The sequence below is a fragment of the Peromyscus maniculatus genome, chromosome 8, assembly GCF_049852395.1.
Source record: "Peromyscus maniculatus bairdii isolate BWxNUB_F1_BW_parent chromosome 8, HU_Pman_BW_mat_3.1, whole genome shotgun sequence".
NCBI lineage: Eukaryota > Metazoa > Chordata > Mammalia > Rodentia > Cricetidae > Peromyscus > Peromyscus maniculatus.
Window position 1 is genome coordinate 59,971,754 of NC_134859.1, and position 72,089 is coordinate 60,043,842.

Here is a 72,089-nt window from a genome sequence, read left to right on the forward strand (position 1 = left end):
TAATTCAGAGTTCACTACAGAACCATGGTAGAACACTAATATGCCATCAATAGATTCTCCCTTTGAGAAAATGGGAAAACTTTTTTCAAAATATAATAAGTATTCATCAGTCTTATTTCCAAACATAGTTACACCATGAAGAAATAGACAGAGTACATCTTCTAACTGTGCATGAGTTGCTTTGCTAATATGCAGAAAATAAAAAATTATCATCTTCTATAGGTGGTGTACACTTCAAAACCTTTTCCATGGATGATTAAAAATGATGTTTCTCATGTTTTCAAGACTCTAATGCACCAAAGCTGGGAGCTTTCACAGTTATCTAAGGGTCTGGTCATGAATGAATACAAATCTGAGTGAAGGACCCACTGATAGGGAAAGAAATGGTCTTTTATTGGAGGAATTTCCAGAACAGGTTGATGAAAATGCTTTACAAGCAGGAGGGTCTGCATTTGGATCCCTGGCAATCATGTAAAAAAATCTGGGTATAGCCACATGCTTCTGTAATCCCAGAACTGGGAAGGTGTGGTTGGGAGGATGCCTGGGAATTACTGGCCAATCAGTCTGGCAAATCAAGGAGCTCCAGGTTCAATGAGAGAGCTTCTATTAGAAAATAAGGTGGAGAGTGATTGAGAAAAACATCATACTTTGGCCTCCATGTGCACTCACACATGATTGAATGTGTACCGATACACAAGTGTAGACAGACACACATAAACACCCCAAAATAAATTATTAATAAATTTCAAAGTTTTACAAAACTATAAAACACATAGTAACTACTTAGCAAAATTGTAGCAAGCTGAATCCCAGAATGAATATAAGGTGAATTCTGCTTTATGGGTCAACCTGACAAGGTCAGATGGAACTAGATATATTTCCTGTAGAAAAGTAGTAAGTACCAAACAGAAAAATATCAAAGAAAAGATGGGAATTTTCAGAGACTTAGCACAGCTCCAAAACCCTGACTGCTAAGCTCACACTCACATGATTCCTCACACAGAGCTAGTCCTTCCCTCATTTCCTTTAAGAATCTGTAGGGATGTTTGTAAGTGTAAGAACAAACACAAACTGTTGAGGTTATCTATGAAGTCACTGTCTCAGCCCATCGCCCCTGATGCTGTAAATCATGCTCTCCTGGAGTGATATTAACAAGACCACTGTCCGACTGCCCCAGGGCTAAATCCAGAAAAGACTACTGCATTCGTTATTTTCCTTGTTGCTGTAGCAAAGTATCTGGCAAAAGTAATAAAAAGAAGAGTTGATTTGGGCCCACAGTTCAAAGGTAAAATCCATTATGGCAGGGAAGATCATATCAGAAGTGTGAGGTCACCTTTCATTCACAGTTTAGAAGCAGAAAGAGGTAAATGCTGGTGCTCAACTTGCTTTCTCCTTTTTCATTCAGTTCACAGCCCCAGCCCATGAAATAATGCTGCTCACATTTAGGGTGAGTATTCACCTCTCAACAAACACAATCTAGAGACTACCTCACAGGTATGCTCAAAGCTTTGCACCAGTTAACTCTAGATCTTGCAAGCTGGCAACCAGTATTTACTATCACAATTATATACCTTGTGTGCCAAGGAAGACTGCTTAGTATTCAGTCAGGAAATAAAAATTCTCACATGGTGAACTTAAACCAGAAGATTTAATATAAAGAATTTGACACAAAGTCATATTTGGAGAAACACTAAACAGGAAAAAGATGTATGGTGAGTCACCCAGGCTTGAAGGAGGGATGGCAAATATCTGAGCCTTCCTTCTCTTCAGGGATCTGTGAGCAGCTGCCTCCCACTCCACATTTGGAATAGTGGTCCAAACTGTCACTTCCCAGGGTGCAGATTCTCAGTTGTAGCTTCTTTGGGAAACACAGTGCTGCTTTTATTTACAAAGTATGGACATACTATGAAGAACTACACATAAGTCCAGATGTTTTCCTTGGTCCCTTCATGTAGACATAGCACAGTACCCTTGGCAATACAGCAGAAAAAAGAGAAATCTCTTATTTTTCCTGAATGGCCCACAGACAATGCAATTTTGCTAAATATTAGCAACAAACTGTTAAGTGCAAAAAATGTGAATTTTGAGGGTTGGGAGATGGCTCAATGGTTAAGGGCACTGGCTGCTCTTACAGAGAACCAATATTCAGGTCCCTATATCCATACTATGATTCACAGACATCTGAACTCCAGTTCTAATGGATCCAACACTTTCTTCTGGCCTCTGTGGGCACCAGGCACTTGTGTGGTACACATCCATACATGTGGGCAAACACCTATACACATCTAATAGTCTTTTTTAAAGCTCTATGTTCAGGAGGAACTCATGCTTTTTTTATATTAACATGATTTCTTTATTGAATCTTTGGGACAAAGCCCACAATGGATAAAATGCATAAGACCAGAAGGTCAAATAGGAAAATTAAAGCCATATGTGGCTAATGTAGCCATAGATCTATGGGGAAGAGATCATACAACAGTGGAAAGCACAGATTAGCATTCCTCCAACTTCAGAGATAGGCTATAAAAGAGGAGATGTTCCTAATAAAAACATCTGTAAATGTTATCAAAGACAGTCACAGACTTATGTGTCCATAAGCAGGACACAAGAGAGGTTGGCTCTTCAACTTGATATGGGTGAGCCACTACTGAGAGAACACCAACAGCCCTACCACTGAAATGATTACCTGACAAGCCTGTTTATATAGAACAGTGGCCAGTGGCAGAAGAAAAGTTACAGGCATGAGAACAACTAGTCCAAGGCAGCTGGGGGCTCAACATATAGAAGAGTCCACCAGCCCTTGAAATGCTCCTATAATTGTCATTAGAAAGAAATCTAGAAAATAGATGATGTTAATAGATCTGAGAGAGATCAATTGAGTCATTAAGTCTATGGGTCCTTTATAACCTGGAATCCCTTTAACTTCTTTATGACATAAGGCATAGCCTATTATACTAATTGATTTAAAAGATTGCTTTTTCCCAATCCCTTTGCGTGAGCAAAGTAGAGAAAATTTTGCGCTCACAATACCTACTTACAATAATTATCAACCTGTTAAAAGATACCATTAGAAAATTCTTTTACAAGGAATGTTAAATAGTCCTACCTTGTGCCAATGTTTTGTACAATAACCATTAGAAATAATTCATAAATAGTTTCCTCCATTCTACAATTTACCATTTTATGATGGTAATGATATCTTACTGGCTAATTTAGACACACATACCTTAGGAAAAAATGTTCGATGAGTTAAAGAGAATTTTGACTTGTTGGGGATTACAAATTACTCCTGAAAAAAATACATAGAGAGTATTCTACTAATTACCTAGGATATAAAATAGGTTTAAAGAAAATTCAGCCACAGAAAGTACAAATCAGGAAGATCAATTATAAACTCTTAATAATTTTCAAAAATTTTTGGGAAATATTAACTGCCTAAGGCCCACAATTGGATTAACTACTCAAGAGCTAATTTATTTCAAACTTTACAAGGTCATAAGGACTTAAATAGTCCAAAAAAATTATCAGCAAAGGCTGAGAGAGAATTGGCTCTGGTAGAAAAGAAACTACAGGATGCACATGTGGATCACTTGGATCCAGAGCTTGACTGTATCCTAGTCATACTATTTTCTACTCACTTTCCTACAGGAATTTTCATGCAGAGAGAATATAATATCTTAAAATGGATATTTTTACCACATAAACAGAGTGAAAAAATTAAAGACCTATTTAGTAAAAGTCTCTGAACTGATTCTGAAAAGAAAAATGAGACTTCATCAATTAGGAATAGACTTAGCAATAAATTGTGATACCTTTTACTAATGCTGAAACTATCTCATTATGGCCAGAAAAAGAACATTGGCAAAGGGCTTTCAGTAATTTTTTTAGAAAGATTAACAACAAATATCCCAAAAGCAAGAAACTTCAGTTTATGAAAATAACTATTTGGATTCTCCCTCATATAGTAAAAGGGTCACCAATTTCTGGAGCCCCTACATTCTATACTGATGCAAATAAATTGAGAAAGACAGGTTGTAAGTCATAAAAAATAAGTAAAGTAGCTCAAAGTCCATATTCTTCAGAATTATATGCTATTCTCATAGTGTTATTAGATTTTTCCAGAATCTCTTAATACAGTTACTGACTCCCAATATGCAGAAAGAGTTGTTTGATATATTGAAATCATTGAGCTTATTCCAGATGATTCAGAATTAACTTCACTATTTACTCAACTACAACAAGTAATCAGAAATAGAAATCATTCATTTTCCATATGATATATCAGATCCCATATGGGTCTACCAGGCCCTCTAGCATAAGATAATGATGAAATTGATCAGCTGTTAGTAGGAAATGTGCTAGAAACCTCAGAATTTTATAAGAAATACCATGTTAACAGCAAAAATTTAAAGAAATATTTTTCTATCACTTGGCAACAAGCCAAGGAAATTATAAGGAAATATCCTACTTGTTCTTTGTATAACCAAACTCCATTACTTGTAGGAAGTAACTCAAAAGGTACCCAAAGAAATGAAATTTGGCAAATGGATGCATTTCATTTTTCAGAGTTTGGAAAATTAAAGTATGTGTACCATACCATATATGTATATTCAGGATTTTGATTCACAACTGCTTTAAGTTCTGAGAAGGCTGATTCTGCAATTATACCTTTACTAGAAGTTATGGTTAATATGAGAATGCCTGCACAAATTAAGACCGACAATGCTCCAGCATATGTCTCCAGTAAAATGAAGGTTTTTTTGCATATTACAATTTAAAGCATATTACAGACATGCCACACAATCCTATAGGAAAAGCAGTTGTAGAAATATCTAATCATGCTTTAAAAGAGATGCTTAATAAACAGAAAGGGATAATAAAGATGCCCAGAGATAAATTACATAGTGCTTTATTAACTTTAATTTTTTAAGTGCTAATGAGCAAAAAACAACAGCTGCTGAGATACATTGGGTTGTGGGAAAAACTGGTGAGTTAAACCAGCCTATATATTTTAAGGAAGTCTTAACTTCAGAATAGAAGTCAGGAAATGTGTTGAGTGGAAGAGAGGTTATATCTTTGTTTCCACAGGAAACAAAAAGCTATGGATTCCTTCAAAATTCATAAAGATCAAATTTGACCAGGGAAGACCTCCTGAAAGTCTTGGCTGCAGACATGAAGGAAGAAACCAAGAAAAACTACAAGACAGGTGATGTATATCCTGATCCCTCTACATAGGAACATCTTTGAGACTGAATGAAATGTGGTAAATCTTGTTGGCTAGAGAATCTTCATAAATTATTATTACATGTCATCCTTTCATATGGCATGGATAGAGATTTAGATTACAGTTTGGTTATGCAGTCCAAATGGACTTATAAAGTTGACAGATGCCTTTACCTGCTCAAACATAGAACAAAAAACATCTTTAGCTGATTTATGCACCTCACATATTCCATATTATATATGGAATGCAGGTATATATGTTATCTCTAAAAGTCTGTGTGTTTTCAGAAAAAAAGGACCAGCTACCAATGAAGACAAGAAAAGTAACCCAGGTGCCCCAACTTCACAGAATGCTTCTGTTGCCATTTCCTCAGGAATCTGCATCCAGGACAACTTCAATGTGGCTACATAAGATAGTCCAGACTCACAAACTACTCCAGCCAGGACTTCAGTTAAGCACTGCAATTTCCCATCACACAGAAACTAGACCAAAAAATGATACAGCTAGCTCTCCCAGGACTTGACCATTACCCCAATTTTCTCAGGGTCCCCTAAAGATGCTGTTGCCCTCAGACAACAGGAAGCAATTTTAAGAACATGATGCTCCCATTCATGAGAGGTGGGGTAAGTGGGATTTTTTTATCTTTCAGTTGGTTATGGATGTTTGTTAATGTTGGGGAAGGGAGGTTGGTTGCAAGTTGTTATTGGTCATGGTCAGGGAGGAAACTAAGAAAAGAAGGTTAGATCCAGATTTCTCTTCCTTTCTTTTTCTTTCCTCTATCCTTCTTTCTCTACTGTCTGGTGTTGGAAAAAGGGGAAGGGGATAAGTGATGAAAAGAAAAAAGGGGAACTATAAGAATGATAGGATAAAAGGGTAGATTATTGAATCTACTTTTAAACTAAAAAGCAACTACCAGTCTCAAATATTTTACATTGGTATGGATTTTTGTATATTGATACAAATTTAGCTTTATTTTTGTTACAGCATACTATATATATGTTTCTACTCTTGTTTAAAGTATTGTGCCAATGCAACTCATTTTAAAATGTAGTGTAAAGTCCTAGCCCTTGAAAGCTACTCTTACAAACTGTTTAGGATAATTAAGAAAGGCAGGTCAGTAGTTAGTCACCTATAACAATCAAATTTGTAGTCATGTTAGGTATGTTTTCAAGGTTAAACAGATATGTTTTAGATAGATAATTGGTCTTCAAACACTTCAGAGATCTACAGAATATGGTATTTAAGATGTTTTAATAACATAAGGCTTTTTATGACAGTGAGAAGACACATCTGCTCCTGGCAGCACCAATTTACTTCAAAAAAGATGATGGGCATTGAAGAACCTCCATATGGAGTTTGCTTCAAATGAAGCAAGAAATTGCCCTTGCCTGAACCTTTAACAGTATGCTGTCCAACTTGGACAAACAGGACACAAAGGAAGACAACTTCTTAACTTTGCCAAGACAAGGTAGACCAATCCTTCAAAATTCCTGTTTCACAGAAAAGTTTGTCAGATATTCTAGGCCTATATGCCAAAGATGAACGCTCCAACATTGCAGAGAAACCTTGGGTGACTGTCCAGGCAGCCAGCTGTCTCTCATTTCTATAGTTTTGGAAGTTGCTTGCTTTGCACTTCCTGTTTACTCAGGTAATATTTATCATTCTCAGGTCTCTAATGGTATTGAAGACTGGATAGTTATATTCTTACAGTTTTCCTTGTTACCAAATTCAAAAAGGAAACTCACAAAAGAGATGTAAAGTTAATAAAAGTTGAGAGATATAAAGTTTATGTTGTTTATCTAAGAAAATATTTTAAGATCTAAAAAGATGTTTTTAGGTTGGTAATACGAGTTATGATAGAAAATGGTTTAGGTACAAAACTCTGGACTCACCAAGATAGGATAGATAATAGAACACTTTCTCCAAAGTTGCCAAATACAAATGGACTTGGCATTGTGAATGTAATTCTTATCAGATAATTGTTCTTATTGTATATAGTTTATTGATGGTAGAGAAAGAGCCTTCTATTGGACTAAAAGGGGGAGATGTTGGGATAATCTTTTTGCACACTGTGTGGAGATTTGTCTCTGTTTAACCTCATGCCTAAAGCACCTTCTGATTAGTTTAATAAAGAGCTGAACAGTCAATAGCTGTGCAGGAGAGGATAGGCAGGACTTCTGGGCAGAGAAAGGAATTCTGGAAAAGAATCTGAGGTGGGAAATTTGCCAGACAGACAGAAAAAGTTGGATGTATGATACTGAGGAGAGGTAACAAGTCATGTGGCAGAACACAGATTAATATCAACAGGTTAATTTAAGTTTTAAGAGCTAGTTGGCAACAAGCCTACACTAAGGCCACACTTTCATAATTAATAAAAAGTCTCTGTGTCATCATTAGAGAGCTAGTAATATTTTTAAAAGGACCCATTATAATGCTACAAAGAAAACTCAGAGAGCTAAGCTTCAAAGAAGACTATGAGACAAGAACAACTGCCTGGAAGAAGCAGAAACCAGCAGAGCTACCAAGAAGAGATTTAGACCAGAGTCACCACTCTCCAATCTGTTGAGCTGCCTGCAGGCTGTGCAAAGTGCTCCAGATTCCCAGTTTTTCTGAGCTGTCCCCCATGTTTGGGAGGGCTTTGGTGATGGAGCTGTATTTCAGTCACTTCTGCTCCTGTAAGTAACTCCTCGCCCACATTCCTGTAAACAACCCTGTCTTAGTTAAGACTTCTATTGCTGTGAAGAGACATCATGATCACTGCAACTCTTATAAAGGAAAACATTTCATTGGGGCTGGCTTATAGCTTCAGAAGTTTAGCCCATTATCATTGTAGGAAGCATAGCAGTGTACAGGCAGACATGTGCTAGAGAAGAAGCTTAGAGTTCTAAAGTTTGATTCCCAGGGAGCAGATGGAGACTGTGTGCCACACTGGGTGTAGCTTGAGCATATAAGACCTCAAAGCCTGCCTCCACAGTGACACACTTCCTCCAACAAGGCCACACCTCCTAATAGTGCCACTCCCTATGGGCCAAACGTGAGTCTATGGGGACCATTTCTATTCAAAACACAACAAACCCCAGTAAAATTCATTGGTTCACCAACTTGGACTATTGTGGTATCCATACCTCTGTCATGTGTTTCCTATCTGGGGTGAGTAGATGTGTTCCATAACCTTCCAAAATAATACCAGCAGCTGGGGACACAGAATACAAACACATGGACCTGAAAGGGGCATTTTACACCTAAATCTCATACCACCCAATCCTAAAGTTCCTCATGTAGCCATCACCTACATCTACCAGCATGGCACCCCTAGCTCCATTTCCTTGTGTCTTTCTCCATCCTTGAAGTTCCTCTCCTCCTGAGCTCTCCGGCTAAGTGGGTCTTAAGTCCAATTAGGTGGCTATTAGTTACCATTGGCTGTATCTTGCAGGCTTTACAGCTGGGTAAGACTTCTGATTGCTTTTCTCCCTTCCATCTTGCATAACACCATCCCATAATATGAGAGCTAGTCCTCAGGGAAGATTCTTCCCAATCACTGTACATTTCAAAAGAAAAAAGAAAGAGCTTCACAATTTGTAATGATGAATTATGGAGATTAGAATGACTGAGAACAAAGTATGACAGCACATATGTATGAAAATATCACAATGTGATGTGGTATTATGTTCCCCAAAATATTGTGTACCCTAATAAACTTATCTGGGGTCAGAGAATAGAAAAGCCACTAGATACTTAGGATAGGCAGTGGTAGCATACGCCTTTAATCCTAGCATTCCAGAGGCAGAAATCCATGTGTTCAAGGATACAGCCAAGCATGGTGACTCATGCCTTTAATCCCAGAAAGCGAGCCTTTAATCCCAGGGATTGGTGGTAGAAAGCAGAAAGGTATATATGGCGTGAGGACCAGAAACTAGAAGCATTTGGCTGATTAAGCTTTTAGGTTTTGAGAACCACTGTTCAGCTGAGAGCCTTTTGGATATGAGGACACAGAGGCTTCCAGTCTGAGAAAACAAGATCAGCTGAGAAGTTGGCCAGGTGAGGTTAGCTGTGGCTTGTTCTGTCTCTCTGATCTTTCAGTATTCACCCCAATAACTGGCATCAGGTTTGATTTTATTAATAGGACTCTAAGATTCATGCTACAACAATGAAACGCACATTACTTTGTATGAGAACCTAAAATTAATTTTAAAAATAAAATTTACTTAAAACATAAACATTTTAGGAGATGAATTTAATCTGACTTAAAGATTATTCAATGTACAGATGTATCAAATGATTGCATGTTACTTTATTAATACTCATAATTTGTGTTTTCTGGTGTATCAGTTAAAGTAATTGAATTTTTTTTTTTTTTTGGTTTTTCGAGACAGGGTTTCTCTGTGTAGCTTTGTGCCTTTCCTGGAACTCACTTTATAGACCAGGCTGGCCTAGAACTCACAGAGATCTACCTGCCTCTGCCTCCGAGTGCTGGGATTAAAGGCGTGTGCCACCACCGCCCAACAAAATAATTGAATTTTTAAAGCTTCCCCATATTCTGGAGAATATTTAGAAACATATGTCCTCATAGATCTTGTTCATATTTTTGCATGTTTGTGATTGAAAAGACATTTTTAAGGACAAAATATCAATGTCAGAATATAAGGATTATCTAAAAAAATATACTCATTCAAATTGACTTCGTATTTCTCCCCAAAACACCAATGTCAGAGAATACTAAAGAGATACCAGAAGGGTGTGTGTGTGTGTGTGTGTGTGTGTGTGTGTGTGTGTGTATGTGGGTGTCTGTGTGGGTGCATGTAGGCATGTGTATAAGCATTTTTGATCACTGATTCTTTGGGAATTTCACATAATGCACCCCGATTCCATTCCTCTCCCAGTACCTTCATATTCACCCCTCACTCTTATAGTGTGCCCCCTCAAAGAAAAACTAAAAATAGATAAAAATAAACAATAAGAATAAAAGAAAAACACTTGGCTCCTCCATCTTTCACACCTCTTCATTGTCTCTTCATTCATCTTAGGAGCACTGGGAGCTGCAGTACACACTTTGGTCCAAATAACTTTACTTGCAAATGTTCATTGTGTAATGAATTGTTGGTCTGGTTCAAGGCCTCTGGCTTCTGGTACACCATCAATACTGGACCCCCACCAAAACTCCTCTCTGATATCCTGTTATTGTCCCAAGTCATGGAGATCCAATGGCTATGCTTCTACAGGATCAGCTCCTTTCACACTCTCCAGCAGGTCATAGATGGTGTAGATACTGGGGGTGTGCCAACTCCAAGACCTGGATGTGTGCCTGCCTGGCAGCTGAGTTATTCAGTCCAGGCCACTGGAACCACTCCCCTCCGGTGAGGAACAGAGCCAGCTCTTTCAGGCCCATAGTGAAGAGTAGAGAGAGCTTTCCCATATTTGGGGGGCCAGTTCTTCTAGGAGGGGGGCAGGACCAGCTTTCCTGTGCCAGGGTCATCAGGGTCCATTATCCCAGGGCCTGGGAGGTTCAGGGTTAGCTCTCCTGTGGTAGGGGTGAGTCATTCTGGGCCAGTGAGGGGTAGGACCAGCTTAGCAGGGCCTTGTACTTCAACACATGGTTCAACACGGGATTTGCATGGGCCCCTGTCACAACATGGGCAATTGACACCCACAGACCCCAGCTGCTGCAAGACCACAGACCCAGACATGGTCAGCAGCAGCAGCTTGGGGCCAGATGTCACCATGATCCTGGGTGGTAGTACAGTCATCTCAGATCCTGATGGACCCAGCAGCAGCATGGTCCCCTGGATCCAGCCTGGCTCCATGTGGTGATTCAGACCCCAGGCAGTCAAGCATCCCCCAATGGCAATGGGAGCCATAGACCTCAACACAGCTCTGGCTACAGCAGGGCCACAGACCCAGAAATGGCCCCCAGCCACAGCTTGGGCCTAGGTATCAATATGACCCCAGATGTCAGCACAGGCCAGCCTGATCTGCATGGTCTTGGTGGTAGTATGACCCTCAGCACCAAGAGGGCCTCAGGTGCCAGCCTGGACTCTGGGCATCTGCATTATCTTTGATGGTAACCAAAGCCTTGGACATAGAGACCCTGGCTGCAGTTCAACCGCAGACTCAGACATGGCCTTCAACAGCATTTCAGGCTAGGACGACCTCATGGCCACAGGAGCCAGCACAGGCCCCTGAGGTTGGCATGGTCCCAGCAGCAACATATCCCTCAGACTCCAACATGATCACAGGTGGCAGCCCAGAAGCCAGGAGTTCTTGTGATCTTTGGTGACAATATGGGCCATGGACATCAACACAGAGTCAAGTTGTAGAACCATAGACCAAGACATGGTTCTTAGTGGCATCCTAGATGTCACTGTTGCCTCAGGTGGCTACACAGCTCACTCAAATTGGCATTCCCCAGCTGTAAGGTGGCCCTTAGACAACAGCATGACCCCAGGTCATGACCCAGATCTAAGCCATTCACCTGGCCTTTGCTGGTACCAGGAACCATGATCATGGCTGCAGCTCAGGCCAGGGTGTCATCAATGGCCCCGGGGTTGCTGTACAGGGTACTCAGATCTGCATGACCATGGTGGCCTCATGACCTTTGGATAGCAACATGGCCTCAAGTGTCAGCCCATACCCCAGGCATATGCACAGCCTTCAGTGGTAACAGGAGGCACTGACATGGACCCAGAACCTGACTGCAGTAGAGCCCTGGATCCAGACATGGCTCCTGGTAGCAGCTTGAACCTAGTTGACACCATGGTTACTGGTGGCAGTGCAGGCCACCCAGATTGTCATGGCCCCAGCCACGGCACCTCCATTGGTCTCCATCATGGACACATGTAGTGAGCCAGAACCCTGGCATCTGCATGGCCCTTGGTGGCAACACAGGCCATGGACATTATCACAGAACTCAGCTGCTATAGAATCACAGACCCAGACATGGTCCTCAGAAACAGCTCAGGTCCAGATGCCACCATGGCCCCAGATGGCAGCACGGGCCACTCAGGTTGGCATCACCCCAGTGGCAAGTTGGGGAGGAAATGCTTTTCTTGACTTACACTTCCATATTGCTATTTGTTATTGAAGGAAGTCAGGACAGGAACTCAAACCAGGTAGGATCCTGGAGGCAGGAGCTGATGCAGAGGCCATGGAGGGTCGCTGCTTACTGGCTTGCTTCCCATAGCTTGCTCAGCCTGCTTTCTTAAAGAACCCAGGACCACCAGTACAGGCATGGCACCACCCACCATGGACTGGTCCCTCCCCCACTGATTACTAAATGAGAAAACACCTTACAGCTGGATCTCGTGGAGCCATTTCCTCAACTGAGGCTCCTTCCTCTCTGATGACTCTATCTTGTGTCAAGTTGACACACAAAACCAGCCAGCACAGGGTGCCTCTCTGAAGAATTGGCCCACTTCTTGTTCCAGTCAGTTTCTCTGCTTCCCCTTCCACACCAGTGAACTACCCCCATGTACCCTGACCAAACATGGAGCCACTCCCGTCACCATGACTTCTGAAGCCATGCGCCGGGATAAAGTTTTGCTTCTGTAACCGTTTCTATCTGGCATTTTGTCACGGCAGTAAGGGAGGGAACTAACAGACTCTGGGCCAATCTTCTGTCTCCACCATTCCTGAGCTCTGGAAAACTGATCCATATGGACTCAACAACAGGCTGTCATATCCTCTGGCTTCTGGTTGGGCATAATCAATGCAGAGATGCAGGAGAGCTTAAGAGAAGGGAAGAAGGCAAGGTGAGTTCATTCTCTGATTACAAGTTGCTTCTCATTTAACTAAATTAGCCTCTCTTGCCAGTCAACTGGCACAGCACAGATGTCCATCATCCCTGTCCATCTCCTCTCTCTGTCCTCACCCCCAGCCCAGTAAGACCTCAGCCTTCCAGTTACTAACCTCAGAGTTCTCTCTTTATGGTCTCCCTGTGTTTCCCTGCATTCTCAGTCATAAAGATTTATAGATTTATTGGTTTTGTATTGATTTCATAACTTATTTTTGAGACAGTATCTTACTAAGCCTTAGGCTAGCCCCAAATTCTCAGTTTAACCTACACTGGCTTTAAACTCAAGGTCCTCTTGACTAGCCTTACAAGTGCTGGGGAAGCCGGGCGGTGGTGGCGCACGCCTTTAATCCTAGCACTTGGGAGGCAGAGCCAGGCGGATCTCTGTGAGTTCAAGGCCAGCCTGGGCTACAGAGTAAGTCCCAGGAAAGGAGCAAAGCTACAGAGAAACCCTGTCTTGAAAAAAAAAAAGAATCCAGTACAAGTGCTGGGGAAAAAGGTGTGTGCCACCACTTCAGACTTCCTCAGTTCTTACAAGACACCCAAGTCTTAGTCTTGCATCTTTCTTTAATGTTATAATTAACCAAAAATTCCACTGAGGTAATTAAAACACATAATAATTATTTTTAAAAATAATAAATATGATTGCTGTCATTTTATTTAATTTTTTATGGAGTCTAGTGAGCCTTAGAAATATATTAAATGTGAAGGAAGCACATAAACACTTCCCCAGGTTTGGTTCTTTAAAGATTTATTGGGATAGGTAGATAATGCCAGGTCTAGTTATCTCTAACCATAATCACAAACTAGTACTTTCATCCACTTATTTTGTATCCATTAAGAGTTATTGATGCACTTTGAATGTCCAAGATTGTAAAGAAAGTGCCGTATGTTGTCGCAGGTCTTGCCCACACATGCTTATAAGCCAAACAGAGTGATTGAACATAATGGATAAAATATGCATGCAAACAGTGATCTGTAGTCTTTAAGGCATGAGCTACAGGGACCACATCCTGTGACATAGGCAGAATAGATAGTATCAGCCCTATTTCGTCCATGTTGAAGTCAATTCTTATATTCCCAACTCCACTCTTCCAGTCATTAGGCTGGTGAGAACTGTACCCAGTCTGCCCAAGGAAGCAGAAATACATTGAAATTGGTGCATTCCATGTGTTCCTTCTGTTGTATGATATTTTGTTTGTGTTCTGACCAATAAAGCTTCCCTGGGGATCAAAGGGTGGAGCTAGCCACTAGTTAATCATAGAGGCCAGGCAGTGGTGGCACACAGCTTTAATCCCAACACTTTGAAGGAGGAAGCAGAAAGATCGGGAGTTCAAGGCCACCCTGGGCTACACAAGATTGAAGTAGTCTAAAAGAGAAACAGATCCCATGGTGGTGGTGGTGGTGGTGGTGGTGGTGGTGGTGGTGGTGGTGGTGCACACCTTTAATCCCAGCACTAGGGAGGTGGAGACAGGAATATAAGGTGGGTGAAGACAGGATCTCGGGCCCATTCAGTCAGAGGATTCACAGAAACAGCATGCCTCCATTTGGTCTGAGATTATTTTTTAGAGGTAAGAAGTCCCCAAGCGGCTGCTACTCTGCTTCTCTGATCTTCAGGCAAGCTTTATATACCAGAACACAAACAAAATATCATATAACATGCTTCCTCAAACCATGAGAAGGCTCCTAAGGAAGGGATTTCAAGCTGGAAATATGACAGGCAGCTCCTTGCAGGGGTGATATTGGAGCTGGATTTCCCAGGGCTTCTGATGGGGGACCACAGTGTGAGGTCTCACATGGAGGATGAAGAAGCACTGTGACAGAAGAGTTTCCTCAGAGCAGCCTTCATGTCCCGGTTCCTCAGGCTGTAGATGAAAGGGTTCAGCATTGGGGTCACTGCTGTGTACATCACAGTTATCAATGCATGCTTCAGATTGTAACTGTTCAAGGGCCGGAAATACATGCCCATCACTGTCCCGTAATACAAAGACACCACTGTCAGGTGAGAGCCACAGGTGGACAAGGCCTTGAGGAAGCCCTTGGTGGATGGAGCCCGTAAGACTGTGGAAAAGACCCGGACATAGGAGATGACAATGCACAGCAGTGGCACAGAGAAAACCCCCACCCCAAGGTACATCATCTTCACATTGAAGCGGATGTCAGAACAGGACAGCTGGAGCAAAGGAGTAATGTCACAGTAGAAGTTGGCCACATCTTTGTTGCCACAGAAGGACAAGCTAGCTGTGAGAAGGGTGTGGGGAAGTGCATTGGCATTTCCAATCACCCAGGACCCAACAACCAGGAGGACACAAGGCCGTGGACTCATAATTGTTGCATAATGAAGTGGGCGGCTGATGGCCACAGCTCTGTCATACGCCATTGCAGCTAGTATATAGCTGTCTGTGTTTGCCAAGGCTATCATGAAATACATCTGTGCCAGACATCCCCCAAAGGAGATGGCTTTGCTACCCAGGAGATGGTTGGCCAACATCTTGGGGATAGTAACAGAGGAGAAAAATATGTCAACAAGGGAGAGGTTGGCAAGGAAAAAGTACATGGGGTTATGAAGGCGAGTGTCAGAGCGAATGGCTAGGATGATGAGCATGTTTCCAATCACTGTGATGGGGTAAATGAACAGGAAGAGGATGAAGAAGAAATATTCCTTCTCTGGCTGCCTTGTAACTCCCAGGAGAGTAAAATCTGTGGTAGAAGACTCGTTCTCTTCTCTCATGGTTCCTTCAAGCTGAAAACAGATACAAATCCAGAACCATTAGTACAATTATTATCCATGTGTTACCACTCCCCATATACAACAGTTCTCTCCCCCAATATGTGTGTGTGTGTGTGTGTGTGTGTGTGTGTGTGTGTGTGTCCATGAAATTCAGAGCCACATAATTTGGGGAAACCCCTGTTGATCAATGATACAGATGTTCATTTATCTATGAAAACCAACAATGTCTAAGAACAAAGGTGTTTGTGATCAGAAGAGTTCATTTTCCCTGCCAATACCACCACAGCACCATCTAAGATTGATTACTTCGTAATTAAAGTTCACATTGCATGATCTAGATTCGTAGTTTGGTGATAAGATAAAAAGGGAGATTATTGAAACTACTTTTTTAAAGGAACTACTTGTTTTAAATAGGATAAGTAATGAAAATTTTTGTCTGAATTTGTCAAATGTTAATGGGCTGGACATTGTTAATAAATATAATGGAGTTTTTTATCTGAATCTGTCAAATGTTAATGGACTAGACATTGTTAATGTAATTCTTGACTGTATATAATGTATATACTTATTGGATATAGTTTTTCTTGTATTAGTTATAAGCTTTTTTAATTTTAGACAAAAAGGGGGAAATGTCATGATATTGTGTCCCCCAATATATATGCACCCTAATAAACTTATCTGGGGTCAGAGAACAGAACAACCACTAGATATAGAGGCCATAAAATGGTGGCACACACACCTTTAATCCTATAATTCCAGAGGCAGAGATCCATCTGGATCTCTGTAAGTTTAAAGTCACACTGGAAACAGCCACACATGGCGACACATGCCTTTAATCCCAGGAAGTGATAGCAGAAAGGTATATAAAATGTAAGGACCAGGAACTAGAGCCTGGTTAAGCTTTCAGGCTTTTGGCAGCAGTTAAACTGAGATCCATTTGCATGAGGACTCAGAGGCTTCCAGTCTGAGGAAAAAGGATCAGCTGAGGAATTGGTGAGGTGAGGAAGCTGTGGCTTGTTCTGCTTCTCTGGTCTTTCAGCATTCACACCAATACCTGGCTTCAGGTTTGTTTTATTAATAAGACCTTATAAGATTCATGATACAGTTTGGCTTCAGATGAAAAATCATAAACATGGGACAAATTTGAATTATTTCTTGTTCATTCAACATATAGGACATAGTCTCTGTTCCTAGAGCTGACAGCTTCAGAGAGAGGCCAGAATCACACTCATCTCAGTAACCATCATAAGGTTAGTCTGCAGTCTTTTGGAATACTCAGTCATATACTCCAATCCAAATGTCCTCTTGGAAAAACTAGTCTAGAATTACTTCCATTCAAAAGTTAAATAGTGGCTATTTCTCCACCCTTTTTAGCATAGTGTTTGTAGTCTTAGCTAGAGCAATAAGACAAGATCAAAGGTATACAAATATGAAAAGAAATCAAAGTATCCTTATTTGTAGGTGATATGACTCTATACATAGGAGACCCTGAAGATCTCATCAGAAAAGTCTTATAGCTGACACACTTTCTGCAAAGGAACAGGATACAACATTAACTTTATAAAATCAATATCTTTCTTGTATACCAGTGAAATATACTGAGAAAGACAACGGGGGAATCTCATTCACAGTAGATTCAAACAAAATAAAGTACTTTGGAAAAAGCCTAGCTGAGAAAGACAACTATTATAAACTTTTTAAAACACTAAAGAAATAAATCAAGGAGACACTAAAAGATGGAAAGATCTCCCATGTCATGGATCAGAAAATGTAATATTACGGAAATGACTGTCCTACCTAATGCAGCCTGCAGACTCAGTAGACTCATAATCAAATGTGAAACTCCATTCTTCACAGAAATAAAAAAATTAATCCAAAAATTCATATGAAAACACAAAAGACCCTCATTATCAAGGCATCCTGACCAGTATTTTGCTAGAGGCATTATCATATTTGATTTCAAGTTATACCACTGAACCATAGAAATAAAAACAATATAATACTGTAATAAAATCGACACACAAATGAATGTAATAGAATTGGACACCCAAATATGAACTCACACAACTACAGCCATTTGACTCTTTGCAAAGAAGCCAAACATAAACATTGGAGAAAAGAGCATTTCCAACAAACAATGCTAGCAAAATCTGGATCTCCATGTGTAAAAGAATCAAATCAGATCTTTCACTCTCACTCTGTAATGTATATATACCTTCAGATCAACAATGACATTTTTGGTAGTTCCTGGAAAGCCTTAACATGTAGACAGTTACAGGATGTGACTTCCACATGAGAAACTTAGAAATCACTTGCCCACAGAGAATGAATAAGAAATTGTGCTTTCTCTTTAATAATTTTAACATAAAATAATACATTGGTGTGCAGCAAAGTACAAGGCCTGAGTGGGAAGGTACCTCCAATGAGAGAGGGAGTAGGAGTGAGAGGCAGAAAAATAAGATTTGGGATGGAAACAAAGAGAATTACAAGTGTATCTACAGTACCTACTGTGAAAGACTAGGAAAGGCTTTATATTGTGGCAGCATTTCTGTAATCCCAGAACTCAAGATGAGGCAGAAGGATTGAGAGTTTCAGGCCCACCTGGGCTACACACATACCTTGTCTGAAAAGCAAATCAAACAGAAAAATTGGAGCAAATATGAAACAATATTCTAGCTACTAAACCCACATGTGTCTTTGCCATGGTACACTCTAGATGTTCTGGCATTTTAACACCAGCTTTGTAATAACAAATTGGATTTCAAATAAAGATATTACCTGTTGGTGATAATTTAGTTCAGAGTGTGGCCATGGAGCAGGTGGCTCAAGACAATATTTCATGGAAGCTAGGAAGCAGAGAGGGGATTACTTGTTGAGAAGCAGAAAGTAAATGGCTTGTATTAATAGTTGAAGAGGGGTCTAGGGTCCTGAATCATGTCAAGTAAGACAGACCCAATGTGAGAAAGACTCAGGTGAATGGAATAAGAACAGCTTGGATGATTTTAACTAATATCATTTAATTATCTAATTATCCACCCAGGTTAATAATTTTCTGTAACCTCATCTTCAAATCATAACTCACGATAATTATGACTTGGTGATTTATGATCATGACGATTTACAGTTTTATTTTATCTCAGGTTATGCCTTCTAGTTATGTACCTTCACATCTGCCTTCCAGACACTGGGTTAATTATGTGCTCTTCCCCATATTCCACCCTCAGACAGCATTCCATTCTTCCACTTTCTTCTCCCAGCACTGCCAAAGGGTAGTGGAGAAATCATACAGACGAGATTCGCACTCTTGAGGCCAGATCCCAAGTATATCCGTCACTTTCTTCATCAAGCAACACTATTGCCTAATGAAGTCCATCCACACATCTATCACTCCCACAACCCATCATAATACCCACATGAGCACTAGACCCAGATACTGGACTCATCATTGATTGTCTTATCCCATAAAAGACAGTTTCTTAATGTTTTTGATGCACATCATTCCCATGTGTCTGCCTCTATCTTGTCCCTTTGCTCCCAAGGGGAAAAACCACCCTTGGATCAAGACTAACCTCATCCTTATTTTCTTCTGTTCTCTTGGCTATTTCACTCCATCAACTTCTTTGCCTGGTCCACAGTATTATAGCTGTGTGTCCTACCTACTAACAAGAGCACTGTGGCCTCTACAGTCCTGCAGTGAACCTTGCTTGGTCTTGTAACCCTTTCCATCAAACATCCTCTTTTCTTACCTGTGTTCTCCTTTTCTTAACCAGGCTTGTTTGCAGACGTGGCTCTTTATAGAACCAAAAATAAGTTCATAACATGCCGGTGTGTTTCGTACATGGCAGAGGTGTTTTTTTTTTTTTGTTTTTTTTTTTGTTTTTTTTTGCAACTAGCTCACTCTAACCATTAACTCGTAGATGAAGCCCAAATTTCTTATTGTGGAGGAAGCCTTGAGGACAGACATTCAGACAGTAGATGGTAACATTAGCCAATCAAGGCAGGGATACAGATGAGGCTGAAGACTAAGAAGGAATCGACATGGAAAAGAAGTCTGTGTGTTTGTCTTGTAGAGGGTTTTGAGCCAATGCAAGGGCTCTATTCAGTAATTTTCTATTTATAAGTATTAGCACACTGGATGTAGTACCCACTAACTCTTTCTGAAAAGAGATAGTCAGCCCTTTATTTAATGTAAATATAAGTATTTGAGCATATACACTAATTAATGTGGCAACATTTTGATGGATAGTCCATTGCAAATACTGTGTAATTATAAAAAAATACACAGTTCAAGAATAAAAGGAAAAGTTGCAACCCAAAAGGTTGATATAATCAACATATAAACAAAAAATACAGAAAATAAGAGGAGAGTGGTTTGTGAGTGTAGATGCTAAGTTACAGAGGTTCATGGCACCAGATGTTAGAGTTCTGTCAGGGGAGATAGATGATTTCTGTAGAAACCCAGGTAAGAAGCAAAATGAACCTTGTACTGTTAGGGAGAAGAAAGGGACGTACATCAACAAAAAGAGGCCTGAATTTTCTAGAAGGCCTCAGTCTCACACACAGCTCACCACTAATATCTACATCGCTGGAGAGTGTTTGGGCTTTGACATGAGCTATGGTACTGAGAAAAATTTTGCAAGGACAGGTGAGACCAATTGCTTAACCATTTCATCTGGGTGCAAGAGACAAGGCCAAAGAAACATGCTTCAAGTGTTTGCAGATTTCTGTAGTAGTCTCACTCCTTGAAACTTTGACTCTGCAAAGGTACCACTGCCAGGCTGCAAATAGTTGGAGCAGATATATCTTTGTAGTTCCTCTCATAAGACCCTGCATTTGCATGGCTGGACGGCACATGTCCATGACACACAACACACATGCAGCACAGTTCAAGAAGCAGAAATAACCAAATCACAACTACCCTTTCCCAGCCCTGTGTTCATGGACAAAGCCCCAAGGAACATGTAGCAGAGCAGGAATTCTTTCAGTCTACCATTTGTCTATTGGATCTTCAGAACTCAAGTTTTAGAGTCAGACTGAGATTTGTGTCCATCTTACCTCTCTGTATGACCTTTGGTGATTCATTTCACCCAATGTGTAATGTGGAAAAAAAGACATGATGATTCCACTTACCTTGTAGGGACTTTATGTGGGTCCAGAAAGAGCATGGTCCTGTTGCTGTGTGGCTACATCAAGCCATTATAAGTATTCTCTCTCCAATGTCCTCAGATCTACGTGAAGTCTACAGACACTGTTATAAGACATCCTGGCCATGTGGCCTTCACTCTTGTTTCACAAGTAGAACTTTGCAAGCAGCTACACTAGCACTTGGGCCCAGGCATGCTCAGAGCAGCATCCTGGGGCTCTGCTTAGATGGAGAAGATGAGAATGGGATAGTTTGAAAGATTGAGCTCCCAATTTCTGGACCATGAGCAGAAGGAACAGAAAGTGCTGTCCTGGATGAAACCTGAGGAGGAGAGACCCTTCAAACTACAGCCAAATGGATCTTAGCAATAAGACTGGGAACTTGCCAGCAGGCTATAAAGTCCCCTGAACCATCACTCTCTCATGTCTTCATTCAGATCCAAGTCACAGTAATTGTTGAACCTCATGGAAACTCCTCTGTATATGTCCTTAGGGGACACAGTGCCTCTCAAGTGTGATTTGGAGTTTCCTGGAGAGAATGTCTCCAAGTTTCAAGCTCTGGGCTGACCTATGCCAGCCTCTCTGTTGGGATTTCTCTACCTCTGCTGTTCAGACTCTTTTAGGAACTCCTCTTGGGAGTTGTAAGGACTCTAGTATAATTGAGATCTGATATTTCTGCTGAAAGACCCTAACCCTTCAGGCTTACACCCCCAAGCCTCAGGAAAAGAGAAACTTCAAGCACCAGAAAATGAGAAACTAAAAATCTAGTTCCAACCTGACTCAGACATTGTTCAATCTCCCCTGCAACCATATAACAATGTAAAAAGATTTCTGTTAAGAGATGCACTCGACTGTGACTGGGATAGTTGCAAGTGTTCCAGGAAGGACCACTGTGACCCTTGTGTAAACTCCACTCCCGCCCTGATATCCCCCCTTGAGGTTTCAGGAAGAATGTACCTGTTGATGTAACTGTACCCCCTCTGTGATCACTCTGTAACCAGACCATGATCTTGTGAAACGAAGTTGTTTGGGAATTGTAATCTTATGGCTTTTGTGGGTTTTTTCTTTAAAAGCCCCCATGGGGCTGCAGTAAGATGCGACTCTTGTTTTTGGGAGCAGAGGAGCCCTTCTGTACAGAAGCTTAATAAATTCTCCTGCTATTGCATCAACTGGACTGGAGTCTGGGTTCTTGGGGCACCCACTCGAGACCCCCAGATTTTGGGGTCCAACACTACAAGTCTGTACATAGGTCTTTCTGCTGTTTAGTGTCTCAAAGAAAGAAAAATCACAATTCATCTTCTCACTAGTATTTGACCAGAGAGGCATTAGAGCATAGCTATGCTTTCTTTAAGGTAGCACACTGATGGCAGATCTCCAGATTTTCTAGATTCTGAGAGATGGAAAGAGTCTACAGACATCTAGACTACTTTGTATATACTTCACCTTTGTAGTAGCCCAAATGATGGTTGTAGTCCTGTGATTTAGTACCTCCTATGGCAAAGAGGTCACTGCCTTCTGCAGAAAGTAGTTGTGAATACTGTGAGCCTATGATGGTTTGTAAGAAATAAACATTCTCAGCACCCCTGCTACCAGGTGTCTGAATTCCTATGTAAAAGCAAAAAGCCTTTATTGCAAGCTCAAGCTTGGGCTCTCCATCAGTTCTAACACAGCAGTTGGATCAGGGAGAGCCTGGAGCTCAGTTGAGGCAGGGTTTTTAAGGAGTCAAGGATGGGAGAGGGAGAAGGGGAATTCCGGATTCAGATGGGGATTGAACTCCTGATTGGGCAGGAATGGGACAACAGAATTCTTGTCAAACATGGATTGGTACTGGTGTTGCTGCAAGGAAATTGGCAACCTCTATACAAGTGATGTAAGTGATCCTTAAGGCTCTGGAGCATCTAGTACTTGTTTGTCTCAATTCTGATTGGTCTCCCACAGGGTACCATTCGTGGATTTTCCTGGTTATTATAGGGTGAGGCCTAGCCCCAGTACCATTAGTTTGTAGCCTGTCATGGCTGCACTAATGTTAAATTAGGCATCTTCATGGATTTGGGGGAATGAACTCAGGACTTCATGTTCTCATGGCCAGGACTTTTTTGACTGAGCTATCGCTCCAGCTGGGAAAAAACACATCCTATTATCTACAGATTCAATGCAATCCCCATCAAAATCCCAACACAAGTCTTCACAGACTCCAGCTGGGAAAAAACACATCCTATTATCTACAGATTCAATGCAATCCCCATCAAAATCCCAACACAATTCTTCACAGACTCCAGCTGGGAAAAAACACATCCTATTATCTACAGATTCAATGCAATCCCCATCAAAATCCCAACACAATTCTTCACAGACTTGGAAAGAAAAATACTCAACTTCATATGGAAAAACAAAAGACCAAGGATACCTAAAAGAATCCTATACAATAAAGCAACCTCTGGAGGCATCACCATCCCTGACCTCAAACTCTACTATAGAGCTATAGTAATAAAAACAGCTTGGTACTGGTATAAAAACTGACATACGGACCAATGGAATCAAATTGAAGACCCTGACATTAATCCATGCACATATGAACACCTGGTTTTTGACAAAGGAGCCAAAACTATACAATGGAAAAAAGAAAGTATCTTCAACAAATGGTGCTGGCATAACTGGATGTCAATATGTAAAAGATTACAAATAGATACATATCTGTCACCATGCACAAAACTCAAGTCCAAGTGGATCAAAGACGTGAACATAAATCCAGTTACACTAAACTTAATGGAAAAAAAAGTAGGAAGTACTCTTGAATGCATTGGCACCGGAGACCATTTCCTAAATATAACACCAAGAGCACAGACCCTGAGCACAACAATTAATAAATGGGACCTCTCAAAATTGAGAAGCTTTTGCAGGGCGAAAGACACAGTCAATAAGACAAAAAGACAGCCAAGAGAATGGGAAAAGATCTTTACCAACCCCACATCTGACAGAGGATTGATCTCCACAGTATCTAAAGAACTCAAGAAACTAGACATCAAAATACTGAACAGTCCAATTAAAAAATGGGCTAAAGAGCTAAACAGAGAGTTCACAAAACAAGAATCACAAATGGCTGAAAGACATTTAAAGAAATGCTCAACATCCTTAATCATCAGAGAAATGCAAATCAAAACGACTCTGAGATACCACCTTACACCTGTCAGAATGGCTATGATCAAAAACACCAATGACAGTCAATGTTGGAGCAAAGTGAACACTCCTCCACTGTTGGTGGGAATGCAAGCTTGTACAACCACTATGGAAATCAGTATGGTGGTTTCTCAGAAAATTAGGAATCGAACTACCTCAAGACCCAGCCATCCCACTCTTGGGCATATACCCAAGGAATGCTGATTCATACCATAAAGATACAAGCTCAGCTATGTTCATAGCAGCACTATTCATAATTGCCAGAACCTGGAAACAACCTAGATGTCTGTCAACTGAAGAATGGATGAAAAAAATGTGGTACATATAAACAATGGAGTACTACTCAGCAGAGAAAAACAATGAAAGCATGAAATTTGCAGGCAAATGGATGGAACTAGAAAAAATCATCCTGAATGAGGTAACCCAAACCCAGAAAGACAGTCATGGTATGTACTCACTCATAAGTGAATTCTAGATATAAAATAAAGAACAATCAGACTATGACCCACAGAACCATGGAGGCTATATATACAGCATGGAGGTCCCTAGGACAACTGTGGCTTATAATAAATTTCAGTTTTACTCAATTACTGAGCAAACCTCAATGAAACATCTCACTATTAAGATAAGAATGCATACTCTATCAAGCTGATAATAGAAAAATTAATTAATTGATTAATTTTAAAAAATAAAAATAAAAGAAAAATTTGAAGTATTAAACAAACAAACATTTTACTTAAGTTAAAAAAAAAAAGGAGAACTAGGGACTCATCATCATTCCTCTCCACATTCTATTCTTTCCCTTGTTTTATATATTTTACATTTTTTTATCGGTGGATTCTGCTGGAGTTTATTGGTGGATTCTGCTGGAGGATCTGATACAGATAAACACTGTAGGGCTCCTGTTGCAAATCACCCTCTGGAGCAATGGAAGGATCTTTCTACTAGCACGTGGAGGAGACCCGATCTAGTGTTGGTGTGGCCCTGGAGTTTGGTTTATGTCTTTCCTCAGGACAATGAGGTTCCTCTTTGGATTCCTGAGCACTGAACGCACCCTGTGGCTGCTGCTGAAGCCCAACATGACAGAGACCTAATGGGTCTCCATGAAAAAATCTACCCTTCTGATGCCAAAGGAGATTGAGAGCCCAATACAGCCAGCTTTGGCGAACATTAATGTAAGCCTAGGAACTGTAGCCATGAGATTGGATTCTCCAGAAGAGCTGCCAGCTAAAGTCATGATGGGATCAAGAAAAACGGGCCTTGGCGGTTCGTGTTCCTGGAGTTGTATCCATGCCAGTGGATGTCCACACAATCCAGAAGAGAATCTGACATTGCTGCTGCTGCTGTTGCTGTTATAAAAATGGCACATACCGCTGCTACTGTTTCTAGGATTACCATTTCATAATTGCTTACTACAGCTAGCACAGTGGAGACCCTGGCAACAAAAATAGCTACCATAGTTAGTTAATCTTTCATTCTATTGGGCATGATAAATTTAACTCAGTAGTTATATACATCTTGATTGGCTTTGAAAATTATAAACTTATAAACTCAAGATCCAGTTGCTTTTGGGATACTATCTTACAAGGACTCCAACATACAGTATGGCTCGTTAAGGAAGGGAATGGCTCATTTGCCTTTAGCCTACTGGCTATGGGTGAGATAGGACTTCTGTTGGTCTTTTCTGTATGGAACACACAGATTATAAGCCCAGTGCCACTTTGAGATCTTTGGCAGCAATTAACCATGCAGCTCACACATGATTGAGCCGGTATGATAATGAGTATTCAGAGACAGGTAATGCCTGGGGGGCACTCACCAACCTAAGACAGAGTACCTGTGTGGCCTGGGCAGGCATCTCCATGACGGCTAAGGTGACCTGCTGACCTGTTGGGTCCCACGCAACCCAAGTCAGAAGCTCATTTTTTAATAAAAGGGGGACCTGTAGGGCCCTGGCCCCCATTTTGGGTAACTGTTACCTTGCTTGCGGACCTTGACCTTGATATCCTCCCAATGCTAATTCCCTGCCAGGTTCCACGCTCCTGAATGCTTAAGGGAAGTTCCTTGTCTGTGTATCCTGAATAAAGGGCGTTAACAGCTTAGATGCAAGATTGTGAAACATCAGTAGTGAACTTCTGCCCTCCGGGGTCCTCCCATTGTGCTGTAAGCCTGTATTTAACCTCCTACCCCCTTCAAGAAATGACATTCAACATTTAAAATTTATATATATATATTTGAATGAATACTGCAAATGTAATCTATGAATACCACAAATGTGATTAATATCATGAATGTAAGTAATGAATATCATGAGTGATGAGTGTAATTTAAAAAATAAATAAATAAATGAATAAATAAATAAATAAATAAATAAATAAATAAATAAATAAATAAACCACATCCTATTTCTCATGTTACATGAAGAAGATTTAAGTTAGTGATTTGTTCTTGATATTATCAATAGATACATGAAGGTCAAAGACAATGTTACAGGAACAAAACTGCCCCTCTTGGACAATGACAGCAGCTAATACACAAACCATTTGTTGCATCATCGTGCAGAACCAAAGCTGAGCAACTGATAGGCAGGACCACAATTTGACCAGGATTGCAAATACATAACCTCTTGCTTCTCCATCCCAGCTCTTACTCTTTTTAAGCTTAAAGCTCATATAAGTACCTCTGAGCTTGAGGTCAATAATCACCTTATTAGTTCTTTGTCCTACACAGTGATAAGTTTTTCCCTAACCCATATCTTCTTGTTTGTTTGTCGTGAGATGTTTATGTTAGCCTGGCCACCCTGGAACTTGCTTTATAGACCAGGCTGGCCTCAGACTCACAGAGATCCACCTACTTCTGCCTCCCAAATGCTGGGATTGAAGACGTGTGCTATCTTGCCCAGTACATTAGTCGTATCTTTAATTGGTGTCTGGGTGACTGAGCCTGGCTTGTTGGGGTTGCTATAGACTGAGGTTCTGCCCTTAAACTCCACTTACACAGCCAGAAATGAAACTTTTAAAATGGGATGATAGGATCAGGGTATTTGGAAGCTTGTGTATGACAGAGTTAAGCTCATTCTTGGAGGAATAACTCCAAACGCCATGACAAGATTATTCTAGAGATCATCAAAGGTCCCTCACAATAAAGTACAGGAAGAGGAACAGTGCTGGGTTATCTGGTGGCTGTGGCATTTATTAGCCATGAAGACAATGACATGAAGGTTCAGTATCAGTGGGTTCTTCTTGATATCCTGGGAATTAATGCAGGGAAACGACACACTGATAACTGCCAATATTGAAGTGGCCATCTAGGAGCACAGAGAGAAAACCAGTATCCCCTAGGACACCTGCAGGGTTATACATTCCTCTGTAGAAAGAAATTGGCTGAAAACCAAACCAGGATCTATGTTTGCAGCGCATTTCAGTGCTCAGTCCTCCCAGTGGTGTGATTATATAAGGGAACTGAGGAGGACATGGGACTCTGTGAGAAGCAATGGGACCCCCAGGCACTGGAGAGCAGCACTGAGAAGTTTCTCGTCTTTGAGTTGCCTCAATTGCTCTGCAGCTTCTTTGCTGTCATGGACCTCGAGAATTCTCACTGTAGGAGAGAATCAGTCAGCTCTGAAGAAAAGTCTTTAGTCAATACTCACAGCTATGGTGATTCCTCCTCCACACCCATCCCTACCCCCTTTATGCCTCTGGTCCATTGAGATGGGAGATATGAGGCTGCTTTGGGAGGAGAGTCCATATTCTACACACCAAAAGAGCCCGAGGTGTCTACACTGGACATCAACCGAACTTGAATAGGAGTGATTTCTTCCAGGGGGTTGTTAGACCATTGTTGTTGGTGGGGAGCAAAGCCTGGAACGTCCTAGACCAGCATCTTGTATAGGTTTAGCTATACATTTGGCCATGAATACACATAAGTCACCTTTGTGTCCTTTGCAGTATATCATATTGGAAGACACATGATTTGTCCAAATGTAGGCATGTAATTGTGATCATTTGGAAAGGGTGACATATACAGAAATGGGTATAGATAGATGTTACTTTTCTATTATCATTAATAAGTAGACTTCAAAAAATATTGCCATGGTATTTCACCAGTATTGATTTTTCAAATTTCAAATGTATTAGCTGAATTCTGTCCTAAGGATGAATATTCTTTCTTGCTTTGCCTTTCCTTTTCTTCCTTTACCTTCCCCTCTCCTCATTCATCCACATATACCAGTGCAATATACTTATCTTAATTTTATTCACTTAGTTATGATCCATTAGTATCATTATTTCATTGTTCTATTATTCAAGACTTAGCCAATAAGAATGCTTCAAAATGGCTTCTTTGTCTCTTGGCATGTTTTTACCAATCTTGGAGTCTTATTCCCTGACCTCTTTAAAACACCATGCTGTTACCATAGTGTACAAAGACTGAGGGAAAATCTAAACTGAAAGGAGAATGTTAGTGATTTCATATATATCTATATATACATATATGTATATAAATATACACTTATACATATACATATTTTTATATCTATTATCTAAGAAGCCCACACAATGAAACAATTACAACAGAAGCTTGTGATTTACTTTAAGGGGGTTGTGTAAAAAGTCATAGGCCAGAGGAGATTTAATTTAGTTGGATGGGGTAGCTTTCTCTACATAAGTCCAAGAAACAGAGAGTTAGTGAATTTTCTTGGAAGAAGTCCAATGCTACTGGACCACATCTTTCTCCTTTTCAAGAAATTACTCCTGAGGGAGTGTGTGGGTCCTGAGGCAATTGCTAAGCTCTAGCTTCCCACAAGAGATGGAGTCTCACACTGGTCCTTCTGGGAAATCAATAGATGGGTAAGTCCTCTGACAGCCTGGGGCTGGAACTCTACATGTGGTATTATTGGGGTCCTGATGTTGAGGAACAGAGCTCACTCTGCAGTCCTGCTGCATGGGGTGTGTAGGGCTTCCCTGGGCACCAGAGGATGCTTCAGTATGTGATCTTGATAGACTCCACTTGAAAGAGAAACAGCCTCAGAGTCTCGGGGAACTTTTCATGTTACATCAATGATCACAGAGGACTGAAGAAATGGCCACAGGTCATTGCAGTGGTGACTGGGACACACACAGGCAGTATGGTGAGCTTATAAGCGGAGTGAGACACCATCCCTAAAGGACACCTGTTAACCAGCACAGAAATAGGCTTTCAGGTCCCGGAGAAAATGAAAATAAGGTTTGTATTTCATCTTTAAAGAGCAAGTAGAAGCTGACAGATATGATCTACAGACAGGGAAATCATAACCATGCCTTGGCAATTGCAATGCTTGGAAGGAAAGATGATATACATTTCAAATCTTTCCAACCAAAATGTGTAATTCTCATGAGAATCGATGCAGTCAACAAACACTTCAGTGTGTGTGTGTGGAAAACAAACTGCAGGGAGAGCAGATGGAGGAGCTCTGAGGGCTGATGTGGCCAGTGAAGGCTTTGAGACAAGGAGTGTGGAGTGAAGCAGAGCCATCCCTGAGGGCAGGAGGGCAGGCAGGTGAAAGAAGCCTTTCCCTTCACAAAGAGGAAATTCTGGTGCATCTTTAGGGTGGCTGTGAGTGTTGTGCTCTCATCCTAAAGCACACACTCAGAAAGGGGAGTATTCAAGAGGGACAGGGGAACATGTTTGCCTGATAAGTTTCTTCCTGTGGACTAGATCCTATATCCTAGGATCTGTATCAAGGCAAGCCTGTACTTGGCCCATTGAATACAGATGCAGACAGAAGAGAGGGTGACATTTCTTGGGCTCTCTAGCCAGTGGAGAGTCCCTCCTGGAACTCTCTCTAATGAAGTCAGGGTGACTGGCTGTTTGTTTCTGTTACTGTCATGTGTCACAGTTTCTGAGGGAGGAATGGAAGAGCAGAGCTGTGCATGCCCAATGCTCAGCTTCCTAGCTCGTATGCATAGTGAACATCTCTTTGCTCCTGACGTTACTGGCTCAGGCACTGCAGAATCACAGCGGTAGTGAAAGGGGTAGGGGCTGACCTTTCACGTGGTGGTGATGCTGGAGTTAGCAATTATAGTGACAAATTGTTGTGTTAAAATAGAGGCAGTGAAATTTAATGTCTGACTACCCAGTTATTTCCAGAAAGACTAATCTTCCTGGCTAAGAAATTAAAAACTACTTTATTTGACTAACAGAACAGACACACAAAGGGTTGGACTGTTTATGGAAAAGAAAAGGGGCGGGTCCCTAGGAGACCACCTAGACTGAGCTAGCCCTGCAAGACAATTAAAGAGCCATAGGGCAGGATCTGTTAGACCACCATGGAGAGAAAGACCCTGTCACTGAACCACAGCTACCATCAGGAAGCAATTTTGGTTCAAACATGGACTCTGAAAAGCTATTGTTCTGTCTAAAGCACGTCACACCACAGCACGCCATTTGGAATCAAAAAGAATAGAGATCACACATAGGTTCTGCTGTCCCCTCGTGTGTGTGACCTTGAGGCCACTCACAGACCTTACCTTCCTGGATCAGCACAGGATTACAGCAAGGTCCACAAGTCCCTCTGAGAGGATTTAAGATTTGGGAGTTTGGGCATCAGGGTCCATAAAGAACCGGCAGGATTCAGGTCGGCTGTTCCTTTTTTCTGTTCTACTCTAGCCTCAACGGGAGGCTCTGGCAGGAACACACTGCTTGATTTTCCTGGAAGTGTCCCCATCCACAGGGTGGGGTGGTCTCTTTGCTCCTGAACTCTCAAGTCTGACAGAGCCAGGCTTTCAGTCCTAGTCCAGGGGAGGAGCTGTCCTCTTAGGTGCCAGGCACCCTGGAAGTCTCTCCTTAGCTGCTCAGATGCTCGCTTGTCCTTTGCCAGCTCTGCCCTTGTCTGTTCCTGGTGGCACCAAGTGCACATTCCCTTGTACACAGATGAGTCAAAATGTTCTGGCTGCATTAGCATCCTGTGTTCTGGGGACATGCTTTATGTCCTCAACTACAGCATGCTACAAGTGCATATTGTGTTTCAGTCTGGATGAAGACACAGTTGTGAGCAAGAAACAGGACTTTTATCAAGAAAATAGAAGGCAACATAATTATCAAAACATGAGGTGAACAAGGACAACAACAATAGACATGCTAATGTAGACATGTGTGTGTGTCTGTGTTTAAATCTAGGAGACTTCAAACTGTGACAAAGAACTAAGACAGGCAGCTAAGGAATGCTGAGAGCAGGGGAAATTGTCTTCTCTAGGGAAGAGCACACCAATTGGTTATCCAATACCAGATGGTCAGTCCTGAAAACATGATTACAAAGAACACTATACAGACCTAGCAGGTTGTATTTTTGTGTTTAAGAATATATATATTACACATATGTATACATGTATATATTGTACATATGTATAGTTATCTATGTATGCATATATCTGTATATATGCATATATGTATAAATATGTATTTGTATATATATTCATGTAACAACAATTAATGTAAAAAAGAGGCCATGAATTTGAAAAAGAGCAAGGAGGGGTGTATAGCAGGCTTTGGAGGGAAGGGCAAAATGATTCAATTATATTATAATCTCAATAGATAAAAGAAATAATTAATTTTAGAAAGATATTAGAAGAAAGAAAACAAAACAACCTTAGTATATAGTGTCATGAATTGTCAAGTGAATAGTATAATGGAGAGTAACTGAGGTATAGTTGGCTCATTATTATTTGAAATTAGACTTAAAAATTAAGACAAGTGATTTAATTGCAATTGTATTATAATCATATTTTGATTTGAGGGAGATTATAGCTTTTATGATAATAACTTTTCTTAGCCTAGAACATAGAGCATTTCCCTCTTTCTTTTAAAATGAGGAGGATTTCTTTTTAATATAAAATTTTATGGTTTTCATTATTTAGCTCTTAGGCTTTACTTGTATTTATTCTTAGATATTTTATAGATTTTGTTCTTGACATTTTACTGCATTAATTTTTATAAAATTTCTATTTCTAGTTTTGGTAATCAAAATTGAGGAAATTGTTTGTATGTGTATATCTGTCCCTCATCTGGTGAACAATCTCCTTTCATAGATCCTTGCATAGCTCATAATACATATTGTCCTGAGTGAGTGTTACATTATTAGTCATCTGCTCCTACCTCACTGAGAAAGTCCTTATGATAGGGGAGGCTCAGCTTTGAGTTCACTTAAAAATGAGAGGGAAGAGTCAACTTGATATGGTCCAAGCAAAGATCCAAATTTTGGAGTTTGGGGAAAGTTTTACTGTGTGCATTAGGCAAGATCTCTGAGCAGCAGGTTTTTCACAAGCAAATGGAGATAAATGGTCAACAAGGCAAATCAGGTGAAAAACTCCTTACAGTTTCTCAGAATGTTCTCGAGAGATGCTTGCTAGTATTAATAGAGTTTGATGAATGAATATCTTTGACACTAAAAATTCAAGTATATATAACTATATGTCTTCTTTATCTTTAAAAATGCATAGAATCTAAAAAAGTGTTGATATTTATAAATGTAGGATCATTCTATCTTAGTAGAAATTGCTTCAGGTTCCAGCAAGTTACTTAGTTTCATCCCTCAGGATTTCTCAGATGCTTGAATTCGATGTTGGGATTTTATTTTTTATAACTGCAGCTGCTTTTCTCATTATTTTATTTTCTTTGACTTTGGCATCTGAATTTGTGGAGCATAGCTTAAGTTTTCATTTCACAAAATAGGTTTTTATTTCTGGAACACCCATTTAATGTTACCTGTATCTTATATAGGTTGTAATAACTTATATTTTTATGTTGAAATATGTTTTTAAAAAACAAGCTATAGTTGCTATGGCATTACACCCCTAAAAATTCAGTCTGTATCTTAAGAAGCCTCTTACTTATCTCCTCAATTTAATTAATAATAATTTTTATTCTGGTCTATGTCTGGTCCCTATTCAAATTTTTCTAGATATTCTGCAAACTTTCCCTTTCAAGCCATCTGCTCAAATGGAGCCCAGTCCAGGACCTTGCATTGCACATGGTTGCTAGGATTCCCATTGCAGACTTTAGTCTTTAGCAGCTCATTTTGAACAGCAAGGACTGGCTGAGGAGGGTACCACACCCTCCCTGCCCAGCATCAGCATCACCTTGGGCTTGTTGGAAGTGTGAGTCCTTAGGAAGCAGCCTGAGCTCTGATGCAGAACAGCACCGACTTCCACGCATTTGTGACATCTGCACTCTGGAGTCAGGGGCACTGCTGTTTCACCGTGGATTCCTGCACCAAGGGTAGGCATTTGGGTTGTTTTCAGCTTTCGTGGATAATGAGTAATGCTAAGAAATTTATGTCCAAGTTTTTCATTTTCTTTGGTGTAACTAGGCTAGATAGCCCTATGATTAGCCTTTTGAGAAATGTCAAATTGTTTTCCATATTGGTCACACTGTTTCACATTCCACCACCAGGGGCCTAGGGCCTCAGCATTTTCTCATCCTTGGTACAGTTGATGTTACCTGGTTTATTGACCTGATGACCTAGAGGATGGGAAGTGGCTTCTCACTGTGTTTGTTTCTCCCACTCTCCTTTTTGTTTGTCTTTGAAACAGTTTTGTTTGGTAGTTGTCCACAGAAAATATTTTCTATATAAAAACATTAGCACAGACAGTTATGCCTTCTAGGAAACAATTACATAGACTCAAAGAAAAATATATCTCATTATATGGTTTTAGTAAAGTTGCTTGGGAAAGTATATGCTGGAAAATACTTAAAATATATCACAGTTAGCTATTTTCTTCTTATCAAGTTATAACTGTTGCTTGTATATTACAGATACAATTTTAATAATTACTCCCCAAATGGAGCACATTGGCACATGCCTCTAGTCTCAGGATTCAGGAGGTGGAGGCAGAAGCATCAGTAGTTCTAGGTCATCCTTAGCTATGTGGAAAACTTGAGGACAGAACTCCTTCCCCCCCCAAAAAAAAAACCCTCCCACACTTTAAATCTTAGGATCATCCTTCAAAGCACAAATATTTTAATTTTTTAATTAAGTTTTAATTTAAATTAAATTACATTTAATTAAAATTAAATGTAATCTGATGGTGTTTTCTTTACTGACATGTTATTGTGTGACATGTATTTGGTGTCATATCTATGCAACCATTGATTAATTTGACAATTTAGACCTGTATTTTCTTCCAAGACTTTCACAGTTTTAGCTCTTATATTTTAGGTCTTTGTCTATTCTGAATTAATGCTGTGTATGATCTGAGATAGGGGTTCCAATTCGTTCCTTTGCATGTAGAAAAACTGTTGAATATAACTAAGAAATGCTTTTGTTAGTTTTCTGATATTGAGCTCCATTTCGACTTTAAATGAATTTTCTTCTTTCCTTCACTTGGCTGTTGTCCTGTGTAGTTTATGGTTTTGGGCAATTTTTGTTGTTTTTTGGGGGGGGGGGTGTTGTTTTTGTTTTTGTTTTTGTTTTTCGAGACAGAATTTCCCTGTGAAGCTTTGGATCCTGTCTTGGGACTCACTCTGTAGACCAGGCTGGCATTGAACACACAGAGATCTGCCTACCTCTGCCATCCGAGTGCTGGGATTAAAGGCATGTGTCACTACCACCCGTCTGATTTATTGTATCTTGTGAAGGTGTTTGAGGCAGTATATTCTCCTTTGCTATGCTAATAATATTCCATAGACTCTGGTGTGTGACATTATTATGATTCTTTTCTAAGCATTCAGCAATTTAGATAATTAAAATTATGTAATTTTATAATGGAACATAATTGTACATATTTATGGGTACTCTACAATAACCCAAAACAATGTAGAATAGTGATCTTTAGAGGGGAGGAAGAGTCCTGGAGGACATCTTAGGGAGGTAGTAACCAATGCATAGTTATTAAGGAGGAAGTGACAGTGTTATACAATACATTCAGTGATCCTGATTGGCAAAAATCTATCTCATATTTTATGGAATGCAAATTTTTTAAATAGCTTTTTTGTTACCAAAATTGTCTACTAAAGACATTGAACAATTTTCCCAGGTTGATGGGGCATTTTTATTTTCTAATTTTGTCACTGTCTTCTTTAAGTCCTGTAATTAATTTTTACTGAATTTTTGAGAGTTCATAGTTGAGTCATTATTAGTTTTGTGAGACTGGATTTAGTCTTATGCAGAATATATTTGGTAAGTTACAAAGGAAATTGGAAGAGAAGTGTGTTCATTGGTAGAACTGAAATAGACTGAACATGTACATATTCACATATGTTTTATTAACTTGTTTAGCATTTTATATCTTTCCATTTCCTTAAATGAGCTCTCACACAGCCCAAGCTGGACTCAAACTCACCATGTAGAAAAGGCTAGCCATTAACTGCTGATTGTTCTACCTCCATCTCCCATGATCTAAAATCACAAGAGCTAAAACCACAAATGCCTGCGCCAGTTTTGTGATTCTAGACAGCAGAGGTTTTGATCTTCCTTTGTCCACTTCGCAGAATCTCTGAAGAACAGTCTGGATATCACAGGCCTTTACTAAGTAATTTTCTTATTGATGAAACAAGATTTCTAGAATAATGGAAAACATGAACTGTTGTCTTCAAAATATTAAGTTTGAGACACGGATGGATCAGAACATTTCAGATAAAAACAGCTGCCCACAGATCCAAGAATGGTTGGATTGGGCATGGCAGGCTCAACCCAAATGGTCTAAGATTTCAAAGTAGATACTTTTGCCCATATCTTGAGACTGAAAACTGTCTGGGGCTAAGGATTATTACTGTGTTAATTATCTGGCACTGAAAAAGGTGCAGGGTTAGCATTCAGTGACTATAGAACACATGAAAGTGGGTGAACAAATCTTCATGGATCCTTAGAGCATAGCTAAGTAGAAATATAGTATAAGCAAAGAGACCTTGGCCAAGTGAAATGTAGAAAAGCATCTAAGAAGACTATTTTAATGGTCATCATTGAATCTTGCAGAAAGTTCTGGAAGAGCATCTTGGGCAGGCTGTATTAAGTGTCCTATGCATGGACCAGATGGTTACTATGCAAACACTGTCATTCTTCTCTAGAGCTCAGAGAAGGGTATGCTCAGCATTCATCTAGAGTGAAAAATCTCAGAAAGCAAGCTCAAGATTTTGCTCATTGACTTCTGTGCTCATGGCAAGAGAGAACCAGACCAGCACCTTTGAGTTCCTCCTCTGGGGTCTCTCAGAACAGCCACAGCAGCAGCGATTCCTCTTCCTGATCTTCCTGTGGATGTACCTGGTCACTGTGGCTGGGAATCTACTCATTGTCCTGGCCATTGTTACTGACACTCGACTCCACACTCCAATGTACTTTTTTCTTGCCAGCCTGTCCTGTGATGACGTCCTTTTCACCTCCACCACAGTACCCAAGGCTCTGGTGAACATCCACTCCCAGAGCAGGACCATCTCCTATGCAGGATGCCTGGCCCAGCTCTACTTCTTCTTGACTTTTGGAGACATGGACATCTTCCTCCTGGCTACAATGGCCTATGACCGATTTGTGGCCATTTGTCACCCTCTCCACTACACAATGATCATGAGCTTCAGGCGGTGCTCACTCTTGGTGGCAGCCTGCTGGACCCTTACAAATGTTGTCGCCATGACACACACCTTCCTCATATTCCGGCTCTCCTTCTGCTCCAAGAAGGTCATTCCAGACTTCTTCTGTGACCTGGGACCCCTGATGAAGATTGCTTGCTCAGAAACCCGTATCAATGAGCTTGTGCTTCTCTACCTGGGGGGTGCAGTCATCTTAATCCCCTTCTTGCTCATCCTTGTGTCTTACATCCGCATTGTGTCAGCAATCCTCAGGGTCCCTTCTGCCCAAGGGAGGCGCAAGGCCTTTTCTACCTGTGGGTCCCACCTTGCTGTGGTGGCCCTGTTCTTTGGGACAGTGATAAGGGCTTATCTGTGCCCCTCATCGTCTTCCTCCAACTCAGTGGTGGAGGACACAGCAGCTGCTGTCATGTACACAGTGGTGACCCCCCTACTGAATCCCTTCATTTACAGCTTGCGGAACAAAGACATGAAGGGAGCACTGGTCAGAATTCTCAGGGGCAAAGTCTCCTTCTCCTGGGGCCAGTGACTCCTGCAGAGAAACAGAAGGTGTCCTCATTCACTCTACTGAGGATCTTCCAGAAATTTCTACCTCAAGTGTCCCATTCTGAATCCTACATATGCTTTATCACAGCCCTGCTCATTGACTTCCCATCTCAAGTTTCTTAGATCTAAGGAAAGTAAAAATCTTTCCTTCATCTTTGATTTGTTATAAATTGCATCTTTGTTCTTTTATTTATAATTTCATTCACCAGAATGATGATTTAGTCAGTGTCAGACAGCAAGACAATTCTTTCTATGGGGACAATATTCTGGAGCTGAAAATTCTTATTTTTTTTTTGCCCCAAAGAAAATGTACTGTTTGGACAATATCATTCATGAGTACAATGCATTTTGATCATATCCGCTCTCCCTTCCCCCATCTAACTTTTCCCATGATCCCCCACTTTTCACTATCAAACTCATATCCCCTTCATATACTGTATGCTCCCCACACACGTACTCACATGTATCTATCTCCTACTGAGTCAAACTCGTGTTCTCCACATACACATGGGTGTAGCTTGAATAGTAGGCTATGGACAACCTGCCACAGAGCTTGTCATAAGAAAACTGCTCTCCCTGTTCAGCAGTTGGCTGCCTGTAGCTCCTAAACTGTGGGTGGGACCTGGTATGGTCTTCTGCGGGTCACTATAGCTGTTGAAGGTTAATGAATGTAACACACCTGTCAAGTCCAGATGATATTATTTTGCAGCAATCCTCCAGGTCCTCTGGCCTTACACTCTTTCCTCCCTTTCACTAAGATTCTTACCCTCTTGTCACCTTGTGTTTCATCATCATTAGAGACACATTGCTCCCGTTTGTGGTGACCCTGGTGTAAACAAACCCATTGCAGAGCCCGAGTGTGAAAGCATAGCTCACGTATTTATGCACAGCACAGAGCACTGACGGTAGTAATAAAAGCCTGGGTGGTGACTGGGTGTGTATTCACTATACCATTCGTCATCATTTCAGAATAAACTCCTTCCACGTGTAGAAGGTATGTGTTAAATAAATGTTCTTTGTTCTGCTACCAGCAGATTCATATCTTGCATTTACAAAGTCTCTGGCCTAATAAAGAGGATATTGAATGACTGACCTACACCATTTATGTTTATGTCAGGACACTGTCTGATGATCATTTTCAGAATCTGTCCTCAGTTTTTAAATATGTGTGACTGTCCTTTTTTGTAACTTTCCTCAATAAGAACTGTCATTTGCAGCATTCATAATTCTAAAAGTCTGTGTAGCCCTTTAAGACAGAGGGAAAGTGATATATTTAATTAAATTCATATAACTATATAAATTATGTACTAATATAAATTCATTAAAGCAAATAAATTAATTTAAAATCTATAAAAATTTTTATTGAAGAATTTTTTTATTCATTTTACATGCCAATCACAGATCCCCTCTCTTCCCTCCTCCTACCCCTCTTGCCTCTCCCCACAACTCAGCCCCCATTCCCTCCTCTAACAAGGCAAGGCCTCCCATAGTTAATCCGAAGAGCCTGGTACATTCAGTAGAGGCAGGTCCAAGGCCCTCCCCCTGTATCAAGACTGTGCAAGGCATCACACCATAGGTAATGGGCTCCAAAAAGCCCACTCATGCACCAGGGATGGATCCTGATCCTACTGCCAGGGGGCCCCTCAAACATATCAAGCTACACAACTGTCTTGCTTATGTAGAGGGCCTAGTCCAGTCCCATGGAGGCTCCACAGCTGTTGGTTTAAAGTTCATGGGTTCCCACTACTTTGGTTTGGTTGTCTCTGTAGGTTTCCCTATGATGATCTTGATGCCTCTTGCTCATAGAATCCCTCTTCTCTCTCTTTGAATGGACTCCTGGAGCTTGGCCAAGTGCGTGGCTGTGGATGTCTACATCCGCTTCCATCAGTTACTAGATGAAGGCTCTATGATGGCAGTTAAGATACTCACTGATCTGATTACTGGGGTAAGCCAGTTTAGGCACACTCTCCACTATTGCTGGGAACCTCCTCAGGACCCAGCCTCTCCCTATCCCCATGACATCTCCCTCTGTCATGGTATCTCCCTCACAGCTCCCCAACTCTGTCTCTGCTCCAGCTCATCCATCATGTTCTCTCATGTTCCCATCCTCCATTCTCCCCCTCTATACCCCCCTCACCCCCAGTTTACTCATGGAGATCTCCCCTATTTTCCCTTACCAGGGCAATCCAAGTGTCCCTCTTATGGTCCTTCTTGTTAGCTAGCTTCTCGGGAGCTGTGGATTATAGTCTGGTTATCCTATGATTTATATCTAGTATCCACTTATGAGTGAGTACTTACCATGTATGTCCTTCTGGGTTATCTCATTCAGGATGATATTTTCTAGTTCCATCCATTTGCCTGAAACTCTTATGATGCCATTGTTTTTTTACTCCGAGTAGTGCTCTAATGTATATTTGTACCACATTTTCTTTATCTATTCTTTAGTTGAGGGGCATCTAGGTTGTTTCTAGGTTCTGACTATATTATGAATAATGCTGCTATGAACATTATTGAGCATATGTCCTTGTGGTATGATTGAGCATTCCTTGGGTATATGCCCAAGAGAGGTATAGATAGATCTTGAGGAAGATTGATTCCCAATTTTCTGAGCAACTGCCATACTGATTTCCAAAGTGGCTGTACAAGTTTGCACTCCCACCAACAGTGAAGGAGTGTTCCCCTTGCTCCACATCCTCTCCAACATGAGCTGTTATCAGTGTTATTGATCTTAGCCATTCTGACAAAAGTAAGATGGTATCTCAGAGTCATTTTGATGTGCATTTTCTTGATGACTAAGGATGTTGAGAAATTCCTAAAATGTCTTTTGGCCATTTGAGATTCTTCTGTTGAGAATTCTCTGTTTAGCTCTGTAGCCCATTTTTTAATTGAGTTGTTCAGTATTTTGATGTCTAGTTTCTTGATATCTTTAGATTTAGTAATATTTTTAATTAAAAATAAAAATAAAGGTTTAAAATTAGAAACAAAACTTGATGGATGAGGTCATGGAGAATGGGTTAATGATGAAAATATTGGCAAGGAAAGGCCAATCTCAGATGGCAAAGACTTTTCAACTTGAATGGAGTAAGTATATTTTCCCTCTGAAAACAGAAAATTATAAAATAATTATTGCATTAAAGTTATGAACTATAAACATTTGTAGCTAATAAAGTAAAGCTTTCAATGGTACAAAAATTATCAATACCCTTGACAGTAAAAATATTCATGAATACTTTCAATGAGAAGATAAATAATATAATTTTAGTTAAATATCATGGGACATGTACTATATCTTAACTTTATTCCAGATTTTCTTTCTTATATTATAAATATCTTTTTTATTTACTGTTGAGGAGCTGTTGGCAGTTGATAAATACTGGAGGAAGGAGCGTGAGTGTTCTCAAATGATGTGGCCCCTGATAAGTTGTACATGAGTCAGCTGATAGTCCTCTGTCTACTGACATACTAGTACCACTCATGGACTTAATTGGGTCTTCATTTGGATTCTCATTTTGTGAAGCCTTGGCTGGCTGTACATATCATGGTTTATATATGCTTTTGTCACATACAACCCTTGAGACTCCAGTCACTGCCTGTGGTTGGTACAAATGTTGATGGATCACACAGCAGTTTTGCTTCCTTGAGCTGAGCAGCACTCAGGACCTCAGACGGGGTGAGGTGGTCAGTGGTAATGCCATGATCCAGGTGGTGACTCCAGAAAGCACACTCAAGAGAACCTCAGGAGGTGTACCATCTGCTGCTTTGAACAATGCTTGTAGCATGAATTCTAATTGGTCTTAATAATAATTAAAAAAAAACCCTGAGCCAGATATCAGGGCAAATGCTGAAACATCAGAGAGATAAAGGAGCAAGCCACAGCCACTGCTTACCTCTAGGAATCCTCAGACTGAAAGGGGGTGAGCTCCTGTTTCCTCCTGCCATATATTCCTCTCTCTGCCTAGCCATATCACTTCCTGTTTCCACATCCCTAGGACTGGGATTAAAGGCATATACCTCCCAAGTGCTGGGATCAAAGGTGTGTGCCTCCACCACTTGGCTATGTTTCTCTTTTAAACTGGATCAATCTTCTGTAGCCCAGGGTGGCCTGAACTCATGATCTTCCTGCTTCCTCCTCCCAAGTGCTGGGATTAAAGGTATGTGCCACTACTGCCTGGCCTCTATGTGTAACTAGTGGCTAGCTCCACACTCTGATCTCCAGGCAAGCTTTATTTGTTAGAATACAAACAAAATATCACCACAATCTTGTCTCTGTCACTCAGATCTAATTGTAGTTCCTGTTTCAGCCAACTTCTACCCTATAACATGGGGACTGCATCTGTTGCTAGTGTTAAAATGTATTCAGTCTTTCTCCTTCACAAATAGAGATAAAAATATATCCCATAATTCAGGGTTCCCTTGAAGGCTGTGGCAAGTGCAACCAAATAGGAAAATAGCCCCAGTACTGTAGACTGTTCCAAGGCTGTAACTGAGACTCATCACCCCTATTCCCAACTGCTCTTTCTAGATTCCTTCACTTAGGTTCACACTTCAGCATGTCAACTATAATGAGTACATTCAGCCATTCAGGGCCTGTGTACTTGGTAATTTGCATTTTTGTCTTAGAATGACTGAAATAATTAACATTCATTTTTGTTCATGGAAATACTAAGAGGTATTCAAGTAAATGTCCATGGATTTAGTTCATTGTATAGCATGTAGCAAGCATAAGTCTTCACAGAAATCAGTATCAAGTGCCCTAGTTAGAAAAGTGATATCCATCCTTTCTCATTGTCTACTGAAAAAGGAGCAAAGATTGCCTAAAAATAAATCATATTTCTATTTTAATAGGCTTGCTAAAGGGAGTTTTTATACCTCATCTGAAGCATTATGATGATGAAAACAGTATAGTATGATAAAAAGTTTTAATGTAGAATATAAAGAGTTTTAGTGGATAAAATGTAATACCTCATGTAACCATTTAAAGTTATTCAAAGCAATACACTTGAAAACACTATAGATAAACCAACTATTCAAGAAACTCACAAGCAGAAAGGGAAAACAAACCAGGGAATCAGACAAAACAAATACAAACAAATATTGAAATAGCAGGTTTACCTCTGAACATTTTTATAATCACATTAAACATGTCTGGTCTAAGTATACCACCTAAAAGTTATTGGTAGAGTAGATTAAAAATAAATATACCTGAGAGACCCAGACTTCAGCAAAATTGCAGCCATGGCAAAAAGACCTGAGCCTTATCAGGATGCCCACCCCTCAACTGCCCCTGACCTTTGCCCTATTTACAGAGAGAACCATGAACACACACACAAAGAGAGAGAGAGAAAGGCCAATCAGAAACAGACAAGCAACTCCAGATGTCCTTTGCTGAGACTAATTGTTGCAACTCCCTAGACCCAAAATAGCCAATCAGCTCAGTCCAGATACCCCTAACCAGGACTTGAGCCAGTTCCTAGTCTATAACTAGGCAGTTTTGGAATCCCCTAAGACTCCCTTGTCTAACCACTATAAAAGCTCCCACTCTGCTGCTCGAGGTCTCTCCTGCTCTGCTGCTGCATCAGATGGACAGAGAGGCCTGAGTTACCTTGTACTGAAGACTCTGTTTTTGCATTGATTTGGTCTTCTGGTGGTTTTTTAGGGGGGTCTGGACTTTGGGCACAACATTCCCAATAGGAGGCTCACTAAAAGAAGCACTCTTAAATATTTAAATTAAATGCCTTAGTCAGGTTGAAAGTAAAATGATGGAGAAAGACACACAAACATTACTGAAAAGAAGGAAATATGCCTCTTTATTGTGGCACTATTTATAGCAGTCAAGCTATGGAATCTGCCTGGCCTCCAAAAGATGAATGTATAAAGGAAATGTTGTCCTGATGCTATGCCTCTGTTTTCTCTGTATTCTCAGACAGCTACATGGTGCCAGAAACCAAATCTGGCTTAGCAAGAGATGAGAAAATGTTATTTCATATTTCTTCTTTGTGCAAATCTGCATTCTACTAGCCTTGTGAAGTGAGTCCCCACTGACTGGTGGGGCTCTGTGTCCCATTGCCATGGGCAAGGACAGGCTTCTCTCAGATGTCAACACAAGTTAAAACTCGTAAGTCTATGAGTAACATTTATCTACTCCCAGTCACTTCTCTTCAGTGTCTGAGAGGATACAATGACTAGAACAGAGAATTCCCTGCATCTTAGCAGCTCTAATAGTTCAGACTGAAAGCTTCATCATCCCCATGTTCTATCTCTTTGACAGGACTCATCTGATTGGCCCTCTCCTGGTATTTAACAGTGTTGATGTTTGTTGTTGAACAGTTTCCTCCAAGATTGAAACATCCCATCCTTGGGGGAGGGGGTGCACCTCCTCAAGAAGGAAAGTAAACAACTCAAAATAGCTTCAGGAAATCCCTGAAACTGACCAGAATCACTAGGCCCTTCCATGCCACACTAAACAATAGAAGCTCAGACAAGGGAAGCCAAGCTGCAAAGAAGACTCTCTGGCCAGACCAGCTTCCTAGAAGAAGCAGAAACCAGTCCAGCTGCCTGTAAGAGCTTTAGACCAACTGAGACACCTGGAAAGAATACTATCCAACCTGATGATCTGCTTGCAGGTTGTGCAGCGTGCTCCAGGTTCCCAGATTTTATGAGCTGTCACCCATGCTAGGGTGGGCTTTGGTGATGCAGCTGTCTGTGAGTCATTTCTGCTCCCATAGGTAACCCTTCAACCACATTACTGTAAGGAACCCCAGTAACTCATTGGCTCACCAAGTTGGACTTCAGTGTGTGGTGATATTGTGTTCCCCAAAATATTGTGCACCTTAATAAACTTATCTGGGGTCAGAGAACAGAACAGCCACTAGATATAGAGGCCAGAAAATGGTGGCACACATGCCTTTAATCCTAACATTCCAGAGGCAGAGATCCGCCCAGATCTCTGTGAGTTCAAGGCCACACTGGAAACAGCCAGGCGTGGTAACAAGAGCCTTTAATCCCAGGAAGTGATGGCAGAAAGCAGGAAGGTATTTAAGGCGTGAGGACAAGGAACTAGAGTTGGTTAAGCTTTCAGGCTGTGAGTAGCAGTTCAGCTGACATTCATTCTGGATGAGGACTGAGAAGCTTCCAGTCTGAGGACACAGGATCAGCTGAGGAACTGGCAAGGTGAGGAAGCTGTGGCTTGTTCTGCTTCTCTGATCTTCCAGCGTTGACCCCAATACCTGGCTTCAGGTTTGTTTTTATTAATAAGAACTTTTAAGATTCATGTTACATTAGTAGTATCTGTACTTTGGTCTGTCCTGGGCTCCTTATCTGGAATGAGTAGACATGGGGTGAGGATATGTGTGTGTTGCATCTCCCAGGAAAAGTCTTGTCACACAATGCTGGTTCCCTGGATTTATTCATTCATTTTGGCCTGGTATGCTCATTCCACCATTTAATTTCCATTTATTGAAGGAAAAACAATAAAAGTAGAATTGATACTAGGTTGCATATGAAATAATGAAAGGTTGTAAAGGGAGCAGAAAATGCAGAGGCTAGATGAAGAAGACACCCTGGTAAAACTTTGATAAAGACCACTGTCTTTTATGGGAAGCTTTCCTGATATTTTTGGGGAGTCCTGGTTTTGCTTTTGCTCCTGAAACACACTCCACTGTAGCACGAATCTAATAAAAGGCTTCATTAATAAAAAACAAACCCAAAGCCAGGTATTGGGGTGAATGCTGAAAGATCAGAGAAACAGAACAAGCCACATCCAACCTCACCTTGCCAACTTCTCAGCCAATCCTGTTTCTTCAGATTGAAAGCCTCTGAGTCCTCATCCAGAATGAATCTCAGCTGAACTGCTACTAAAAGCTTAAAAAGGCTCTAGTTCCTGGTCCTCATGCCTTATATACCTTTCTGATTCCTGCCATCATTTTCTAGTAAAAGGGAAAAATCAGTAGCCATCTTGAGAGTCACTTCCTCCTCCCTTCCTCCAAAGGTAAGTGCTGACTAACAGTTTTAGAAGTGACCAGAAGTTGAACTTATAAGGCTGGGACAATAAATCTATGTATCCTAGACTTGGCAAAACAAGATATGGGGAGTAATGGGCTCAACTGACCAGAAGTTGACATTTCACAGCAGCTGGTTCAATGCACAGTCTAGATGGATATGCTTACAGGTCCTTCCTCAGCTCTTGTAAAACAGAGAAGGGACCCAGAGTCCGGACCACCAAAGACCACCAAGAGACCAAATCCAGTGCAAAAACAGAGTCTTTATTGTGAATTAACTTGGGCCTCTCCCTTCATCTGATGCAGCAGCAGAGCAGGAGAGTCCCTGAGTAGCAATGGGGCAGGGTTTTTATAGGGAGTAAAGCAAGGAGAGCCTGGGGGTCTATGGACGGCATAGGAACAGATTCAGAATTGGTGGGCCTCTCCACCAGAGGTACTGTCCTTAGCTTAATGGGTCAGTTGCAGCTACAGGAAAGTTATTATCTCTTGCAATGGTTGCTATAGTTACTACATTTTTATCTTTATCAGGAGCCTGCTAATTGTAACTTTTAATTGGCTTCTTTTACCATATGGGGACATCTGGTGGTTTATTTTTGTTTGTTTGTTTTTTAGTAACTAAAAATAGGCCCAAAGTTGGAGGCTTAAGGGCACATCTTGCTGAGCCAGGGGCCTACATCCTGTTGAGTCTTTTCCACAGCCTGTCATGACTGTGGAATGGCCAAGGCAGAGGTTGGGCAAGGGCCTGGGTCTCTCATCTTGGTCTTCTCCTCTTTTCTTCTTTACAAAATATGAAGGCCACCATCCCTTCCAGGCTATCCAGAGCTTATCCAGAGGTCTCTCCCTTTGTTCACAGGGAATGTAATAATTCAAGTTACCTAGGTCAGTTGTTTTTTTTTCCAAGGTCCAGTTTACTAAAATCTCTACCACTTATTACCTATGTTTACTGATATCTGGCTTCAACCAGACCCTTAGGAAGTATGTCCAGTCTGATAGTCAATCAGGGTCCTACTTGGCCACAAGCTGGAACTGTTCTTGCTATTTTTCAGTCAGACAGACCTCTGACACAGCAGACAGACCCCTGACACCACAACCACAGTTGTTGAACAGATGTCATGAACCAATCATAAAATGATTCCTACAGTCAGGGTCTGTAGCCAATCTCTTCAAAATACACTTAACCAGAGGTGGAATTCCCCTAAGTGGGCTTAAAAGGGGCTGCCTTACCCTCCCCCAGGGTCAAAACCAGCATGCCCCTTTGGCAGGCCCCAGAATGCTGCTTTCTCTCAAGAATAAAACTGCTTTCTACAATTGTGTATCAGATGTCTTCTGGTCATTTGGAGCTATTTAAGGACCCTACAGTGACTACATGTCCAGAAGTTTCAAATAGGTAGTGTGCATCTCATTGGAACCCTTCTGTAAGAGGCAATGTCCAAGCAGAAGCTATCATAGCAACCAGTGCCCCATGGCCAGTGAAAGGCTACTTTAGCAACCAGCCTTCCAATTAAGGCTTGTAGTATAGACAGCACATAGGAAAGATTTGAATGCAGTCATCTCCAAAATGTTCTCAAAACTCCAGTGACACATGATTTAAGAGAAGGCAGAAATATCCTTAGGTCTTAATAAAACAAAGTGGCTACTTGAATGATTTTCAAACTGACACCTGAGAGCCAACAACAGCCCCTTACGTGTGGTGGTGAACAGTTAACTTCTTCAGTTTCCATTGGCTTCCCTTTGGTTTCCTCTCTTCTTTCCTATTCTTATGTCCTCTCAGATTCATTTCAGCATTCGGTCATGACCTCAGGTTTCCTACCTTCTTCTTTATACTGTTTCATTGGTCCCAATGGCTTCTCCCAACTCTGCATATCCACACAATCTAACACTTGACACAAGAAGGAATCCCTTCTTGAAACCTTCCCATCTGAACAGCTTACCTCTGCTGCCAACCTCTCCTAAATGCCCATTACACAGAACTGCTTGGAGCTTGTTCCTTCTAGCTGAGTTGAGGACAGAACACGCTTCATTGATCCTTCAACAAGCAAGCTTGTGGTTAAAGCATGCATCGGGTTCTTAAGAAAGAGAAAGCATCAGTGTGAGCTAGGCAGGCCCTGGAAGACTTTCTGAGCACACTGAAACTTGGACTTTCTGAGCACACTGAAACTTGGACTAGACTCCTGTGAATTCCATGACTTAAGGGAGATGGAGGATGAGTTCCAGGGACAGGGTGGTTGCAGGGGCTCCTTTATGTTCGTGAGACCATTTGGTCTGTAGCAATCCACATGCCAACAAACTCCACAGACTGCCTCCAGACAAAGTCTATATTGGGAAAGTCTCTCCTTACAGATAATGTAGAAAAGTAACAAGATGGTTCCTGCCACACTGAAAACATGCAGCTTACAGAATGCCACTGGGATTCTGAAATGACTTTTGATTCCCCTGAGCTGCCTTCAGAGTATTGCAGAGTCATCCGAGCCCCACTAGGAGCCCTCCTGTGACGCTCCTCTGAGCAGTGACAGTTCCCTCTTGGAACTCCCAGTGATGAAAGTCCTTTCTTACTCTCACGGTGAAAAGTTCGACAAGGGACGCTTTCAGGATGCCTGGTGTCGGAAGTAGGACTGGGCAGTGGGCTAGCCTCAGCAAATCTCCTCATGCTCTTCAACACCACAGAGAATAGGTTTCAATAGAAAGAAGAGTCATGGGAAAGGGGACCGGGAAAGGAGCCAGGGTCGCTGAGCCACTGTCCTGCCTCTTCCCTTAAGTGGATTTTCCCTTTCAGGGGCGTTGCTGCACCATGTATGATGCCAAGTTTGAGGTGATGTGAACAGAAGTCCCTTCTCTGTTTTATAAGAGCTGAGGAAGGGCCTGTAAGCATATCCATCTAGTCTGTGCATTGAACCAGTTGCTGTGAAATGGCACACAAGAGGCCTTGGAGCATTTGAGACAAGGAGACATGCCATGTGGGCAGCATCCAAGGGGGCATGGCAGAAAGTTATTCACACCATGCAGGCACAGCATCCACATGGAAAGGTTTATTATTAAAGGGGAAGGGGAGAGGGAAGAGAAAGAAAGAGGGAGGAAGAGAAAGAGAGAGAAGGAGAGAAAGGAAAGCAGAGATGTACACAGCCTCTTGAAGAGAGAGGGGGAGAGGCAGAAGAAGGGGGAGGGGTTTTTTTCTCCTAAAAGGAGGCTTAACATAAGATGACATCAGGGCACTGTACAGGTCCTAACATCAGTGAGGCTTCACCAAAAAGACGGAGGAGCTGCACATACTGGAGAGTGGGGTATTAGGCTGGATGACTGAGGTATAAGTGAAGAAGAAGCAAGCTGATACCTCCTTTGTCAAGGCAATGTCATGTCTGGGGACTCAGAAGTTGGCCCTCCAATAGACCTAAAAGGATTAGGGGAGAGATGTAAAAAGAAACATCTCAACCCTTAACATAGCCACGATGTCTCGTACTCTCTGCCATTTAGGTTTTCTCATGCAGATTGAGTTAGGGCAGATGATTCCAGTCCAACTGAACATTGATGCCACTGAGGCCCAGATAATGTGACTATGTCTTTATTGATTACCCTGGAAGCAAGAGGTAGAGTTGGGGACTAGAAGGAGCCTTCCCAAGGAGATGTCCTCTTTCCCAGATGTCAGCCCAGGGCCTTTGAGCAGGGAGGCACCCACATTCACACTTAACTTGAACCTGAGAGCAAGAAGAGGTTCTGGGAGGGAGGCAGGAGTAGAGAGAAGGCTTCTTCAATCTCAGCTCTCTATGAGTCCATAAGAATGTAGTGCTTTCCCCAGGGAGCTCATTAGAGCAGACTACTGGGAGGGCGGTGTGGGGTCTGAACATGATTCTGGAAGTGGTGGGTTGTCCTGGAAGAAGTAGCATGGATCAACAGGAGGGGAATGTGTTGATGATTCAGGGAGGGATAAAGTTCATACATCAGAGATAGAAGATTTGGGTTTCCCATTCTGTGTGGTCCAGCAATAACCTGTCTAACAGCTCCGAAATCATTAGTGTAGAAGAAAAGGCAACATGCTGAGGGAAGTTGTTGGGAATGAGGGTTGTGGGATGTGGCAGCAATTCAAAGACTGTCAGGAGCCAAAAAAAAAAAACCACAGGAGACATGGATAGTTTCTCCCCTAGAGCCTCCAGGAAGAAATGTCCTACTAATGCCTTTACACTAGTTTTATTGGACTTGTTCCAGACTTTTGGCCTCTAGAAAGATGACATTATAGACTTCTGTGGTTTTAAGACATTCAGTTTATAGAAACGTGTTTCAGTAGCAATAAGGAGTTGACTCAGTATTTAGACATCTTGTCCAGACTTGAGAATTCCTCCAGTTCCTGGAGAAAATGTGAGCACAAGTTCTGACCAAGGAGTGGGGCTAGATGTCATGAGACAGAGAGATTTATATGATATGGGAGAACTTTCCCCACTGCAGAACTGGATCTCCTTGCAAAGATGCTTGGAGTTGGTCCTAATGAACCACTGAGATGTGTGTAGAAGCTCAGGCAGAATGATGATAGACACATTAGAGGAGCACCCAGGAAGGGACCAGAAGGATCATTGCCTAAGTTTCCTGGGAAGCTCCAGAGGACATTCCTGTAATGAAGAAACAGGCTGAAGGAAATGGAAACAGACTCTTCGAGAAGCTCAAAGTTGTGGCCTTGTAGCTTTAATTTGCTTTCCTCTGAAGGCTGATGATGTTGCATATCTATCCTGCATATACATATCTATCCTGCATTTGTTTGTCTTCCTTTGGAAAGTATCTATCTATTGGCCTCTTTTGTCTATCTGAACATCATCTTTTTGCTTCTGTTAGAATTTAAGAAGTACAAAGTTTCCCTCTGGCATCTCTGAGTTGTGGAATTCCTACAGGGTTTGTTTCCTTTCCTAGTACATGTTGGTTGTCAGGCAAATGTACCTGACAAAAGTCTCTCTTCAATGACAGCTCTGATCTTATACAGTATTTTGCCTTTTGTTGTTTATCACACACATTTTTGGGGTGACAAACATACATTTTATTGCGATGGGACACTTGTAATCAGTTGAGATAAAAGTTAACTACACACAAAAATAATCTCTAAATACATCAAATTCTTGGCTTGAGGGGAAACAAGGAAGTCGTAAGAGATACTACAGACAGATACAACACTGATACAATGTTGAAATGGAAAATTCCTTTTATTATGAGCTTGACACACAACAAAGATGATAAATTTAATGAAAATGTAAACCTCATTCTAGGCAGTGGAGGCTCTAAAAGACAAAGACAGATGGGACTGGGGAATCATGTGTGTAGAGTACATAGTAAATGTGCCGTCTTGGAACATTAACAGTATCTTCCAATCACGGCAAATGTTATACAGTGTATATGGGTATTAAAGCATATTAGCCTGTGTATATGTACAATTTTCACTTACCAGATAAGTTTCATTTAATTAATAATGAAGGAAGTAAATTTTAAAAGGCAATCAAACTAATCAAAGGAGCAAACACCCCACTCCCCAAAACCCTGATATCAAGTGCAAGGGAACCCCAATTCCCCAAAAGGCAGTAGATAGCCCCAAAATATCATTCTTGATTCAGCTCAAGCTAGACTATACAAGCAGCATTCCTCAAGAGCCTGTGAAATGGGTTTCTGCTTGCCAGACAGGACCTTTTCCCTTACATGTCAAAGTCCATGCTAGTTCCAGACACCATTGGTTCCTATTCACATGTACCTGTTATGCATTCAAAGTCCACACTGTCATCCTGGCCCTTCTCACCTCTTCCTCTACCATAAACTCCCAGGCTACTCCAGTTCACAGGCTTCCCTACCCTTAGCTACTTGTCCTCCTTATAACCTACATGGTTTTTCCATGCCCCCCTTCTCAAGACATGTCCATGTTCAAGATATTTTTTGTTTGTTTGTTTTTGTTTTTGTTATTTGATACAAGGTTTCTCTGTGTAGTTTTGGTGCCTCTCTTGGATCTCACTCTGTAGACAAGGCTGGCCTCGAACTCATAGACATCTGCCTGGCTATGCTTCCCAAGTGCTGGAATTAAAGGCGTGCGCCACCACCACTCAGCTTCATGCTGCTTCTTTTTCTCTCTGCTCTGGACTCTTCCAGATGCCTCTGGCTGCTCTCTCTAACCTACAATAAACCCCTCCCCCTAACCATAGAGAGGTCAATTTGATTATTTCTTTACTGTGCCTCACTTACACCAGAACAGGCAGTTTGCTGAAAGGAAATGAAAATAACAAATATATCAATATCTATCCCTCCATCTATTATAGATAACTAGTCACATTAATAAAGGAATTCAACTTAATGAACACCACAATGCTGTATTTAATTGTTATAGACAAAAAAAGATACAGTTATAATACCCAGTGATATCAAAGATGTGCAGTAACAAGCATTCTCACACACTGCCAATAAAAATGTAAAATGCTGCACATTTTTTGGTAAAAAGAAAAACAGAATACTTACCAAAGTTTAAATTTGTCTTTGTATTTCCTTTAGCACACATGCACCCACACTTACATGTCAATTGTAGGAATGTAACCAGTGGGGCAATTGCATATGTATGGAAACACAGATAAATATTAATTTCTGAATTATTAACACTTACAAAAGCAAATAATATAAACAAGTTGATGAAGTAGACCACTGTTAATACATAAAGTAGAGTATTTTATAGCTATTAAAGTGGATATAATATGCTTGTAGATTGATTTACATAGTTATATAATATAAAAGATGAAAGTTAGTTGCAAAGCAATGTGGTGTTTTGAATGTGAGTGTGAGTGAGTGTGTGGGCCACTGTAGTGGCCCTGGTGTTGAAAGGCAATGGTGACATTCTGCACCATTTGGGCATTTACAATGTCACGTGTTTCAGGGCTAATGACAACTTTAAATTGTGAAGAGATTTCTAGTTTGGAATAAAAATACACAGGACATCGATTTCAAAAGAAAAGGAAGCTTCCAAATTGTTCAAGAAACCCTGTGATATTTTTGGGTAAACAGAAAAGTGGGGTCACTGCCCAAAGTGCTTCTTTGTGATACTGATGTCCGTTGCTCTGTTTCAATTAGTGAAGGTTCCATGCAAATCACTGGGCTAGTCACCCCTTGAAGCAAGGTGTGGATGGCCAGGCGATGGGAAAGCCTGAGGCTCTGAGGTCTTGGAGTCAAAGAAGCTGTGTTTTGCTGCAGTTTTAGATGCTGGTGGTGAGAAGTGAAGGTGAAGAAGTGGCCGTACCCTGCACTAATAGAATGAGAATCTGTGTAGAAACGTAGACTAAGAGAACCAGACAACATTAGTGGTGAGAGAGCCTTGATGACTGCTTTGTCCCTCCTGCCAAATATAAGTCAGGAAAAGGTCAAGAATTTGCTTGAGGTCAAGAACATCATGGACAGCAGAGGATATGAAGTGAGAACACGTGACATCCCCAGGCCCTTGCAGGAAGCTCATTATTTGTATCCTGAAGTTTGTCTGATGAGTCAGAAAAGATGATTCAAGACCCATCTTTCCACCTGTCTTTTGACAACATTAGTAGGCATGAATCAAAAGGCAGGAATGTAGACCTGGTGTTAATAACGATCTTTGTTGAATTCATACGCAACATCCCCTCATTCCTGCTCTTTCGTCATCTGGGAGACATTCTTCCTGACTTTATAGGTGCCTTTCTGTCTAGAGAAATGGCAGAGGAGCCCCAGGCACTCTACCACACTCAGCAAAACTGGAGATATTGTTTTCTTAGGACAGAGAACGGACTACAAAAACAGTTTCAGGGTTGTCAAAAACTGGTTATTGCTGGACCACACAGAATGGGAAGCACAAATCATCCATCCCTGACATATAAACCTTATCCCTCTCAAATCTTTTAACAGCCTCTTGCTATGTTACTGATTAGTTTGCATTCTTTCCCATCTGCTCTTCTATCCCTGTAGCCCATGTCACCTTCACTAATGCTTCTATTATTTCTTCTCAACCTACTTGACCTTCTATCCTAACTTCTCCATCATTTAGTCATGTTTTCTCACAAATGCTCTACCTCCAATCTTGCTTCTGTCCCTCTTCCATACCCTTTCTTTCCATCTCTCTCTTAGCCCATCCCTTCACTCTGTCTACCCACATCAAATACCATGGAGAAGTTAAGCCACAAATTCAGGTCAAAAGAGAATGTTATAGAGATGGTCTGTAGAGATATCAACCAGACAGCAACACTTTCAAGGACAAGTTATTAGTCCAAAAAACATGGGAGGAGGAAGATGCACCTAAACAATGACTGGATTGATGACTGGTGAAGAGAAAATGGGATGTAAGAACACTCTAGGTTAGAGCCGGCCTCTTTCACTGACAGGGTGAGGCATCACAGTGCCGTCTGCATTCACACATGGGTTTACATCTTGGAGGTGTATGGAGAAGAGTAGGAATTTAGAGAGGAATTTAATGTTGAATAATGGGGGGTTTAAAATGCTTAAATGTTTAGATTATAAATTCTTTCAAAAATTTAGGAACACATAAGAATGGTAATTGAGGGAAACTCGTTTTTGCATTGTAACTTTTCTGACATGTGAGTGGAGTTTTAATATTTACAATCAGGTCTGTGAACTACATCCAGATACCAAGATCTCTAGAATTACAAGGAAATATAAAACCACAGAGAGAGCTCCCTCCCCATTTCCTCTGAATCTTATAAGAATTTTCTAAGAGGAATGAGCTTTTCCCTTCTAGGCTTAGGTTGCAGAGACAGGCCAACTATTCCAGAAATTGAAGAATAAATATGACCCCTGAGGAGGATGCTTTCTGAGACACTCTGGGAACTCCAGCTCAAGGGAAAATAAGGTGACTAAAGGTGTAACTCATCAAAGGGAAGACCTGGGAGAACCTATGTACATACGATCTATACCTGGCTATGACCTCTTTCAAGGACAATAAATATTATCCCTTATTTTAAGCTTTGAGATGAAAAGAGTTCTGAACATTTGTTGTAATGTTTGATGCTATAAGACACTCACATCCCTGGGTTTAGTTTTGAAAGAAATAGATGGAAGGAACCTTGAGACCCCCTTAAGCTGCTGGCCGCCTCCCCGTAAATACCCTCCAGAGAGCAGCCTGCACATCAGGGTTCCTGAGGCTGTAGATGAGCGGGTTCAGCATGGGGTTGATGACAGTGTTGAAAATCCCAATAGCTTTATCCTTATCTGACAGTTTGATAGAACCAAGTCTCATATAGTTAAAGATGCCTGCGCCATAGAATATGGCAACCACAGTCAGGTGGGAGCTACACGTGGAGAAGGCTTTCTTCCTGCCTTCAGCAGAGCGGATTCGCAGAACTGCAGCTGCCACGTGGATGTAGGAGGTGAAAATGAGTGTCATGGGGGTTCCTGCCATTATGAAACCCACTGCAAAGAGCAGCAGCTCATTGAGCTGGGTGCTGGAGCAGGACAGCTGGAAGAGCTGGGGCAGGTCACAGTAGAAGTGATTGATCACATTGGGACCACAGAAGTTGAGTGTGGATATGGCCACGGTGTGAGTCAGTGCATTGCTGAAGGCACAAGTCCAGGACGTGGCCACCAAGATCCTCTGGACTGTGTGGTTCATGCGGGTGCTGTAGGTGAGGGGCCGGCAGATGGCCAGGAACCGGTCATAAGCCATGGCTGTCAACAGAAAGCAGTCAACCCCAACCAGCAGATGGAAGAAAAAGAGCTGTGTGAGGCAGTCTCCATATGGAATTGTACGCTTGTGGGACAAGAACCGAACCAACATGCAGGGAATAGTGACGCTGATGCACCCCACGTCCATCACTGACAGGTTCCCCAGGAAGAAGTACATGGGAGTGTGGAGTTTGGGTTCCACCAAGACAGCTGCCAGGATGCTAAGGTTGCCCACAACTGTGGCCATGTAAGCCAAGAGGAAGAGTATGAAGACAACTGGCCACAGCTCTGGTGTCTCCACCAAACCCAGCAGGATGAATTCAGTAACACTTGTTCCATTGGCTCTAGGCTTTGGCTGCATGAGTTCCTCTAAAGAAACAACCAGGCAGGAAAACCATGAGCTCTCTCAATGAATTGGGGAAATTTAAATCATAGCTGCTAGAAAACTTACCAATTAGAAACTTAAAGGAGGAACTTATATCACTCCTTCCCTTCCCTTTCCTCTCTCCAAATGATGTCATTTTATAATAATCTCAAAATAGACAAGAAGTCATTTAAGAAGTGTAACCTGTTGTTGTTGAGGTACTAGGGTTGCTTGAGTGTCAGTGTGTTTGTATCTTGTATCAAAGTTTGTATGATGGAAAAAATTGTTTATCTGCAAAAATAAAAGAACTATCAAGACAATAGGAGTTAAAAATTTAAGAAGTCCCTATTTACTTAAAATATAATCACTATTGTGTTTTCCTTAAGAAGTGAAATTCTCATGGTATAAAGTTATAAGATTGAAGCAGGTTGTGTGTATGAGAGAAAGAGTGTGTGTGAGCGTGAGAGAGGAAGAGAGTGTGTGTGAGAGAGAGAGAATGTTTGTGAGAGAGTTGTGTGTGTGTGTGTAAGAGAGAGTGTGAGAAAGAGAAAGAGATAATGACAGAGAGAGAGAGAGAGAGAGAGAGAGAGAGAGAGAGAGAGAGAGAGAGAGAGAGAGAGAGAAGGAAATCTCAATCTCACCACTGGCTTTAACTAAGGTGGCATTTACTTTCTTGGCTGTTCCAGCTTTCCAAACTGTCTACAGTTGACACAGAGTTTTAAATGCTATGTGTGCCACAGCTGGAACTGCTCATGTAAACCTACTACATACTACATCACAGTGAACTAATGCAGCAAAAGAGAAACAGCTCTCTTTCTCTGCAGCAGCCAATGCCTGGGATGTGGACAGTTTTCTTGGGACATTCTCTGATAACACTTCCAGATGAGGTACTGGTAAGCTTGCTCTAGGCTAGGCACTGTTCCAAGGACTTTACTTGTAGTAGTTAATTAACTCCTTCAGCATCACTGTAGAATGAGTACTATTTCATTCCTTGTTCACATCAAGAAAAACATGAGCATGCATAATGCAAGAGACATGGGCAGGGCAGGTTTAACCCTCTATAGCCCCTGCTCTTAACTACCAACACTTCAGTTAATCCCAGGATCTCAAGGGCTCAAGGTCTTGCCTTTCTTAAATTCTTCCTGAAGCTCTCTGTGAACCACTCCTATGACTCAGAGTTCCACTAATTCCTGTGGCTGGGCTTTTGTGAACCCCAGGTCTTGCCTTAGAGGCAAGTAGTTGAAGTTCAAATGAGTGCCTTAGTGGGTCATAGCCACAGCAGCTTTTCATCTTGATTTCCTGCATCCTCATCATTACTTCTGGCAGTTTCTCTGCATAGAATGTTCTTGCAGTGTCCTATGGCACATTTCCATGATAGGTGCAAATGATGCTATTTCCTGACCGGTTCCTGCCCATTCCAGAGTGACACTTGTGTCTTCACAATCCTAACACACTTTGATTATATTCTACATGTTGCTAACCTATAGAAATCTTTTAGCTCTTTACCTAATCACTCCAGTTTAATTCAAGGGAAGAATCCATATCTTATTTCTCTTTGGGACCTATATGAATAGATCTACTGTATCTGTGCACCACTTCACAAATAAATGGATGGCTGCACCAGTTGACAAAAAAGGAGCTTCTGTGACTAGCAAGAATTATTCAAAAGATTTTTAAGGGCTAAATATGAATTTGGAAAAGCTAGACTTTGAAAGGAGGGTGGATAGAGTTGAGTGAGAAGCACTGGTTTTCCTCCAGTTGAGATGATAATCAGAAATACCTTTTAATATAAACTTTACAAATCATTTTTACAGTCAGAACAATTATTCCTTAAAAAATAAAACCCAGTCATGCCATGGCACAGAACACTAGCTGTTGCCTTGATCTCTATCAAGAAGAGAATAAGCATGTATGAAGTCACCTAAGACCACCATCCAGAAGTCTGTGGTTGATTGGATTTTGAGAGGACCATCGCTGGTGAAGATCATCGCTGGTAACACCACCACTGGTGAGGACCATTGCTGACACTGAACCAGCTCTTTCACTCACTTGCAGAAGACTTGTCATCTGGAGCAAGTATCTTTTTTTATTTTGAGACACAGATCAACATATCTGTAAAGCCAGGAAGGTCAACTACCTAAGAAACAGCTGAAATCCCTTTCTGGTGACTTAAGGACAAAGAAAGGGCCACGAAAACTCACCAGTGATGGCTCAGGACCAATGTGGTTTTGTGGAAAATGATGTGAAACACACAAACTCCTTCTGCTTCAGTGAAAACAATAAGGAGCTGTATATAGAGAGAGCAAGGGAGAAAGAGAGGGAGCAACAAGACAAAGAGAGGCTGAGGCATCTCTGTCCTGGGATTTTCCATCATAGTGTCAGCCTCTTGGGACTTCAAAATTAGTGCCTAGAAATGGGAGGAGGGTGTGCATACAGGCGAGGTCAGGTCAAAGATCCAAGCCCTAATAAACACCACTGTGGTGTGGCAATGGAGTCTCACATCACATGGGGACCCAGAGATTTTCCCATGTCTTTGTTCTCACCCTCATATTGTCTACAGCCATTCAGAGGAGATGGACACAAGCTCAGTTTAGCAGACAGGGTATGCAGGGCTGCCTGCTGCCCCAGAGCCACCCAGGGAATTAGAGGTGGCACCAGGACTGTTTGGGTCTCTAGGCTAAGAAAACAGCTCCTTTTTGTGCCTGCTACAAACAGGATTTGACAGGACTCCACAAGGCTGACTTTTAAGTTTGTGGATGAGGAGAGAAACATCTTTGGGTCTGAGGATGAAAGGGAAACTCAAGAAAGGAGGGGAATCAGAAGAGGTCCATGGCAACCAAACCAAATCCTCAAGGATAAAATGTGTTCCCACCAAGAACCTTGTTAGTGAGGTCCATGGGGACTACGTCTTGGGATTCCTGTAATGATGCTGGGAAAGGCCTTGGAAGCACTGTTCTGGGAAAAACAGGAAGTGGGGGCGTGTGCAAAGTTGTTTCCTCCTGTGGGTTTCAGGCCCTTAGATGCTGAGAGCCTCAGTGATACAGATGATGGAAGAGGGAATCAGAGCAGCTGTGCAGCGTAATCTTCAAACTCTTTAGCCCTCTCAACAACTGATGAGCTGCCTGAACCCCTGGTGCAGTGCACGCTCTGAGGGATGGACAGACTTGTGCTCCATTTCTTAGTACCCTCAACTTTCTTATCTGTGAAACGCCCCTGATTTTCTTTCTTAGTTTTTCTGTGAGAATTAAACTCTATAATATACACAGAGTTCCTTTTAGGGGATGGCCAATATTTTTATTAACTTAAGAACAATGGATAATATTTACTATATGCTTACTATATTCACATATGAAGTACTTTACATGGGGTTGATTGAGTTCCAATCAGTCCTTCCAATGATTCTGTCATGTACCTATATCCCTCACATTTTACAGATTAATAAATTGAATTTCAAAATGATTCAGTCATTTTCTTATAGCCACACAGGAATTTGAGGATGAGAGGTTTAAATATTTGTACTTTTAAATCTATTTTTGTGTGCAGCATTAGCTTTTCTGTTTATCTCATTTAACATTTATTTTTTAGAATTCATACACAATACTATAATTACATCATTCCCACTGCAATTTCCCCTTCTTAAACTCCCCCTGTGCCCTTCTATTCCTTCTCAAGTTCATGACCCCTTTTAAAATTATTATTATTATTATTATTATTATTATTATTATTATTATATATAAATACAACCTACTGGTCCCATTTAGTGTTGCTTGAATATATGTATGTTTAGGGCTGGGATTGGATCATTTAGGGGCTCATCCCTATGGAAGACTGATTTTCTTCCTCTCTTAGAAGCCATTAATTGCCTGTAGCTCTTTGTCTAGGTTTAGGGCCTTGTGAGATTTCCCTCAGCCATGTTGGGATGTCAGCTAGTATTGACATGGTGTGGGTCTTGATTGTTTAGGCAACCATACTGTAAATATTTCATTGGTGTAACTCGCTGTCATCTCTAGAAGACACTACCTCACAGCAGACTGCCTGGTCCTCTAGCTCTTACTGTTTTTCTGTTCCTCTTCCTTGATATTCCCTGAGCCTAGATGTAGGAGTTGCATTGTAGACGTGTCAGTTGGAGACTGGTACCCTACTGTCATTTGTTCTCTGGTTTTGACCACTTGTAGATTTCTATAATGGTCTCTGTCTGCTGCAAAGAGAAGTTTCTTTGATGAGGGGTGAAAACTAAAGGTATTTATGGCTCTAAGGATAAGAATGTAGAATAGAGGCAGTAGTAGTCTGTCCTCTAGAGTCTATGACTCCACCAGCCATGAGTAGTTGGCTAGGTTCATAGTACTAGACATGAATTCTCTCCTACTAAGTGGATCTTAAATACAATTACACAGTTGTTGGTTCCCTCTAAGGCATAGGTGCCACTATTGTACTCTTAGGTATATCATGCCATTCTGTTCATTGTTGGGGTTCATAAGCTTTACAGATGGATAGGACCATTGATTACTTCATCCCTTGACATCTTGCATAGCACCTTTGGATACTATTGGTAGTTCTGATATTTGTGATGTCTATGTAGGATAAACAGGCGATGAGCCCAAGACATCTTAATCCCAGTAATAGCAACCTGTGATCCATGCTTATTAGCCTGGTTCATAATGCTAAATCATAATTTTAGCTTCTACTTTCACACAATTCTATTAAACCTGCCACCTACTCTCTTCATGAAAAAGTACAAACCTGTTATGTGGGAAGCTGACTTCTCAATATTGATATTAGATTCTTGGCCCCTGTCTTCATTATTTTTCTGTCCCTGTGACAAACACTATGACCAAGGCAACATATTATACAAAAGCATCTGATTGGGCCTCACTGTTACAGAGGATTAGAGTCCATGATCATCATGGCAAGGACCATGGCAGCAGGCAGGCAGACATGGTCCTGGAGCAATAGCTGAGAGCTGGCATCTGGTGAACAAGCAAGAGGTAGGGAAAGAGACAGCTAACTGGAAATGGTGTATATTTTTCAAACCTCAAAGTCTGCTTCTAGTGACATACCTCTTCCAACAAGGTCACACCTCCTCATCCTTCTCAAGCAATCCCACCAATGAGATACCAAGCATTCAAGCATATGAGTCTATGGGGACCATTCTCATTCAAACCACCACAGTCCCCAAAGCCTACTTAAGGATGTAGTGTATGACTGTAGAGGCTTTTCATTGTCCAGCAATGTTTTTTTCTAAATATAAAACCAAAAATACTATAGTGAAAATTTTTCAATGACAACAGAAGCTAAAACATCAATAAAATTTATGATAAAGCTAGTTATGCTTTCCTAAATATTTCTTGAATAAAAGGGAAAGAGCTACTGCTACATTATTAGATGAATGACCTAATATAATGACAAGCCAGGGCTGAACTGAATTTTCAACTTAGGTTAGTCTTGTACTGGTCATTGTGTCTTTTTATGCTTTGAATGTGAAATACACCCTGCAGGCTAACATGCTTGAGCACATGGTCCCTAGTTGATGGGATCTATTTTGGGATCCTGTTTTGGGATCTGTAGAATCTTTGGAGTGGGAAGCATAGTGACTGTCTTAAGGTTTTATTGCTGTGAAGAGACACCATGATCATGGCAACTCTTACAAAGAAAAAAACATTTAATTGGGGCTTCCTTACAGTTTCAGAGGTTTAGGCCATTATCATTATGGCAGGACATGGCAGCATGCAGGCAGGCATGGTGCTGGAGAAGGAACTGAGAGTCCTACATTCCCCTAGGCAGCAGAGGGAAAAACTGTGTCACACTGGGTGTAGTTTGATCACCCAAGGCCACACCTCCTAATAGTGTCATTCCCTATGGGCCAAGAATTCAAATACATGAGTTTATGGAGGCCATTCCTATTCAAACCACCACATTTTCAACCTGATCCTACTTCTGGCTTAAGCTTTCTGCTTCCTTAACTGTCAAGAAACATGGCACAACCATGCATCAAGCTCCCCCAGCCTTGAACGGAGCTACCCAGGCTCTGTACCCTTCCTGTCATAATGGAACTCTGAACAAAAGTAAACCTCTCCCCACTTAAATTGCTTCTAGTCAGTATTTTGTCAGGAGATGAGAAAAGATGATACAGATATTTAACCTTTGGCTTCAGTTTAAAGTTACGTTGGACAAGCAGCCCCAGCAGAGGCCTGACAGAAATAAAGAATCTTTGGTTTTGAAGAGGCCAAGGTGTAAAGTGAGGGAAGATAGCAACAATTTCAGGCTCCAGACCAAGCTATTCTTGCCCTTGGACCTAGAGCCGAGTAGCTCTAGTCATAATTGAAGCATTGGTGGCTTTAAGAAGCTCTAAGGGGCCTCTTCTGATCACCAATAGAAGGGTCAAATGTGAACGTTAGTGTTTCAGAGCAAACCTATGCATTCTGGAGGCAGGTGTTCTCCTTTTGAGACACAGTTCCTATTTAGTCACTGGGCACTGGGACACAAATACATAACCATAGGCTATCAAGTACCTATGTAACTCCAACTACTCATAATGAGATGAGTGTTCTCTTTCTCCTTGCATTGTGCCATGGAGGAGGCAGAGTTCTTTGTGATCACAGACAAACACAAGGGGAACCAGAGATGTTAAACATACAGTGTTACTCCTTCAAAGGAAGTGATGCCCAACCTGTTATCTGTCCAGAAGGCTGGAAGCAGATGTGGTAAATATCCTGGTAACATTTAAGCTATCTCTGTGGCTGAGACCACACCAGATCCTGCCCCAGACTCTTAAAATGAGCTTGTTTTTCCAGTTGATCTAGAGAACATATCTTTCCATTTTTATGGTGTCACAGATAGTCTATAGAACCCATCTTTATGGAAGGTGTCACATGTACTTTGCAAAAAGTTTTGATGTAGTCACATCTGATCTTTACTTAGCTTACTTTGTTCCTCAAGGAGGTTTGTGTGTGCTTTATTGAGCACACAGGACTGAGTTAATTACCACCAGGAAAGCTTTCACCAAATTGTGCTGTGCTTGAATATGCCTAAAATAAACTACTTGGGGTCAGATTCCCAAAGTTTGAATCAACACTGGCTACTTAGTCATGTTGAACTAAACTGACTTCTTGCCTCCTATGGATTGTCAATTGCCATGGTGATCACAGAGACAACCCCACCCCACCCCCACAGCAACAGATAGTTTTACTGGGTATAATAGTCTGATCTGGCAGTTTTCCTCTTACAGAACTAAAAATACAACCTTCTGCCCCTTCTGGGTTCTAGAGTCTCCACTGGAAATTGGTTAGTTATTCTAAAAGGGCTGGCTTTTGTATATGACTTAGCCCATCTGTTTGTCACTCCCACATTTTCTTCTCTCTAAATACTTAGTGTTTTGATTGTAATATAATTTAGGGAGTTTCTTCTCTGGTCCTGTTTGGCATCCTTTGTGTCTCTTGCATCTGGATGGGCATCTCTTGCCCTAAATTTGAAATTTTTTTCTTCTGTGATTTTGTTGGAAATATTTTTTATGTCTTTGGCACCACGTTCTCCTTCTTCATGCACATACTTTATAAATTGAGTCTTTACTGTGTCTTATGGATCTCATATGCTCCTTCCAATCAAACTTTTTTTTGTCACTGACTTTAACCAGAAGGTCTAATTCTACTTTATCCTCAAACCCTAATATTTCATCCCCCATGTGACCCATTCTATTGGTGACACTTTCCACTGAGATTTGTTTTATCATTTGGCTTATTGAATTTTTCATTTGAAGGATCATTACAGTTTTCTTTTTCATCAGTATTTCTATCTCTGTTGAATTCTATTTTCTTATCTTAATTTACTTCTTTATTTCATCCAACTGTTAGTATTTTCATGAAATTCATTCAGGATTTGTCGGGGGGTTGTGGGGGTTGCTCTTAAAATTCATTCACATGTTTGTGTCCTCTTTGAGATCTTTGGATATAATTATATCATTGTTTTCAGTTATCTGTTTGGAATCTTCTAAGTCACTGCCATGGCAGCCATTGCTATGGAACTGGTAGTTTTTAGAGAAGACATTTTGTCTTGAGTATTCCTAACACTAGTGTTTCTATATTGGATCTACTCATCTAGAATGTTTGCTGGTTATGACTTTCTGCAAAACCTGTGTGAGTGAGTTTTCTTCCCCTACTACTTGATACTGTCCTTGCTTTGTGGACTTTTGCTCAGCTCATTATTTTTAAAAGTTCAGACATGGAGAGGCTTGGTATTGATTCATCTATGGGATATTTGAAGATGATCTCATCTGGATTTCAGGGGCCCATGGCTTCTGACCTCATAAACCAGACTCCATGCTGTTTGGTGAGAGGCTGTTCCAGGGACAAGGACTTTATGCATCCTCCAGGCTCAAGAGCTGGAGTTTGTAAATGCTTAGGAATTTGTATGATTGTTAATTTCATGAACTGGAGTGCGTGGGTGTGTGTAGCATTGTAGATGTGAGTGACTCATGGAATCTCCTGCTTTCCCACTCGGTGAGTGTGCACTGGGATGTCTACTGGGAATAAGGTATCACAAGTTGTCATGCTTTCCCGACTTCACAATCTAGGGTATGCATGAGGCAGAAATTGTGTGGATATAGGTCCCAAAACATCTAGAATGCTTGGGCAGTGTGAGTACACTGAGCATCAGAATCGTGTGTATGGAGCAGGAAGTCTGGGGACCTCTTGATAATGGGTACAAGTCGATTCAACTGGGGGATGTCAAGCCTGGTACTGGAAACCTACTTAACTACCTGGCGCTAGTGACACCGTGGATCTTAGAGGAGAACCTATTACTGCTACTATACTAAGAAAGCATAATTTCCAACTGCATTTCCAAATACATATCCTTATACCAGTAAGTGTAGTCCCGACCCCTCATTACAGAAGCTTCTCTTTGCAGCAGACTGAGACCATTACAGAAAACCATAACTAGTCAAGATGCAGAAACAATTGATCTTGGGGTGCCCAGGCCTGATGGGTACATCTACAACACAACTCCTGCACCTCAGGGGCAATCACAGAAGAGGGACTGGAAAGATTGTAGGAAGCAGAGGACCAGGAAATCTACCATGAGACTGTGTCTTCTAGAAATGGCAGGGAAGCGACATCCATGGTACCTCAACAATAGGGCTGCCTAAGCAAGACCTGAACAATAATAATACCAATAGACATGCTATCATATAAGGGAGAAATCTCATGGAATCCTACACCCTAGACAAAGAACTTCAGAAAATAAGGGATGCTGACAGAGAAAGAATACGTTTTTCCCAAGAATGAGTCCCCTAACTGGTTATCCAGTACTAAGTGGTCAGTCCTGAAATCATATATATACAAACAACACTTAATGAACACAGCAGGTTGTAGTCATATACTTATGCATTTATGTATATGTAACAATAACAATGAGAAACCATGAAACTGAGAGAGAGGAGACTTGGAGGGCATTGGACAGAGGAAAGGGAAGAGTTGCAATTATGTAATTATATTTTAATTAAAAAATTTTTTTTTAAAAAATCACTAGGCTGCACAAGAGCTTTTGACAGCCAGAGCCCCTAACAGGCCCAGGCTGTACCAGGCCTGCAATGGCAGCCACAGCAACAGGAATTCTTCATAACTTTTTGATAGCTCTTCCCTGATTGGCTAGATGTGGTTAAAGATTTAGTTGATTAAGGCCCATCTGGTCCTGCACAAAGATTGTTAATCCCTTATTGACAGTAAAATGTGTCTGGTTTGTTCTCTGTCTTTGTCCTCCATTCTTGGAGGGGGTGGGACAAGAATCAGAGTGGAGGAGATGAGAGATGATCTTTACCCATCTACTGTTTCATTATCTGCTTGGGGCCTGATGTTTGCAGGGCTGTGGAAATGTGTGCAGGAGGAGATAGGTCCAAGGACTTTGACTCTGTCTCCTCCAGGAAAGGTAGGGAGGGATGGAATTATGTGTAGGAGGAATGGAGACCTCTAACCTGGCCAGAATGGGCTTCCAGCATCAGAAACATTCATGGGAAGTGGGGTGGCTAGGGACCTTTAACCTGACTTGTGGGGTACTTTTGGGGTGTGAAAAGTGTGCACATGAGGTACAAAGTCAAGGGACCCCTTACCTGTCCAGACCAGGAAGTCATGGGGTGCTGGAAGTGTGTGTGGGAGCAGAGGGTCTGGAGACCTCAAACCTGTCTGTGTAGGGTGGTCAGGGAGCTTTTGGTGTAGTGGAGTGTGGATAAGACGTGGGTGGTCTGGGATGTCTTGCCTATCTGGGATAGGTGTTTGTAGATCCAGGGAAATGTTGAAAACTAATTTTCTTATAATTATGACACAATATCCATGAGCTTATAAAAAGATATATTTGAATACATAAAATATGAAACTTGCAGTTAGTGGGAGATGAAAAAAGGAGTGAAAGAAAAACAGCAAATTGGGAGACTGGAATTATTTGCAAAATAAACAGCAGAGTTTCTGCAAATCAATGTGAAAATCGTTAACAGTCGACATAAATCCTAGACAGAGGACAAAACAAGACAATTCTAACTAAGTAGCACCAATGGATTGTATCGCCCAGCACAGATGGTCATGACAAAGGGTGGCCCTGGGTGGCTTAAGCAACAGAAATGCATCTTGCTACAGTTCTACAGACACAAAGTCCAAGATCCAGTTGCAGCCTTGGCCAGGTTCTGATGAAGTTTCTTCTCTTGGCTGTGAGAAAGTCAGCTTCCTACTGCTTCTTCACATGTCAGGGACTGAGGGTGACTGAGGGTCCTGAGTCTCACTGGATTAAGACCCCACCCCAACCTCACTTCACCGTGATCACTGACAATTTTTTCTCTTGAAAAAAATTTTTTGAATGTTTGAGAATCTCATATATGTACATAGTTATTTTAATCATGTCTACCTCCATCACCCTTGTGGGATCTCCCCTGGACTCTTGCTCCAACACATCTGCCTCCCAGTTTCATGTAATGTTTTACTTTTTAAAGAAATAGCCCACTGTGTCTAATTAGTGTTGCCTGTAAGTTCATGGGTGTGGGGTCACCCACACCCATGGGAGCATGTTTACTTTCTAAGTAACATACCCGCAAATATGTCACATTAAAGGGTCAGAGATTACATAGATGAATTGAGAAGGAATCACAGTTTGAGTCATATCATGGAAAACAAATATTTGAAAATATAACCAAACTGAGGTGAACCTCCAAAATTACATCTCAAAATAGCAATTTTTAATATTATAATAATTTTAATTATTTACAATTAAACATTAGAGGAGTTTATTTATAACAGTCACTGTTACCAAATAGTTGGGAAGAACAGTTTCATTTACATCAGAATAATAAAACAGTGTAAAATTTGTGTAAGGTAAGAGAAAAATATACATATAAATAGCAATTTTTATTTCATTCAGCTAAAGATTTGTGTTTATCACAATGTATAGAATACTTGCAGAATAATAAAACAAATCTCTAAGGAAAAATCTTAATATTGATGTATTGTTCGTTTGTTTTCTTGAGACAGGACCTCATGCAGCATAGGTTGGCCTCGAAGTTGCTGTCAAAGATGAAATTGAATTTCTTATCCTCCTGCCTCCACTCTCAAGTGCTGGGACTCTAATTATGCACAACCATGCCCAGTTTGCACTGTGTGTTCTGACCTCCTGAGCACCCTCATGCCATGTCTCGCTTCCCTGTCAGCACCCTCCTCAGGGCACCCTGCACATCGGGGTTCCGAAGGCTGTAGATGAGTGGGTTCAGCATGGGACTGATGACAGTATTGAGAATGCCAATGCCCTTGTCCTTGTCTGAAGCCTCCACTGAACCCAGCCTCATGTAGCTGAAGACGCCTGTCCCATAGAAGATGCCCACCACAGTGAGATGGGAGCCGCATGTGGAGAAGGCTTTCTTCCTGCCCTCCGAAGATCGGATTCTCAAAACTGCAGCTGCCACATGGATGTAGGAGGTGACAATGAGAATCACGGGTGCACCAGCCATGAGGACACCCAGACCAAAGAGCAGCAGCTCATTGAGCTGGGTGCTGGAGCAGGACAGCTGGAAGAGCTGGGGAAGGTCACAGTAGAAGTGATTGATCACATTGGGGCCACAGAAGTTGAGTGTGGATATGGCCACGGTGTGGGTCAGTGCATTGCTGAAGGCACAAGCCCAGGACGTGGCCACCAAGATCCTCTGGACTGTGTGGTTCATGCGGGTGCTGTAGGTGAGGGGCCGGCAGATGGCCAGGAACCGGTCATAAGCCATGGCTGTCAACAGAAAGCAGTCAACCCCAGCCAGCTGATGGAAGAAGAAGAGCTGTGTGAGGCAGGCTCCATATGGAATTGTACGCTTGTGGGACAAGAGACGACCCAACATTGATGGGACAGTGACACTGATGCACCCAACATCCAGCATGGACAGATTCCCCAGGAAGAAGTACATGGGAGTGTGTAGTTTGGGTTCCACCAAGACAGCTGCCAGGATGCTTAGGTTGCCTCCAACTGTCAGCAGGTAGGCGAAGAAGAAAATCACAAAGATGACAGGCTGCAGCCCTGCTGTCTCTACCAAGCCCAGAAGAATAAACTCGGTAACTGCCGTTCCATTGGTCTTAAATTTGGACTCCATGAATTCCTGTCACAAGATATTTCAGAGTAGAAACAATCCATCTTTACTGTAATTAGTCAATAAAAATGCACTGTTTCATATGCTAAGCCTGAGGATAAACTTCTGTGTATCGCAGGGGCTTTGTGGTAGTTTGAATGTAATTGGCCCCTATGAACTTCGTAGGGAGCAGCACTATTTGGAGGTGTGGCCTTGTTGAAGGAAATGTGTCACTGTGGGGGTGGGCTTTGAGGTCTCTTTTGCTTAAGCTTTGCTCAGTGTCATAGTCCACTTCCATCTGATCAAGATGTAGCCAGCACTATGTCTGCCTGCACAATGCCATGCTCCCTGTCATGATGATAATGGACTAAACCTCTGAAACTGTAAGCTGACACCTCAATGAAATATTTTCCTTTACAAGAGTTGTCATGGTCATGGTGTCTCTTCACAACAATGAAAGTCCTAAGACTCTGGCCAAACCTCCAGTTCTGTGCTTTTACCTCAAAACCTTGCCTATAAGTTGCCTGATGGTACCATTACTTTAGACATTTCTCCCCACACCATGAGAGGTAGTCAATGCGTAGAGAAGATGTGGTATATACATGCAAATAAAACAAAGCAGAAATCTCCAACAGTAAAACTCAAGAGAAAGACAAATCATGGGAAACTCAGAATTAGGAGAAAATTAGCCAAGTAGGAAAAAGCGATTAAAGTCAATCATGATGACACATAAAGGAGGTTGACTCAAGTTGAAGGCCGGCCCAGGCAGTGAGAGGAGAGACAAAGGGAGAGGGAGCAGGAGAGAAAGGGAGAGTGGTATATACAAATGAAGAATTTTCATAAAGCAACAATAATCAACTACGAAATCTAAAAGTCTCACTTTGTAACAGATGCCACAATTTGATGTGAATTAAGAAAGAGTATGCAGCAGATAAATTTTTGACTGAAGCACATGTGCAGACACCTAGAAAAATGACTAGTACAAAATATCTCTCAGGTCCATCAACACATAGGAACACACAAGCTTTCAGATTTATTTCCCCATAGTTTTCTTTTAATCCCAAGCGAGCTCTAATGAGTCATATTAGTGTTATGACCACAATGTATTATACATTAATATGTCATATACTTGCATACACACACACACACACACACACACACACACACACACACACACACACACGTTCCTCAGGCTCCAAGAGGTCCCCTCATGGCAGAGTGACTGCCCTTCCTCTCTGCTGGGTCACAGGGTTAAGATATTATTCCTCAGCAGATTCAACACAGTTCAGAATCCTACAAGAATTTTTCTCCATGTTCTATGAAATAATAAAATGACATTTATTACATGATTTCATGATTTTGTAAAATCCACTAATAACAAAACAACCTGCTGACTTCTCAGTTCCCACCAGAGTGAATCTGTGTGGGGTTCACCAGCGTGCATTGCATAGTGTACACACTTGAGCGAATGAGTATTTTCAGGATGCTGATCTTCTATTTATCAAGCAAACTCCTTTCTTTGACTTTACTTTTTGTGATTTTTTTTTTGTTTTTGCAACTGAAAATTTTTGTTTTTCTCATTTTATTATTTCTTTGAGGATTTCATATGATGCATTTTTATTATCTCCACCCCTACTCGCACTCCTCCCAGATCTGTCCCCCTTCCCTACCTGGCTCTTGTGTCCTCCGCTTGTTTTTTTAAAGCTATCTAGTATAGTTTACACTACCCATATACTCTTGGATGTGTGGCCCACACTGAGGGGTGGTCTGCCTGCCAGGAGCTATAGCCATGCAAATTTAATTTAAAATCATCTATGTCTTTATTAAAATTAGCTTTGACACACCCACGTCAAATTTCTGTCTTCTTGTTGTTGTTGTTGTTGTTAAAGTTTGTTTTTGAACAAGTTCTTGGCACCATGCCTGAGGGTTTTTACATGTGCTGGGAATCAAACTCAGGTCCCCATATGTATGTAGCAAGCACTATACTGACTGAGCCATCTGCCAATCTCCATATTTATAAAATGCCTGGCTTTCTATCTTTAAAAGTTATTCTTTCTAGTTGTGCGTTTATATAGTAGCTAACCTCCAAATTGCTGTGAGGCCATCAGAGGAAAGATTTGTAAGAGGAACACAGCAATGTGTCTGCTCATCTGGCCACTAAAAATAAGTTCTTCTAGCCAAGTGCCAAGAGGAACGTCTTAAGTCTAGGCATTACACACATGCATAATAATGAAACTAGATCCCTATTCATCATCATATATGGAAATGAGCTAAAAATGTACCAAAGACCCAAAGAAAAGATGGGAAAGTGCTAGAAGACGGTTCAAGACAGCAATATTGGCAAGGCAGTTTTGGATAAACACAAGCAACAAAAGGAAAAATAGACAAGTGGGATTAGGTTAAAATCAGAAGCTTCAACACAGCAAAAGGAACAGAATACACAGGGAAGTCAGACAACTCACCAGCAAACACCCAAGTTACCTAGTTTTCTGCTTCGTTTCTATTAGGAGTTATGCCTTTCAGTACAGATTTTAGGCTAAGGACTATCAGCTGACTCACAAAAATTAAAAGCCAATTAAAAGTGTCATTTCAGAACTGACAATGGTGGCGCTAAATAAAAATTACACCAAACAGAACCAAACCTGGGCACAGTCTGAAGAGGCAATTCTCAAAGGAAGACACACAGCCAACAAGGATGTGAGACAGACTCCCTCCACAGCAGCCAGTGTCGGTCACATCGTGACTAAAAAGGTTTTAGAAAGCATGAAATGTCCAGCTACTCATGCAACGGAGCAGAATTACCATTAGAAAACTAACCTGACACTTTGGGAATTTTCTTCTGGAGGGTGTTAGGGATGGAAGGTGATGAAATGTGAGTTGCCTCGTGCGTTCAGGAGGGACACCAGCATCGGGTCAACCCCCTTGTGTTCTAGTCCATCTGCTGCCATTGACAACGCTGGTCTAATGTGAAAGTTGTTGAACCATGATGTGCTGGTGGCCATGTCAGAGGCGCAGAAGATAGGAGTTGACTTCAGGGTGTCGGCCCACCAGGAGGTGAATCCCTGATGGGTAAACCTCAGCTAGGCGAGGCTCTGAGACCACAGACCTGAGTGCCTTTTGCTTCTGCTGTGCCTTCACATGTTTGCTGCTGCATCTTTCTCTGGTGTCTTGTGTGGAGGGAATGGGTGTGGGGAGATCCCCACTGCCTGTAATGTAGTGTGTTGTCTCATGGAAATATCCTGTTATACTAGACGTTTTTACCTGTGGATTATTATGAAGATGATTTCTTCCTAAGCTATACTGTCTAATTGATAATAGTAATGTTAGTCTAAATAGAATTTTGATGATAAAAAATAAAACAAGGAAGTGACACACAGCTAGAGCACATATGTTTCTATTGAGCCATATAGACTGTGGCTTAGGTTAATGATTAAGAAAAACAACTGAGTCCCAGTAGCCCAACTAGCTTAAATACTTTGACCTTAATGTTGGGAGATGTGTTCACAGGTTTCAGAGTGCATCATAGCTAAAACAATGCTTTGAAAATAACTCAAAGTTAGACTAAGATGTTTTGGTTAAATAGCTTTGAAGTAAAAAAGCCAAGAAGACAATCTAAAGCTTTAGAAAGGCACATAGTTGAATGGGAAACTCATTAAGGTCAGGGAACAAGAACTAAGCAGCCCAATTATCATTAGCTGATATGCATTTCTTGCTAGGATTGGTTGATGACCAAAGGTGATGATTAATTCCTTGTACCCATTTTTGCCCTCAATCTCCTGATATAAAAAACTATTGACGAGTGGGTATGCACCCTCAAGATTTAAAGTAGAGCTGATTCTTTTTCATATATAAAAGTTTAGGTTTGTGATTCCTTTAAGATGCCTTATAAGATTACCTTTCAAGATTAGTAATAAAGTGATTGGTCCTTTCTTTGTAACTGCAAAATGTAGCCTTCCAGTAAAAGAACTGGCTAAGAAAAGCACTTTGCTTTCTTACACTCTGTTAATCTATAACAAGTTGCTTTGGTATGCATGTTTGTGGGGTCTTGGGATAATTTGTTTTTCACCTGTAATACGTAAAATGTTTAATCATATAAGGGAGATGGAAAAACATGCTGTTTTTTTAATTGTATTCATTGTAATCATTCACTTGAAGAGTAGAATGTAAACACATTGTGATTTTTATATTGCCTGAAAGATTTTGTTGGGGTATATAAGCTGTAAGGGAAAGAATAGAGTTAAAATGAGTTAGAAGGAAAGAATCAAGAATGAGAGAGTTAGAAGGAAAACATCAAAAATAAAGTTGGAAGGAAAACATCAAGAATGAGAGAAGGAAATCAGGAAAATAAAGAATA

General features: G+C 41.2%; 4 protein-coding genes across 5 annotated transcripts in view; 1 reads left to right on the forward strand and 3 right to left on the reverse strand.

The window, feature by feature from the left end:
* Positions 1-14,764: 14,764 nt before the first annotated feature.
* Positions 14,765-15,741, reverse strand: LOC102926804 (olfactory receptor 1A1-like). The gene has a single exon (XM_006977365.3). The coding sequence runs from the start codon at positions 15,739-15,741 to the stop codon at positions 14,803-14,805; it is 939 nt and encodes a 312-aa protein (XP_006977427.1). The 3' UTR covers positions 14,765-14,802.
* A 13,140-nt stretch (positions 15,742-28,881) lies between these two features.
* Positions 28,882-38,509, forward strand: LOC102921017 (olfactory receptor 1P1-like). Of its 2 annotated transcripts, none has more exons than XM_076577761.1 (3): positions 28,882-28,907; positions 32,996-33,312; positions 36,100-38,506. In XM_076577761.1, the coding sequence occupies exon 3, from the start codon at positions 36,188-36,190 to the stop codon at positions 37,139-37,141; it is 954 nt and encodes a 317-aa protein (XP_076433876.1). In that variant the 5' UTR covers positions 28,882-28,907; positions 32,996-33,312; positions 36,100-36,187; the 3' UTR covers positions 37,142-38,506. The 2 variants fall into 2 exon arrangements, with proteins under 2 accessions (XP_076433876.1, XP_076433875.1); XM_076577760.1 differs by lacking the exon at positions 28,882-28,907 and adding an exon at positions 28,928-29,283 and having other exon boundaries at positions 35,524-38,509.
* A 15,698-nt stretch (positions 38,510-54,207) lies between these two features.
* LOC102927103 (olfactory receptor 3A1) lies at positions 54,208-55,155 on the reverse strand. Its single transcript, XM_006977366.3, has one exon. The coding sequence runs from the start codon at positions 55,153-55,155 to the stop codon at positions 54,208-54,210; it is 948 nt and encodes a 315-aa protein (XP_006977428.3).
* A 10,324-nt stretch (positions 55,156-65,479) lies between these two features.
* LOC102927405 (olfactory receptor 3A1-like) overlaps positions 65,480-72,089 on the reverse strand; it is a 9,003-nt gene continuing 2,393 nt past the window's right edge. The window contains exon 2 of the mRNA XM_076577762.1: positions 65,480-67,765. Within this exon, the coding sequence (XP_076433877.1) occupies positions 66,812-67,759 (948 nt within the window). The 5' untranslated portion in view covers positions 67,760-67,765 and the 3' untranslated portion in view covers positions 65,480-66,811. The remainder of the gene's footprint in view (positions 67,766-72,089) is intronic.

What these genes read in the sequence shown, in the direction of transcription:
- LOC102927103 (XM_006977366.3), bottom strand. Translation starts at nt 55,155, where the DNA reads ATGCAGCCAAAGCCTAGAGCCAATGGAACAAGTGTTACTGAATTCATC.
- LOC102926804 (XM_006977365.3), bottom strand. Translation starts at nt 15,741, where the DNA reads ATGAGAGAAGAGAACGAGTCTTCTACCACAGATTTTACTCTCCTGGGA.
- LOC102921017 (XM_076577761.1), top strand. Translation starts at nt 36,188, where the DNA reads ATGGCAAGAGAGAACCAGACCAGCACCTTTGAGTTCCTCCTCTGGGGT.